The 72,089-nt window shown below is 41.8% G+C and overlaps 2 long non-coding RNA genes across 2 annotated transcripts; one reads left to right on the top strand and one right to left on the bottom strand.

Moving 5' to 3' along the window:
- Positions 1–17,977: 17,977 nt before the first annotated feature.
- On the bottom strand, positions 17,978–39,276 carry LOC117878046. Its single transcript, XR_004645878.1, has 3 exons — positions 39,030–39,276; positions 18,887–19,047; positions 17,978–18,400 (listed from the first exon to the last, which is right to left on the bottom strand). It is a non-coding gene; the product is annotated as an uncharacterized LOC117878046 (long non-coding RNA).
- On the top strand, positions 39,041–51,841 carry LOC117878045. Its single transcript, XR_004645877.1, has 3 exons — positions 39,041–39,152; positions 48,588–48,756; positions 51,617–51,841. It is a non-coding gene; the product is annotated as an uncharacterized LOC117878045 (long non-coding RNA).
- The last annotated feature ends 20,248 nt before the right edge of the window (positions 51,842–72,089 follow it).

The following is a 72,089-nucleotide window of genomic DNA, read 5'->3' as shown; positions in this document are numbered from 1 at the left end:
CAATATGATCTAATGCAGGGATCTCAAACTCAAATCACCACAAGGGCCACATGAGGACTAGTACTTTGGCCTGAGGGCCGTATCACTGAAACCTTTTCATACAAAGATACAAAAGCCCCTCGCTCTGCCCCCACTCCACCCCTTCCATGAGGCCCTGCCCCTGCCCTGCCTCTTCCCACCCCTTCCCCGCCCCAACTCCGCCTCCTCCCTGCCCCTATTCCAATCCCTTCCTCAAATCCCTGCCCTGGTCCCGCCTCTTCTCCGCCTCCTCCCCTGAGCGTGCCGCATCCCCGCTCCTCCCCCCTCCTTCCTGGAAAGTCCTAAGCGCTGCCAAATAGCTGTTTGGTGGTGGGAAGCACTGGGAGCTAGGCGGAGGAGCGGGGACACGGCATGCTCAGGGGGGTCGGGGGTGAGGGGAGCTTGGCTGTCGATGGAGTCGGCGCCTATGGCGGGCTGCAGGAAATAACTCCGTGGGCTGCATGTGGCCCGCGGGCTGCGTGTTTGAGACCCCTGATCTAATGCAATAGCAAAAGTAACATGGAATATAAAAGTTTAGATTCTGAATTTGTCTAATTCCAAAATCCCAGCATTTATTTAAACACAGACAATCTGTTCAGTGCTGTACAAGACACAAAAAGCCTATGCAGCCAAGAGTTAACAAGCTAAGAAACAAAATAGAAAAGATAGGATTGTACAAGGAAACACAGAAAAACTTTGTGTTATACAAATTTTTGTTTGTCTTTGTTTGTTCACATCTTGAAAGTATCATGGAAGAAGTGAGTCGTAGGGAAGGACTTGAATATGGAGAGACCGATGGCTTGGCAAAGGGGAATAGTGAAACTCCTTATAATTATGGAATGTAGCAGATCACTTTAAATCAAGCTTTTACAGTTATTGGCAAGATCTCAGAAGACAGGATTAGAAATTGAGCTATGCCAAAGGTCCACGGCAGAACTTCCCTAGTTTGTAACTGGCACTCTATTATTGAACCAGTAGGTTTTTGTCTGAACTTTTTTTCAGGCTCAAAAACGTTGTGACAAAATTGGAATTGACATTTGTTGATCTACATGGAGAAATGCAGATTTGTTGAGGGTCAGGTCTTGTTGGTTTGAACTGAGTTTAGAGTGAATGGTTAGATGCAGTAAATTATATGGTAGGTATTAGAGATATGATTAGCAGGAATCATGTGATCTGAAGGGGACAACCACAATGCAAAATCGTGGGTATGCCTTCACAGAATGGGGCTAAATCCCACTGAACTCTAAGTCTGAGATACAAAAGCAGTAACACTACACAGTCCTAATGAGAAGCTCTCTGTTAGCTGTGTAAATGCTAAACAGCCTGCATGTAACAAAAGATACATCCAGGAAAAGAAACACTGGGAGGACAATGTTAAATTTTCCAGCTGTGGAGCAAATTCAGTTGTCTCTTTTCTTTTAATGAAAGGTCCAGAAAAGGCTATGTAAGTCTCACAAGGTAAAATTCACATCCTTCCTAATTACTTTTATATTTCTGAAGCAAGAAAGCAGACCATATAGGATATACAAACTTTATGAACTAATTGTTTTGCAGAATCAATATGTAGCAAATAAATTCTTAATGATCAAAGGATGAAAAAGGTAAGGAAGAGTAACACCAATAGATCCCGGTCGTCAGCGGGTGGGATCAAACCTGGTACCTCTGGAGGTAAATACATGAGCCTCTACTGCATGAGCTAAAAGCCATATGACACTTAGATATTAATGAATCGTCTCCACTCGTAGCTAAGTGGTCTCAGTGCCACTAGAGGGGACAGAACATCACACCCAGGAGGTATGTGGATTACATAAGCATATAGCTTCCTATTAAGATGTCCATGCAATAAACGTAAGACTATTAATTTTTCCTTTAAGTTGCATTTCTCCTACAACATGCTGCAATTCCTTGCTAGATCATCAGGTGGCATGTGACAGATGAGAGGGTAGACAAGAGAAAACTGCTCTAGTTAGAGTTAAGTAGAGAACTCAAGGACAATAAAGTTATGGTGTTTATTATAGTTCATCCACTGCCATCTGTCTTCATTTTGACAACCCACTAGATCGCACACAACATTCTTCCACAAAATCCCTGACAAACTATACAGAAATAGTGTCAAAGGGAGCATGGTTCCCCTCCAAGGGCTTGAAAATGAAACCTCTCATAACAAGAAGAGCTATTCCCTCAAGTGGCATTTCTGCAAAGGCTATTCAGTGCTACAGATGTCTCTACTGTGGCAGACTAGTTTGTATAGCGTAGTGCCATTTGTCATATTTATGAAGACAGGAGGTGGATGGGGAAACAGAAATAGGAGAGGTTGCAAAGAGTGGTCTTGGTCCTTAAGAGATAAAATGCATGAAAGAGGCTATTGATTCTGCTTGTTTGTTCAGTCTTTAAGTGACTGATGGAGGGCCAGAACCATCCATCTTTCCCAGCAGAAACCGAATGGGCATCCCTTAGGGGACAAGTAGAAATGCAAGCAGAAGACTGAACCTTTCAAATAGCCTGGAATGGAGAGAGAGTTTTGCAAGTCAACCAGTCAAAAAACTTGCTTTTCATATTCTTCCAAAACACTGTCTTGTAGAAGGAGCCATCTTCTGCAACCTTTTGGATTTCTCTCTGTGCTAAGGTGGTCTGTGGCAGCCTGCTAAGAAAGCTCACAAGTCATAAGTTATCTTTATACCCAGATGCCAATTTTTAGAACCAGATTACAGGATTCAGAATAAAATAAACTAATTTATTTTCTTCACTGAAGATGGGAGGGATGGTTAAAATGCTAAAATAATACCTGCCTCAGCCTGTGCTGCTTGGTATTTACTAACACTATCTGCAAGTAATTACATGCCTACATACATGTGGTATCCTAAAAAACAAAACAAAACAAAACAAAGCAGGTGTTTTGATACCTGAACCTAATTCTTTACCTACAGAGACTATTGGTCCATTCAAGTAGTTTCATGCACTCTATAGTTCCTTGTCTACATATGTTTATTGGTTTCCACATACAGGAGGAGACATTTTGAAAGAAAGAAAAAAAGCTTTGAACTTGGTTGTCCCCTCAGAACACAGCTGACATGCAAAGGGTGCATGCTACCAGAGAAGAGAGGGGGAGAGCCTTGGTATGTGCACTGCCCAGGGCAAGATTCTATCAGAAGGTCTACAGCACTGGACTGTCTGTGCCTGCTGCTGTACCTCTCAGCTTGAGCAACAGTCATCCCTTCTGTCTGCCAACTAGCACTAGTTGTTGACAGCAGCATAACACCAGCTGTCCATGTCTCCCTCAGAATAGCTCATGTACAGACACATTAGGAAAGCTTGCTTCCTAGGGCACTCCTATACACAGTGGAATGTTCCTGTCCTGCTGCTTATTTGCATAGATTGGTGGGGGTCAGAGGGAGTATGAGGAAGAGGCTTCCCCCACTCCCCCACCTTCCCAATTTTGCCTCCTGCAATGATTTAGATTAAATCTCAGGAAAAACTTCCAAACTATAAGAACAGTAGGACAATGTATCAGACTGCCTTGGGAGGTTGTGGAAGCTCCTTCACTGGAAGTTTTCAAAAGGAGGCTGGAGAGCCATCTGTCTTGGATGGTTTGGACATAGTTTTGCATCTTGGCAGGGGGAGAGACTAGATGACCCTTGTGGTCCCTTCTAACGCTATGCTTCTATGAACATGCAACTTCTCCTGTTGAAAGTGCCAAATATTTTTAATTGTGACACATGACAGTGTAAAGTAGAGATTCTACATTCATGAGGCCTAAAAGGAGTAACCAGCACATATATGTCACTGAATAGGTGCTATCGTGGTTGTGACGCTCCCCAGGAGTTCCCAGGGCTGTGAGGCACCTCACCACCATCTGCCCTTAGTGTGAAAGGGTCTCGTCTGTGCCTGCTGTGGATCAGCTCCCTGAAACCACTAGCTTCTGGCAGCACAAGCGCTGCCTTCCAGGCTTCAACAGGCCTGACTCTCTGTGTGCAGGTAGTGATAGGCACACACCAACCTCTGCGTTCTCAGAGCATTCCCTGCAGCGTCCAGCCCCTTCATCACTGAATGGTCACAGAGTTACCAGGTCTTGTAAGAGTCAACTCAGGACCAGCACTTTGTTTAACCCCACAGCACTTAGCTATATTTACAGGGAAAACAAGAATTATCATCAAAGAATAAAGATTCAAGTAATAGCGAGTAAGAATATTGGAAACATATGGTTACATGTAAAGCAAAATCGTAACATGCTTTCTAGAGACTAAACTTGACAACTGAACTCTTTTGTCTAAAGAAGGTTATCTCACCCAACGTTCTCTCCAGCATTTTCAACCAAGCCTGGTTGAGACCCCTTTTTCATGAAGCAAAAGCACTGTCCTTTTCTCCTTCAGTGAAGGGTGCTTGGGTGTCCTCTTTGTCCCCTCAGCTATACTCAAGCAAACCCATGATAGGCATCTCAAAATAAGTTCTTTCCCCGCACTGTGTTTCTCTTGTTGTTTGTTTCTGAAGTTCTTTCTTATAATCCTTCATTTGCATTCAGTTCAGACTGCTCATAGGGGACACATTGTGAAAGAACGGTTACTTACCTTCTGTAACTGTTGTTCTTCGAGATGTGTTGTTCACGTCCATTACACATTAGGTGTACGCGCGCCGCGTGCACGGACGTCGGAAACTTTTTCCCTTAGCGGCTCCCGTCGGGCCGGCAGGGACCCCACCTTCCCGCCAGAGCGGCGCCCCGCTCTAGGGTATATATATCCCTGCCGACCCGACCCCTCCGGTTCCTTCTTGCCGGAGACTCCGACAGAGGGGAAGGAGGGTGGGAAGTGTAATGGACGTGAACAACACATCTCGAAGAACAACAGTTACAGAAGGTAAGTAACCGTTCTTTCTTCTTCGAGTGATTGTTCACATCCATTACACATTAGGTGATTCCCAAGCTTACCATAGGAGGTGGGTAGGAGTCAAGGTACAACTGACTGTAGTACAGCCCGACCGACCATCGCGTCCTCTCTGGTCTGATGATGGATCGCGTAGTGGGCTGTGAACGTATGTACGGACGACCAGGTGGCTGCCTTACAGATCTCCTGGATAGGGACCTGCGCCAAGAAGGCCGTTGAGGACGCTTGGGCTCTAGTCGAGTGGGCCCGGATCTCCGGGGCCGGAACATTGGTGAGCTCATAACAGGTGCGTATACAATGCACAATCCATGCCGACAAGCGCTGTGTCGAGATAGGCAAGCCTTTCATATGTTCCGCAGTAGCAATGAACAGCTGGGGTGTTCTGTGAAACGACCTGGTCCGTTCCAGGTAAAATGCCAATGCCCTTCGGACATCCAGGGTATGTAGGCTGCGGTGGTGAGGGTCCGTATGGGGTTTAGGAAAAAACACCGGTAGGCAAATGTCCTGCCTCATGTGAAACTGTGATACCACCTTTGGGAGGAATTTAGGGTGCGGCCTCAGTTGCACCTTATCCTTATGGAACACTGTATAGGATGGTTCCGAAGTGAGGGCCCTCAATTCCGATACCCTTCTGGCCGACGTGATGGCCACGAGAAATGCCACCTTCCACGAGAGGTGCGTGAGGGAGCAAGTGGCTAGGGGCTCAAAGGGGGGACTCATGAGTCTTGTTAGGACTAGGTTCAGGCTCCACGCCGGGACAGGCGGGCGCGAATAGGGAAACACCCTTTCCAGCCCCTTGAGGAATCGGGCCACTGTGGGGTTGGAGAACACGGACACTCCCAACTCTCCCGGATGGAAAGCCGAAATAGCGGCTAAGTGCACTCTAATCGAGGCGGGCGCAAGCCCTTGATTCTTGAGGTGCAGTAGGTAGTCCAAGATCGACGGAACTGAGGCTTGTAAAGGCTGTATGCGTTGAGGCTCACACCAGTGGGAGAACCTTTTCCATTTTGCCAGGTAGGTCGCTCTTGTAGAGGGCTTCCTACTATTAAGGAGGATTTGTTGAACTTGGTGAGAGCACCTGTGTTCTGCATCATTCAGCCAGAGAGATACCACGCCGTGAGATGTAGCGAAGACAGGTTCGGGTGGAGTAGGCGACCTTTGTCCTGCGTGACTAGGTCGCGATGGAGAGGGAGGGTGATTGGATCGGCTATGGACAGTTCCAGCAGGGACGTGAACCAATGCTGGCGTGGCCAGGCCGGGGCGATAAGTATGATCGTCGCCCTGTCCCTGCGGGTCTTGAGGAGAACCTTGTGCATGAGTGGGAACGGAGGGAAGGCATATCTCAGGCTCCCTCCCCAAGGGATCATGAAAGCGTCTGCTAATGATCCCCGGCTGAGGCTCTGGAACGAGCAGAACTGAGGGCATTGGCTGTTGTCCCTGGTGGCGAATAGATCCACCCGGGGAAAGTCCCACCTCCGGAAGATCGAATGCAGGACGTCTCGCCTCAACGTCCATTCGTGCATTTGGTAGGATCGGCTGAGGTGGTCTGCTAAGCTGTTTTGAATCCCCGGAAGATACGTCGCGATGAGGTGTATCGCATGGGCTATACAGAAGTCCCATAGTTGGAGTGCCTCGCGACAGAGGGGAGAAGACCGGGACCCGCCCTGCTTGTTTATATAGAACATGGCGGTAGTGTTGTCCGTCAGGACTGCCACGCTGTGACCTTTTATGGTGGCGCGGAAGGTCTGACAGGCGAGGCGAACCGCTCTTAGCTCCTTCAGATTGATGTGAAGCAGCTTGTCTTCTCTGGACCACAGCCCTTGGGTCCGCAGTTCCCCCAGGTGCGCCCCCCAACCCAGGTCCGAGGCATCTGTTACCAACGTCAGAGTGGGCTGTGGGGCAGCGAAGGGGATCCCTTCGCATACCTGTTGGCGTGCCCGATGGTCAATCAGGGGAGGGCCGGACACCATGGTGCCCGCTACTGCCTCATCTGGCGAGGAGGAAGAGGTCGGAGCCTTCTGCCCCTCCTCAGTGTCCTGCAACCCGGCATTGACCAGTTGCTCCTCTGGGGCCTGACCCGCAGTGTGGGACTGGGACGGTACCGTACTTGGTGCCGAGTCCACTCCTTCCCGCTCCGGGGTCTAGAGACCGTTGCCTCCTTATGTGATGGCGCGCGGTGCCGCGGGGAGCGGGATCGGTACCCCGGTGGCCCGGATCTCGAGGCCCTCGATGGGGGCCCTTGCTGGTGGTAGGCCCAGGGTGTCCAGAATGGCCATTGGCTCGGCTGGCCCCATTGAGAATGGCCATAGTCTTTGCTGGCCTGTGACCTATGGCCATATCCGCCGTACCAGTCCGAGTCAGTCCCCGAGACCACGGACGGTGATCTGGAAGGCCACGGCGGAGCCGTAGGATGGTGCCGGTCCGGGTTTGGGGAGTAGCGTCTCCACGACCAGGATCTGGAATAGTGTCTCGCCGATCTGGACCTGGAACGGTACCGGCAGTCGCGGGACCGGGAATGGCTACGGCTGGTCGGCCTCGGGTAACGTACCGCCGACATTTCGCGGTGCCGACTCATGCTAGGTTGCTGAGTCGGTGCCGACCGCTTGTTGAAGCCCGACTGCTGCGGTGCTTCCTGCGCCGAGGGCAACCGGGAGTCCACCAAAGCAGAGCTCGACCGGGACCGGTTCCCGAAACGGTGCCGAGATGGCGATCGTGACGGGCGCACCATCGCCGCCTTGCCTCTATGCGGCAGCTTCGGCGGAGCGTCCTCAGCGCGTGCCGGGGCCTCGACGGACAATGCGATGAGGTCCTTAGCTGCCTCAAACGTGTCCGGAGTGGAGGGCTGTTCCAAGAGCTCCTCCAGCCCTTCATCTTCACTCGACGCGCCCATCCCGGGGCTCGACGGGCCTTTCGGCGCCGGAGCCACTACCGGGGTCTGTGCCGGGGCCATACCGGCCTTAGGGGCACTCGAGGTCTTCACCTGTGCCGCCCTCTTGTGCGAGGAGCGTCCTCGGGCCTTAGGTTGGCCCTTCACTTTTGCCGGCGAAGATGACCGGCGTTGTGTATGACCCCGTTGGGCCGGTGCCGTGGGCTTCATGTGACCCGCCGGCGCCGGTTCCCGCACCGATGCCGGGGCGCTCCGCACGGAGGCAGACGGTGCCGTCGAAGTGGAGGGCTGTAATGCCGTCTCCATGAGCAGCTGCTTAAGACGAAAGTCTCTTTCTTTCTTGGTTCTGGGCTTAAAGGCCTTGCAGATCTTGCAGCGCTCTTTCTGGTGAGCCTCCCCCAGGCAACGGAGACACGAGGCATGGGGGTCGCTCAATGGCATAGGCCTGCGACACGTGGCACAAGCCTTGAAGCCTTGGGCGTGCGGCATGCCCCGCCGCCCAGGGCCGGTGCCGGGGTTGAACAAACAACCACAGCAAGAACTTTAAGTACCCTAATGAGCTGTTAACTACTGGCTCAACTCTACAACAACTAACTGATAACTGCTAGATAACACTAATGACTATTACTAAGGGACACTCTCAGACGAGAGACAGAGTTGTTCCAACGCCGCCACGGACGGTAAGAAGGAACTGGAGGGGTCGGGTCGGCAGGGATATATATACCCTAGAGCGGGGCGCCGCTCTGGCGGGAAGGTGGGGGCCCTGCCAGCCCGACGGGAGCCGCTAAGGGAAAAAGTTTCCGACGTCCGTGCACGCGGTGCGCGTACACCTAATGTGTAATGGACGTGAACAATCACTCGAAGAAGAATGACACAATATTCAATTAACATGTGAACAGATAGAGGTATGGACATTTCGCGTCTGACAAACCTGTTTTTCACATTTGCTGGTGACTAATACCTTGATACAGTCTTTAAGAACGTATTTTCAGTTATGTATACATAACTTCTTACATAGCATTTGTACATACATTTCAAAATGGTATAGATGACCAGTGTGACACTGGCTTTCATTTGCCCTCACATGACATTATTTGGGTAACCAAAATGTACATCCCAGAATCAGGAAATACCTGTAACCGCCTCTGGATCCAGTGGCTCTGGAACAGGGGGAGCCAAGGGGCCATGGCCCTTCCACTTTTTGAAAATAGACAGGCCTGGCTTGTTCACTTCTCGCCATGGTGGACCCTGCCCCCTTTCCCCTCCTCTTCTCCTGGAGGCCACACCCCCCAGCCAGGCCAGCAACCTGGGGAGCCACATGTACCCTCCACCTTCCTACGGTGCAGGGGGCTCGAAAGCAGCCCCTGGCCCATGTCCCCACCCCCCAGGATCTCTGCCCAGCTCAGGGTAGGTGGAGGTAGAAGGTCCACGCTAGCTCCCCACACCTGCTCGGCAGGGGGGTGGGGCCTCAGAACCACAGCCCAGCCATAGTAAGAGCCACACAGGTAGCTATGGGGAGCCACAGCAAGGACCCTCCACCTGCTTGTGGTGTGGGGGACCCAAGAGCATCCCCCCCACTCATGTCCCCACCCCCCTGGACCCTCCACCCAGGGCAGGTGGTGGGTCCTTGCTGTGGCCCCCCCTCCCACAGCTGCTGCCACAGCTCTTACCATGGCCGGGCTGTGCTCTGAGGCCTCGCCCCCCCCAGCCAGAGGACAGCTGGGGAGGAGCCTGGGTCCTTCCACCTGCCCTGGCTGAGGGATCCAGGGGGCAGGGACACAGGCAGGGGGCTGCTTATGCCCCACCTGCCACCACACGCGGGGGGGGGTGAGCAGGTGCCCAGTACCACTCTGGTTTCCAGCTTGGCCGGGGCATCCGGAGGAAGAGGAGGGGTGGGGGTGGGGCCTCAGGAAGAGTCACGGCCTTGGGGGGAGGAGGAGGGGCGGGGCTATGGGGGACAGGGGTCCCTGGCCCCCCCCACTTTTGGGAAGGCTCTGACACCTCTGTCTAGACCCCCTTGCCAGTTGGTATTAAGAGGTTCTAGGGTCACAGTGGCTTTATAACAAAAGTTATAGAAATACAAGTCTAACCACTTTTACATAGAAAAACCTCTCTTCATTGCACATTAGCAAAGCTACCAGGTGTGCCAGAAAGGAAGAATAGGACATTCTGTAAAATCATAAGCTATAAACAACTGAAAAACATTGACAATGGGGAATTGAGACAGAGAACAACGAGAAACTAAGACACTACGTTTTTTTTCCTGGACATATTAAAACTTAAGTATGATCTATGGTAGCAATAGAGTGAATTGCACTATTATAAACAAAATCCATCTGGTTTGTAGAAGAAGTAGGTTTTTTAAAGTAGGAAGTGGGGGATATAAAAGCCAAATGGTATTCTTATGGTTAGTGTCTGATTTTCCACAAATTTAAGCTAAGTGATTCCCTGATTTTGCTTGTTAAGTAACTAGATGTTTTGGGAAGCCATGTATATTTCAGATTGGATTTACATTTATGATCATTTGACATTGGTGCTGGAACTAAGAGTTCTGGGGGTGCTGCTGCATGCCCTAACTTGAAGTGGTTTCCATTAGATACAGGGTTTACAGTTTGGTTCAATGTCTCTCAGCATCTCCACTATACAAATTGTTCCAGCACCCCTGTCATTTGATGTTGTATGCTACTGTCTCCAGTCACAATTCCTTCACCTTAACATCCTCCAAATGTTGGCTGATATTGTGGCATCTTTACTCCAGATGAAAAGTTAAGTAGACAGCTCCTCTTTAGAGTCAATGACTAATTGCTACAAGGCTAGTTGGGCCAGTACTTCAGATCTTTCCTGACACTACTCTTCCCCACCTTAATTTCTTGTCATGCACACCTATAAGTTATATTCCTGTGTTAACCTTAGGCTTCCGTTTGGCAGGACAAACCACTGTTAATACATTACAGGCTGCAGCTTTCTGGTTGGGTTCCAGATAGCATTGAAAAGTAACCTTCAGCCCATTGAAAACAAAACAAAACAAAACAGGTGGTTTGGGGATGGCATTTTCTGTGTGCCTGAGAAATAAATATCAATTTGTTCATTTCTAATTTAGGGCCTCATCCAACTCCCACTAAAGTTAATGAAAGTCTTCTTATGAACTTTAATAGGATTTAGATTGGATTCTTAAGAGGCTCTAAAATTTGACCTCCATAAAATCTCCAGGTTTCTAGTGAGGAACCTGGATGCCAAATAAAAATGCTTTATTTTTATTTTTTAAAAACTACAGTCTTCCAGAAGTCCATCCCTGAGAAGTTAAACAAACCTCCTCTCTTCCAACTCCAGTAGCAACTCATCTTGGGGAAACTTCCCCAAAACCATATTTTAGGCCGATGTGATCATGCTGCTAAGTCTGCAGCAGCAGCTGCTAACTAATAAGCCTTCTTCCCAGCTAGGAAGCGGAGGTGGAGAAAAGGAGGTGAAACATCCCATTCCCTGGCATTCCTTTGCATGCTTGGGATGGGAGGAGGGCAGCTCGCTCTCATTGTTTCAGGGGTTTGATAGCTGCAGGCTTCTTCATTGACTCTGACGAGGCAAATAAGGCTGAATATGACAAACTGTAGGAACTTAGTCTGAATGTAAAAAGGAAGCCAGAACATATGTTCTCTATCTTCAGGTCACTGTATTATGACATCTTTGTTTTTCTTTCTTTCATCTTTATTGGAAGTTCTCAACAATTAGTTCTTTATGCCACTGTTATTACCGCAGGCCTGCTGGCAGTTTGTCAAGAGAGAGCCAAAGCACTAATTTGAATTACTAAAATAACATGCTCTTTAGAACTCTCTGCCTTCAAGTACAACTAGTTCTAGCTCTTACCCTCCTCTGCGGTTGGACTGTACTTTCTCCTGCTGAGTCAGATCTTCTCTGGGCAAACTGGGCCTATAGATATTTTTCACTTTACTTCAGTGGATGCACATCATCAGTCTGTAGAATTTCTGACTCCCAAGGACATAGAAGATGCGGAAGACAAAGTCTAAAATTTGCTTATTCTACCTTCATTATTTTTGTTCCTGGTCTACAAACACGTTGATGTAACTATAGAAAGTCTGAATGAAGAGAGGTGTTTTGTTTTACAGATGATCCCTTTGGTTTCTTATTAATGATTTATTGAGTGATGTATTTAGTTCTTTTTACAGATAGGCATGGTTCTTGGAGATCTTTGTTGAGGAGAGGTGATTTATAACCATTAAGTTGTCTCAATGGAGCCATATGAAACACATGAAGTATAATAGGAAAAACTGAAAGATTGAGATTTTTCTCTTTCACCATCTGCTGCACTATATATATATGCATGCTTATGTGATTTTTCTGAATGCCTATAATCTCTATGTTTAGAGTGATTTAAAGTTCTGTTTTATTTTAAAATAGAAAAGTAAAACCTCTTCACACTCCATTTGCTGGCCAGCTGGAATGACAATGCCTGTTCCTGCTTATTTAAGAGAATTCAGAGCATAAGGGGATAGACATCACACAGTTGATATTCTTCAAGTAAAAGATGTAAATGTGAAACAAGGGAAAGACAGCTTTAAATGGCTTCCTTAAAAGCATACAGAGGAGTTATGAATGAGAACTGATCTCAGTCTGATTTCACAAGTCTCCTCTCCAAAGCCAAAATTACTCATTCCTGGCAGTAAGCATCTCTAGATAGTATCCAGCAAAAGCAAGTTCTATGACTTTAGAGTGTCATTCTCACCATGGGTGGGAAGTTCCAGTAGGGCCAGAGATTCAAAAACCAAGCTAAAATGCCATTATAATGTAATTATACGATATAATCACAACAGTCATGGAAAAGGAAAGCGCATAGCAGCAGAAAATAGACTGATTTAATTGGAACAACATTTGAGAAAGTATCTCTTCTAGTTTAAAAAAATATTCTGGTTCTTATATTTTTGTGGAGGAGCCTGTTCTTTTATTTAAATGGTACATTTGAGATTTTGTATCTATTCTTATGCAGTATGAGATTCATTTTACTCTCTACACTTACTTCAGTTTCCTTAGGTCATAATCTTTATACTTCTTTCATAATGAAATAATGGATAAGTTTGTTGAAAACTAAATATTTCTGCCTTTTTCATTATTATCTGCACATTCCTGCAAAACAGTCCCTGAGAAAGTGTGTCAGTGTCCATAAAAAAATGCTTTCTTTGCTCTAATGCTAGCTAATGGAGTTAAAATCCTGTCTTTCTGCCTGTTTTAGGGTTTTCTATAGTATCCATCCACTGTAGTACCCAAGCACTTCCCAGCTACCTTAACATCTGCATGGCAATGTCTCTAATGGACTTCATGGAGTCATTTGCTCTTCTCTTTTCACTAGTCATAGGAAATTGCGTTTGGGGTAGATACACCAGCTTTTCTTTCTTTTTTTTTTTTTTTAAATATCCCAGTTATGGCGTTGGAGAGTCTTGCAGTATGCACTAAACTTTTAGATTGCTCTAATCTCTTCTGGAGGTTTTTTCCACAACTCTATTCCCGCAACTCTATTTCCACTACTCTATTAACCCCACATTTTGCTCGGGGGATTATAAACCGCATCATTTCAGAGAAAGTACAGCTGTGTTGGTGGGTTCTGGATGTGAATATGGTCACGGATGCAGCTGGGTTGTTCCCCCCAAGATGAAAATCAGGACCAGGGTCTTGGACTGGCAGTGGAAGCAGAGTGAGATCCAGTCAAGGGACTGGAGCACACAAGTGATGTGCTCCCAGCCAGTACATCCTGTTGAGAAGGAGGGCTGTAGCATTCTGCACAACCTAGGGTCTTCTGCCTTGCCTCCACCTTGAGACACGGACACAGCAAATTGCGGTAATCCAGTGGGGAAATGATGAATATGCCAGATCTTCATTTGTGAGGTAGGGAAAAAGTTTCCTAGGAAGCTGAAAATGGAAACATTTTTCAGCACAGATGGTACCTGTTTATCTAGGATAAGTGAAGAGTGAAATAGGACTCTGAAGATCATACTTTGAAAAACCTGAGTACATACCTGTACTAGAAAAGGAGGTCAATGTTTCAGTCAGTTATTTCCCTCTCCCTACAAGCATTTCTTTGGTCTTGTCCAGGTTTACATGTAGCCAGCTGTTCTTTCAGGTGCTGACTTCCTGTAGGGATTGGGACATCACTGTGATGGGACTGATTGCATCGGTGGAATATTAGATATATGGGTGGAGATTACAGGCATTCTGTTCGTTGGGGAGCTCATGTTGTCTCACAAGCTTTTAATAGATTGATCTACACATTGAAGAGGAATTGGGACAAATTAGATCCCTAAAAGGCAATTAGCTGCTGTTGTGTAGCAATGCAGTACCACGTCTGCCGGCATCCAGATGACATATGGTGACGGTGAGCTGAGCGGGCTCCATGATTGCTGTGGTATGTTGTCTGCACAGGTAACCCAGGTAAAAAGGCACGAATCGATTGTCTGCCGTTGCTCTGACGGAGGGGGAGGGGCCTGACGAAATGTACCCAGAACCCCCCGCGACACTGTTTTTGCAATCTCAACCCAGAATTCCAATGGGCGTCGGAGACTGCGGGAACTGTGGGATAGCTACCCACAGTGCAACGCTTCAGAAGTTGATGCTAGCCTCGGTACTGTGGACACAGTCCGCTGACTTAATGCACTTAGAGCATTTTATATGGGGACACACACAATCGACTGTATAAAACCGATATCTATAAAACCGGCTTCTATAAATTCGACCTAATTTTGTAGCGTAGACATACCCTTAGTATTATCTAGCCCATCCCTGACAGCTTTGTCAAACTGTTCTAAACCCCTCCCCCCGCCCAATGATCGAGATTCCACAACACCCACTCCCCGAGGTAATTTGTTCCAGTGCTTAACTACCCTTCCAGTTAAGAAGATTTTCTTAACTTCTAAACTAAACCTCCCTTGCTGCAATTTAGACCCACTACTTCTTGTCCTGTCCTCAGTGAATAAGAACAATGTATCACCCTCCTCTTTATAACAACCTTTTACATACTTGAAGATTGTTACGTACCCCCTCAGTCTTCTCAGCCAACTAAACAAACCCAGTTTTTTCAATAGTTCCTCTTAGGTCATGATTTCTAGACCTTTAATCATTTTTGTTGCTCTCCTCTGAACTGTCTCCAATTTGATCACATCTTTCCATGAGTGTGGTGCCCAGAACTGGACACACTACTCCAGTTAAGGCTCCTGCTAGTACATCACAGAATGATTTTCACTTTTTTTACAGCAGTATTACATTGTTGACTCATATTTAGTTTGTGATCCTCTATAAACCCCAGATCCTTTTCTGCAGAACTCCTTCCTAGGCATCATTTCCCATTTGGTATTTGTGCAGTATTCCTTCCTAAATGTAGTACTTCCCACTTGTCCTTACTGAATTTCACCCTATTTATTTCGGACCATTTTATCAAGATCACTTTGAATTGTCCTCCACACTGCTTGCAATGGCTCCCAGGTTGGTATTGTCCACAGACTTTGTAAGTATACTCTCTATGCCATTATCCAAGTCACTTATGAAGATATTAACTAGAACTAGACCCAGGACAGATCTCTGTGGGACCCACTTAATATGCCTTTCCAGCTTGACTGTGAACCACTTAACTACTCGAAGTATGGTTTTCCAACCAGTTGTGCACTCTCCCTTACAGTAGTAGGTTCATCTAGATCAGGGATAGTCAATAGTTGGACCACACGCCAAATCCAGACCACCAGACACTTTTGAATGGCCCCAAATCTTTTTATTTATTTATCTTTTTATTTTAATTATATTATTATTATTATTTTCTCTGGAGTCTAGACTTTTGCTATACCTTGACCAAGAAATTTGGACCTTGAAAAAAAAATAATTGGCTACCCCTTGTCTAGGCTATATTTCACTAGTTTGTTTATAAGAAGATCATGCGAGACAGTAACAAAAGCCTTAAAGTCGAGATATAGCACATGTACTGCTCTCCCCCATCCACAAGCTTTGTTACCCTGTTGGTTTGACATGATTTGTTCTTGACAAATCCACGTTGACTGTAATTTATCAGCTTATTTTCTTCTAGGTGCTTACAAAGTGATTGTTTGATTATTTGCTCCATTATCTTTCCGGGTACCAAAGTTAAGCTGACTGGTTCATAATTCCCTGTCCTTATTCCCATTTTTATAGACCGGTACTATGTTTGCCCTTTTCGGGTCCTCTGGGATCTCTTCTGTCCTGCATGAATTCTCAAAAAAAATCGTGTATGGCTCAGAGATCTCTTTAGTCAGTTCCTTAAGTATTCTAGGACATATTTCATCAGGAACTGCTGACTTGAAGACCTATGAACTGGCTAAGTAATTTTTAATTTGTTCTTTCCCTATTTTAAGCCTCATATCCTACCCCATATTTACACTGATGTTCTCTATGTTAGTCATCCAATCACTGATAATCTTTTTGGTCTGTTCATTTTGAGAAATGGCCTATGGATCAACTATGACCAACAGTGTTTATGGTTTACAGTAAAAAAAATTAATTACAACATAAAGCAGTAGACATCTCCAGTAGGTTGTCACTTGAAGTAGCAGCAATGGCAGCAAGAAATCCATCCACCTGATTTAAAGACAGGGAGTTGTGCAGGGTTTCTAGAGGGCAGGTGGAAGGCACCATGGAATATAGTTCAAAACCTGAAGTTCCAGACTCAGGGTATGTCCCTCTGCAATTAAAAACCCACAGCTGGCCTGTGCCAGCTGACTCAGGCTAGCGGGGCTCTGGCTAAGGAGCTGTTTAATTGCGGTGTAGACATTTGGGCTTGTGCTGAACCCTGGACTCTAGGATCCTGTGAGGTAGGAGGGTGAAGCCTGAACATCTACACTGCAATTAATCAGCCCCTTAGCCCAAGCCACCTGAGCCCAAGTCAGCTGGCATGGGCCAGCCACGGGTGTCTAGTTGTAGCATAGACACATCCCCAGTGACCCCAAACTGCCTGTCCAAAGAAACATGCTTTAACACTGTGTTTAAACATAGCTTGCAGTAAAACTGGTTCTAATACATGCTGGCAGGTCAAATGAACACAGGGACCAGCTTAACAAGCAGGTGCTTGGGGCGGCCAAGGGAGAGGGGCGGCACCTGCAGCAATTTGGGGGCGGCAGTTCGCTCACTCCGTCTAGGAGCGAAGAACCTGCCACTAAACTGCCGCCGCTGATCGTGGCTTCCTCCCCCTCCCCCCCCAATTGCTGCCGATCGCAATCGCTGCTTTTTTTTTTTTGCTTGAGGCAGCAGAAATGCTGGAGCCAGCCCTGAATGGATACAAGTTGTGTTACTCCTGTTTCTAACCCATTTGAGTGTCATTACCCATGTTTGGCCTTTGTCCACAAAAGTCAGCCAAATTGTGTTAGAAACAGATTTGCAGTGCCTGCATTTGTTTCACATGGCTTTGAAATGCTGCCCTTTGGTTAGTGAAAATATGACCACTGAGTTAATGCAGCATAGATTTACCTAATGAAATTGTCAATGATTAGTTTTGAAGTGGATACCGCATTAAGAAGATTGCAGAAATAGACACTTCTACTGGTGGCTACATAACGGCCCCCAGGGAAGAGCTGACTAAGAAAAAAAGGAAAAAAAGGAAATCAGCTCTTGCCACCAGCTAATTAAACAAAGCGCACAAACCTCTTAAGACACAAAAATTGAATTCTGTTCTTAAAAAAGGTAAATTTTATTAATTAAAAAAAAGAGAAAAAATACATCTGGGAACTCAGGCTATTGCTAGATTTTAAAAGAACAACTACAAGGATTAAGCATCAAGAATAGCTTTCTTGAGGTCCATCTTAAAGGTTACAAGCAAAATAAAAGCAGTTGGGGTTACCACAAGCCATAAAGAAATAAAAGGGATAAACCTAATTGCATCTTCCTAAACATTTCCTGATCTATTTACATATCCGGGGTTTTAAATGAGTAGTTTCTAGGTATGATACTGATTATTTTTTCATACCTGGCCCAAACTTCTTACAGCATAGCTGCTGCCCTAACCGCCTCTTCCTGGGAGAACAAGAACACAGACAGACCAAAGGGGAGTCTTTTCTCAATTTTAAGAAGTTCTAGCCTTCCCATTGGCTATTTTGGCCAGGTTCCCTCTCACTTCCTTTTACCTATGCATAGTAGTGAGACTTTTTAACACTTTACAGGTAGAGCAATTAGGGAACAGCTACTACGAGGGATTTTATAGCTACTGGCTGGCTAGGTGTCTATAAAAGGGAGGTTCCCCCCCATCATTTATCACAGCGTCTCTTCAACTGGCAGGCTGCTTACATGTATGCAATATATTAACCATGGTCTTGATATGCATTGTTTAGAATATTATAGCTTTTTGCTAGACTTTGTTGTGGGCATGGCATAAACTTGTTCTCCTGTGGCTGAGTTTTCCCAACACAGAATAGTTTAATGGTTCTCTGGTGTCAATGCAACTTACTGGTGGTCACAGAAATGGGAGTTCTTGTGTAGACAAGGAGCCAGTTGCCACTGGTATTTCTACCACTGTCTCATGTAGATTTCCTATGACAAGTGTTAGTCCATATGGCAATCACACAAGAGAGCCAGTAGATGACAGAGGTCTTCCAAGGCAGAGAAGCTGGTTGAAGAGGAGAATAAAGACTGGTTAACACTTAAAACTTTGGTTGACATAGCTACAGGGCTCAGAGGTGTGAAAAATCCAAACTCCTCAGCACCACAGCTATGCCAACCTAACTCCCAGTGTAGAGTGCAGCTAGGCCGATGGAAGAATGCTTCCATCAACCTAGCTACTGCTGCTCGAGGAGCTGGAGTCCTACAGTGACAGAAAAAACATTTCTATCACCCTAGTCTGCCTCTCTGCTATGGGATTACAGCAGCATCACTATGGCACCACAGCTATGCTGTGGTAATGCCCATAATGCAGACATGGCTTAAATGGCAGGAGGCAGAGCAAATAAAAGGCTTGGGGTGAGTGAGGAAAAGTGAAAGGCCACAGAAGGGACATGACCCTCTCCTACATGATTCCTCCTCTACATTTCCATTCATAACGAGACCTGTAGCTCACATACTGTGCACATTGAGCTAACAATCATCTGCTACTCACCTTAGAGATGCCACTGATCCTTCTCCAGGTCATGATGGCACAACCCCAATCTGTCTTTTATCCATATCCAGTAAAGACACAACATCTTCCTTTCCTTCCATCTTCCATTTCACTATCATCCAGAGAACTGGGTTGATTTCATTCACCCCTTTAAATGGAGACTAGGAAACACAATTATATTGACAGTACTGCATCCATCTTCCCAACACAGGAGACCCTAACACTGAGAAATGTTCATTTGTAGAAATGATGTGAAAAGTTTCTGAAACTGCTGTGATGTTCCTCATCTACAGTTGCCACCATTAGGTGGGAAGGGACACTAGGTTCTATGATATAGGGTCAGGGCCAGTGGGTCTGGAACTATGTGGATCCATCAAGGGAGAGCAAAAAGCTTTAGAGGCTCTATGGAGAAACAGATATTTGGCCTGATTGCCCCTTGTGTTGCCGTTTACACTGCACACAGCATGCCAAGTAGGTATACAAACCTACCATTTTGATCTGGTTGCATTTTAAATCCACTTTATACTCAATGGACCAATTCTCTATTCTCCCAAGATGCATGGGATAAGAGGGTAGGGGTAAAGGTGGCTTTAATACACCTTTGCATCCTGTATCCTTTTGCCTTCCCTAAGGCCTACCTGGCTGTGGCAAAAATCAGCGCACCCAGAGGGGTGCTTTAATTATGCTCAGCTGCAACAGCCCCAAGAGGCCATTCTGCTGCTGAGAATAGCTGGAGGGCAGCATAGTGTGCTTTGGTTAGATCCCCTCCCCATCTCCTACACTGAGGGGGATGCCAGAGCTGGCATAAAGCTATTCCAGTAGCTCTACTCAGCCTGGAGAATCTCCTCACACTGGGTGTATTTCCTGGGGCCATTTCCATTGGCCTTGTAGTTTCTTTATGCTGTCAGAGAAATTTAAAGGAGCCAGACTGCAACTGAGAATCTGGCCCATTCATAGAAATGCAAATGACTACACAAGGTGCAGGGCAGTGCATAGTCAGGCGCAGAGAAAGGTTAATGATTTGGCTAAGGCCACAAAGTGAATGACTGACATAGCTAGGATTATAACTCAGGGGATCCCCGTGCTCAGTCCACAACACCATGCTGACTCTTTGCAGGTAAAGATCAAAAGATTCAGAAATAATTGCTTCCTGTTTTGTTCTTTCTTCACCGAGATGCGCAATGTCATCTGGGTGCTTCACATTCAGTTTAAAATTCAACAAAGATGACTACCTGCGTCACCCAAAAGTCTGACTCAGGAAAATTAAATACAGATCATGCCTCACTGTGATAATTAAAAGGGCAGAGTAAACAGGAGAGCCTCACACCAGGCCTTGCTGATTGCTCTACAGACTGTCAGAAGAAGCAAGTTCCACAAGGACAGGCTCTCTCTGTGGAATGTCCTGCTGCTAGCCTGGGGGGGGGGGGGAATCAAATCAAGAAACAGGCAGCAAGAATGAGTTAACAGCCATGGAAGGGGAGGAGACACTTGAACAGAAGGAAACCCCCCCAGGTAGAAGCATGCTGTGGGCTCATTTATCTCCTATAAAAATGCATTTCTGTTCTCTTACATTGTAATAGTTATTGCCTACGGCAGGGATTACAGATGTGCCTGATTGTTGAGCAGGGTGTCGGCCAGGACAGCTCTCTGAATCCTCCCCAGCTCTTGTGCCCCTTGTGGAGCTGGTTGGCACAATCTGGGCCAGCATCTGAACCATACTGCTTTGGGGATTTCTTGTTTTTAGAGTAACCTTTGGACCTAAAATGTTGTAGAGCTAAGACAAAACGATCATTGCTGGTCTACCTGACTATTGGAGCTGATCCTACAAATCTGCAAGAGCTGCCTGTAGAACCCCGGTCTATCAATAATTCAGTACACTAATGCTCTCCTATTTCTTCTAATATCTCCAGTGGGACAGGTTTTTGTCTTAACTATGGAAGTGTAAATCAGGAGTAATTTCAATGAAGACAATAATCGGTTGTGAGATCAGAACGAGGCCCACTGCCTCATTTCAGGCTACATTCAACGTATTCATGATTTCCCAGCAAAGCTGCAATTAGAGTTAGTACTGTTTGGATAAAATTTCAAGATTACTTGGAAGTCAACTGCTAAAGTCATTAGAGCTTTCCAGAATAATGACACTTTCCTTAGTATCCTATCAAGGCCTGCCAACAATATGAGCCCTGAGGAGTCTCCCATGTTTGCTCTTTACTGCCCCAATCCTCAAGGCTCTTATGTCATGTCATAATGATTGTCTCCCCAGTTGAGCACAGCGGCCTGCGTCATCCTCCAGAGTCTATCAGTGTTGTTCCTGAAATAACCCCACAGCTGCAGAGTGGCATGTAATCACCGTAAACATGACAGGCAGTGACCTCCAAGATGTGGAGCTCATTGCAGTTTATTCCCTCATGCTGCCTCATTTCTCTTCTTGCTCCTGCACCTCCACTTCCTTTACTTCTATCACACTTTCTCTCTAATGCTCTCTTTGCCCCTCTCCCATGAGCTTTCCTCCTCTTCCCCCTTCACCAGTGGCTGCTTATGAAGCTCCCTTTCCCATTCCCTAGAGCAGCAGAGTTCTGATCACAGGGAGTGGAGCAGACCCAGCAGCCTGCTCTCACATTGCAGGACATACCAACAATATGTCCAGGAAACCAGCTGAAAAGGGGACATGCTTCCAAAAGCAAGACAATTGAGATCCCGGGGCTGTTTGTGCTGCTTGTCTTGCATTTCTGGTCCAGGAATGAAGGGCTCCTGTACGTCAATGCAATTTGCTACTGCTAGATCTAACATATCAGATATTTCCAAAACTATCTTAACACACGTGTCATTGAGACATTTTCTTCTTTTAGAAGAGGTTATTTCTCTCACTCTCCAACCACTGACATGCTTTTGATGCAAAAATAGATCTTTAATTGACTTTAATCTTGCAAAAAAACCAGAATGATGTGCATGCCATAATATTGTGAAATGTGTTTTCTCTTTATTTTATGGAGTTATAAAAATGCTGACAGCTGTATGAAATTTACTCTGGAGAGGAGATGTTAATTTAAAGTGAAATACAATGGAAAGTGTTTGATAGCAGTTGCATTTAATTTATTCTTGAGCTTTCCTGGAATGGTGGGTCATTGACTTGAATGGCAACCTCCAAACTTCTTAAAGTGAAATCAAACCATTTGCTTTTAAATTCTTATCCAACTCTGGTTGCGACTGGAGTTAAGACACTGATCACAACAGCCACACCATCAGGGGATCATTCACCTACACATCTACCAATGTGATATATGGCATCATGTGCCAGCAATATCCCTCTGCCATGTACATTGGCCAAACTGGACAGTCTCTACGCAAAAGAGTAAATGGACACAAATCAGACGTCAAGAATTATAGCATTCAAAAACTATTCGGAGAACACTTCAACCTCCCTGGTCACTCTATTACAGACCTCAAAGTCGCAATACTCCAACAAAAAACCTTCAAAAATAGACTCCAATGTGAAACTGCTGAATTGGAATTAATTTGCAAACTGGTCACCATTAAATTAGGCTTGAATAAAGACTGGGAGTGGATGGGTCATTACACAAAGTAAAACTATTTCCCCATGCTAATTTTTCCCCTACTGTTACTCACACCTTCTTGTCAACTACTGGAAATGGGCCATCCTGATTATCACTACAAAAGTGTTTTTTCTCCTGCTGATAATAGCCCACCTTAATTGAATTGTCTCGTTATAGTCTGTATCCGCAAAAAGAACAGGAGAACTTGTGGCACCTTAGAGGCTAACAAATTTCTTGAGATTAAAGCGGCTGAACTGAAGGAGCTAAGGGAGACAGAGAAGTACATAGACGAGACTTTCCGGGACACAGAACAGCAGTCCCACCCCCAGTCCAACAGCCTCTGTGCTGTTGAGGAGGATGAAAGTCTCAGGGAAGGAGAACACCAGGCTGAAGCAGAAGGTTTTCTGCTTTCTTTCTTCCAGATGATGTGACGGTAGCCTCTCATCCTGAGACTACCCCTTCAGGGAAGGGGACCCCTGTTATTAGGAAGAGACAGATAACAGTAGTGGCGGATTTGATTGTTAGAATGATAAATAGTGGGTCATGACCGGGAGAAACACAGGGTGAATTGCCTGCCAGGCATGGACCTTTGGAAACATCTAGATAGACTTATGTGCAGTGGTCGTGATATATGTAGGTACCAATGACCTAAGAAAAGGTAGCAGGGGGTCCTGGAGGCTAAATTTAGGCTGCTAGGTAAGAAATTAAAGACCAGGACCTCCATGGTAGCATTCTCTGAAATGCTTCCAGTGCCACGCGCAGGGTCAGTTAGGCAGAACTGCAGAGTCTCAGTTGGTGCATAAGATGATGATTTTTGAGATGGGATTTAGGTTTATCAGGAACTGAGGAATCTTTTGGGAAAGGAGGAAGATACATGTCACCGCAGGATAGGATGCGGAGATAAAATGTTGAGTCACCAGAATGACTGCTTCTTGGAGAAGCTAGTCCTGGAAAGCACACAGGGAGAGGTAATTCTTGATTTAGTCATACGTGGTGCACAGGAATGGTCCAAGAGGTATATATATCTGAACTTCTCAGTAATAGCGATCATAATGTAATTAAATGTAAACATTCTTGTAGCAGGGAAAATATCAAAGAAAGCCACCACAGTAGCATTTAACTTCAAAAATGGGAACTACACAAAAATCAAGTTATTAAAAATTAAAAGGAACAGTCAACAAGAGTGAAATGTCTGCAAGCTGCATGGAAACTTTTTAAAAACAGCATAATGGAGCCTCAAGCTAGATGTACAATCCAAATAAAAAAATACAGCAACAGGACCCCCCAAAATGCCACCAGGGCTAAAAGAGGCAGTTAGAGTAAAAAAAATCCTTTAAAACTGGAAGTCAAATCCTAGTGAGGAATACTGCGTGCTGTTGTTGTAGGCCCATCTAAAAAAAAAAAATGATGTATTAAATTGGAAAAAGTACAGAGAAGGGGAAAAAAAAGATTAGATACATGAAACAGCTTCCATGTGAGGAGAGATTAAAAAGACTGGAACTGTTCAGCTTGGAAAAGAGACAACTGAAGGGAGTTATGATAGAGTCATATTGGAAGTTAAATCCTACTGAAGAAAATAGAAAGGAGCACACACTCTAGCAATTCAAGTGTAAAAATATAGTTAGGCAGGTCAAAAAGAATTTGAAGACCAACTAGCCAAAGACTAAAAAAGTAACAGCAATTTTTTTTTTTTTTTAAATACATGAGAAACAGGAAGTCTGCTAAAGAACCAGTGACATCACTGGATTAATATCCCCTCCTCCTCAACATTTTTATAACTCCATAAAATAAAGAGTAAACATATTTTACAATTCACTGGATGATTGAGGTGCTAAAGGAGCATTCAAGGAAGATAAGGCCATTGTGGAGAAACTAAATGAATTCTTTGCATCAGTCTTCACTGCAGAGGATCTGAGGGAGATTCTCACACCTGAGTCATTCTTTTTAGGTGACAAATCTGAGGAACTGTCTAGATTGATGTGTCATTGGAGGGGGTTTGGGGATAAATTAAACTGTAAGTCACCAGATGGTATTCACCGAAGAGTTCTGAAGGAACTCAAATATGAAATTGCAGAACTACTAACTGTGGTATGTAACCTATCATTTAAATCATCTTCTGTACCAAATGACTGGAGGATAGCTAATGTGATGCCAATTTTTTAAAAAGGCTCCAGTGGCGATTCCAGCAATTACAGGCTAGTAAGTCTAACTTCAGTAAAGAACAGAATTATCAGACACATAGAGGAACATGATTTGTTGGGGAAGAGTCAACATGGCTTTTGTAAAGAGAAATCATGCCTCACCAATCTATTAGAATTCTTTGAGGGTGTCACCAAGCACATGGACAAGGGTGATCCAGTGGAAATAAGTTACTTAGATTTTCAGAAAGCCTTTGACAAGGTCCCTCACCAAAGGCTGTTAAGCAAAGTAAACTGTCATGGGATAAGAGGGAAGGTTCTCTCATGGATCAGTAACTAGTTAAAAAATAGGAAACAAAGGATAGGAATAAATGGCCAGTTTTCAAAATGGAGAGAGGTAAATAGTGGTGTCCCCCAAGGGTCTGTACTGGGACCAGTGCTGTTCAACATATTCACTTTTTTGAGATAATTTATGAGGTGGCAAAATATGCAGACGATACTAAATTACTCATGATAATTAAGTCCAAAGCAGACTGTGAAGAGTTACAAAGGGATCTCACAAAACTGAGCGACTGGGCAACAAAATTTCATTTATCAACATTGAATTTCATCTGCCAAGTAATGTTTTCCAATGTACATAATCCCAACTATACATATAAAATGATGGGGTCTAAATTAGCTGTTACCACTCAAGAAAGGGATCTTGGAGTCATTGTGGATAGTTTTCTGAAAACATCCACTCAATGTGCAGTGGCATCAAGAAAGCTAACAAAACGTTAGGAACCATTAGGGAAGGGATAGATAATAAGACAGAAAATATTATAATACAGTATGTCTATATAAACCCACGGTATGCTCACATCTTGAATACTGCATGCAGATCTGGTAGCCTCATCTCAAAAAAGATGTATTGTAATTGGAAAGGTACAGAGAAGGGCAACAAAAATGATTAGGGATATGGAACAGCTTCTATATGAGGAGAGATAAATAAGACTGACTTTTCAGCTTGGAAAAGAGATGACTAAGGGGAGATATGATAGAGGTCTATAAAATCTTGACTGGTGTGGAGAAAATGAGTAAAAAGAATGTTATTTACTCCTTCACATAAGACCTAGGGATCAACCTATTAAATTAATATCACAGGCTTAAAACAAACAAAAGGAAGTATTTCTTCACATAACACAATCAACCTGTGGAACTCTTTGCCAGGGGATGTTGTGGAGGCCAAAATTATAACAGGGTTCAAAAAAGAACAAGGTACGTTCATGGAGTATTGGTCCATCAATGGCTATTAGCCATGAGGGACAGGGATGCAACACCATGCTCTGAGTGTCCCTAGACTCTGTTTGCCAGGAGTGGACGACAGGAGATGGATTACTTGATGATTGCCTGTTCTGTTCACTCCCTCTGAAGTACCTGGCATTGGCTACTGTCAGAAGACCGGATACTGGGCTAGATGGACCGTTGGTCTGATCTAGTATGGCCTTTATGTTCTTATGGTCTATACAATCATGAATGGTGTGGAGAAAGTGAATAAGGAAGTCTTGTTTACCCCCTCACATAACACAAAAGAACCAGGAGTCACCTAATGAAATTAATAGGCAGCAGGTTTAAACAAACTTTTCACAAATTTCTTCACAAAATGCTCAGTCAACCTGTGGAACACATTGCCAGGGGATGTTGTGTAGGCTAAAAGTATAACTGGGTTCAAAAAAAGAAAGAATTAGATACTTTCATGGAGGATACTTTCACCAATGTCTATTAGCTAAGATGGTAAGGGACACAACCCCATGCTATAAGGGTTCCTAAGCTTCTGACTGCCAGAAGTTGGGATTGGATAACAGGGGTTGGATCACTTTGTAATTTCCCTCTGAAGCTTCTCCTACTGGCCACTGTTGGAAGACATTATACTAGACTAGACACTAGTTTGACCCCGTGTGGCCATTCTTCCACCCACTCCACCCCCCACTCCCGCCATAGTATGTAATATTTTAGCTTAGAAGTAACAAATCTATGCTAAAGAATCAGGGATAATTCAACTGATGCAAACCACCAAATTCTCTCTTAGACACAAGTTTTGGTTAAATTCTCCCACTATTTTACCACTTCTGAGACACATTCCAGTGATGGAGAAGTGGGTGCTTGCATGTGTGCCAACATGACCAAAATCCAACTGCTAAATTGTATAAATAACATTTATATTCCTTGTGCAGATCAGAATCTCTGCTGCCAGAAATGAGACCTTTTTTTAAATGAAAAAAATCTGAATTTTACTTATGCTCCTCCCCCCACTTAAAAAGGGTCCCAGAAAACCTGCAGTCTAGACAGTTATGCACATAACCATGATTTATTATTTGTATTAACAGTAGCACCCTATTGTGCAAGGCACAGGGATGGGAACAGGAAATATCATCCTATATTTCAAGATGGGGAACTGACACACAGAGATTAAGTGATTTGCCCAAGGTCAAACTGGAAATCTGTAGCAGATACAGGATTTGAAGCCTGATCTTCTGATCCCTTATCCAGTGACTCAACCATTGTGGCAACAAGATCCTTCTGGCATCTGAGCACCATTTTCTGTTCCTGATTACTATGTATAATGTATCCAATAACAGGTCTGTTTAACAGTGTATTGACCTATGTATGTCTGCTGAGTGTTGACTGAGTAAATGAACAGGACTCCCTTTTTGGTACTGCACACTATGGATTACATTCCCTCCATGGTGGTGAGCTGGGTAGGTAGGAAGAGAGATGGAACAGAATGCTCATCTTTTAAAAAGATAGGACAACTACTGTAAGTTACTATTGTATTGTGTTTGACTATGTACCTTAACTGCACTCATCCTCTCACACAAAGATGCTTTCATATAGTTGATTTATACTCATTATAAAAAAAACAGCAATAAACATTCTTTTTAAAACATTCAGGAAATAATATTTATTATTTGTGCTTCTTGCTCTAGCATCAAAAGCACAAATGCAAAGCACAATTTGATATTTGGAATCTGCAATCTGAGTATTTTAAAAGTTTAAACTAATAAAACTGCATTGTTCTCACCTCTGCAGGAAGCTTATGCAGATGGTCCAAAAGAGGCTACTTCCTGCTCATATTCAGTAATCTCTTTCACAAACAAGCAAAGGAAATAACAGTGTGATAGTCAACCAGTGAAAACGGGAACAAAACTAAACTCTTCCATGAAGCAAAAGGATTATTCTAAAACCTCAACTGGTAAATAAAGAACTTGTTTAATGAGTAAAGTAAATATTCTCCATAATAGCTTGGGTATATGTAAGTCCCTTACTCCAAAGCAGCCTGTCAATTAATGCTACTGCAGATCTGACAGCCCTGCTCTATAGCACCTTTGTTAAAAGAAAACCTCAGGGTTTACATGCAAATTAGAATTGCTGGTCACCGCTTATGACTGAGCCCTGACTGTAATTATTGGCAAAACAAAACAGCAACATTTACCCTTCCTTTGTACAAAGGTGGTTCCTTGGACATTAGAAAGTGTTTGAATTGAATTAATTGACTACTAGTGGTATCTGTTCAACGACATTTACAACATGACTGGTGAACTTCCAGCATACGTAATGAATGGGACTGATTAGCGTTTCAATGGTTAGATGAGCATCAGATGCCATTAGTGACAGAGCTAACCATTGTAGCCTTCCACAACCTTTCTAAAAGGTCTTCTTCAGGGAGGAGGAGACCTTTCTGACTGAGCAGAATTGTGGGTATGTATCCACTTTAAAATATTCAAGTTAGTCACTTTTTATTTAGGGCTTGAACTGTTAAATGAAATGTCAGTGTGGGGTGGGGTGAGAATTGAAATTTACCTTTGTAATAATAATTTTGGGGATAACATTTTATTGATTGTTAAACTAAATCTGAAATTACTAAAACTCAGAGCTGAGACAAGAGTTAATTTTTTCAGTTATACATTGACATTTGAAGAGAATTTTGATCAGGCATGATCATGACCCATTTTATATCTTTCCTTTTTGTGAAGATCTAAATGGTCAAGGTTACTATTACAAATATTGGTTAATGGCAAACTTATCTCAGATGCTCAAAAATTTATCAAAATGGATTTTGATTGCAAGCATCATTGTCAAATTCATGATTCACAATTAACATTAACCAATGCAGGATGCATTGCAAATTGCAAGATTAACAATCAAATATACAATTCAATGACTGGGTTAGTTACCTAAGGCAGCGGTTCTCAGCCCAGGGTACCCTGGGTGCCCACAAGCAGGTTTCAGGGGGTCCGCCAAGCAGGGCCAGTGTTAGACTTCCTGGGGCCCAGGGCAGAAAGCTGAAGTCCACTGCATGGAGTTTTTATAAGCATGTTGGGGGGGACCTCAGAAAGAAAAGGGTTGAGAACCCCTGACGTAAATCATATGGTATTGTTTCTGTTCCTTGATTAGATGATTTGTGTAACTAACCAATACAGTGTACCTTCCAAATTACATAGCTGTTTGTCGTAATCTGCAGACCAAGAATTATTTGCAGAAGAAAGGTTAATGAATAAAAATTGAGAATTTCAGTCTGTTTACCAACAATTCACAAAGAGAGAAAAAAAGAAAACATCTTGAATATACTGAATTATTCATCTAGCTCTAATAATAAATCAGAACAATAAATCACAAACTATGCAAGTGTTTGTGGATGGCAGATTTTAAACTTATACAAGCAAGTACTATATTTTATATAGGATGAGATGTTGCTAAAGACCAACCCCCCCTGCCAGAGTTCTGGCACAGATGCAATTAAATGAACTAGACAAGAATCTGACAACTTTTGCAGTCAGAATTACACTTCTTAGGCCTAGTCTACACTCAAAATTTTTGCTGACATAGTTAAAGTAAACCTGGATCATCCCTGATGAATGTTCATCTAACCTGTTCTTAAAAACCTCCAATGACGGGGATGATGAGTAAATTCATCCAATTAGGGAATAGAAACAATATCATGTGACTTGTGGCCCATCACAACCAACTAACGAGCTTGAATTTCAGATATGGTGTATGTAACATTCACAAACTGTTCATGATCAATCACAGAGAGGGGGGAAAAGTTCAGAGAGAAACAAAAATTCCATTAAGACATTCCTTATGCAGGAAAAGAAGATAAATTGAGAAAATTAGCTGTTGCTAGTTATTCACTAAAATCTACTAAGTATGATTATCACCAGTGGAACAAAACAGCTAAATTACTTCTGAAGGCCAGAGAGGTTTCAGGGATCAGAATCAGAAGCTATTTGTTCCTGGATCCCAAACCTGTGCTCAGACTCTCTGAGAATGGTCTATTATTGTACGTGGACTCCTAATTTTTCATAGACTTCTTAGTTAAAGTGAAGAAAGTGCTATTCTGTTAGCATATATATTGAGCAGTTCTCTGGGTGATTTATGCCAATATATATATACTCTCCATGAGAAGTGACACTTTTGCTGTAAAACCCATAGGATTAATTGCAAGTAAAAAGAATGATCTTCCCTGAAAATCCTCTTACATAGGCTTTATTTTAAAATATCTCATTTTGGTTACCTATTTAAATGATTTTTTTTTTAAATCAAAATTCTCTGCTGATCTGGAGGAGCTCAGCGTAAGAAAAGAAAAAATCATCCATTTCAACTCTGTGCATCGATTACAAATAGATTCCTGTTAGCTTTTAATCCAGTTTCTTATTTGGACTGATTTTTAAAAGTGAGCTATTGAAATGTATAAAAGAAATCAATACAACTTAAAATTATCACCAAAATCATGGAAAGCCCTAGATGAGAATTAAGTATTACTATTTATTATAGAATATGCTGGTTTAAACATATACGTAGCATATATGTATCTGTGAATTAATCATCTTATCTCCAGATGGGGTAAATGAAACAGAGAAAGACTCGTGGTCATTTAAATCATGGTACAGTTGAGAATACAGCCCTGGTCATTTGACTATTATCCTCGTGCTCAATCCACTGGATCTCTGCTACCCTTCTTAACAACTGGTGAATTCGAGGAAAACAAGGATAGCTTTCAAACACCTCCCCAACCCCAAACCCTTAGCAATGAAAGGCTGTAGTCAGGTCAGCTCAATGATGGAGGGATCACTGAACTGAACAACAGAGTTGCAGCAAGTGGAGCAGTGACCAGACCAGTCAGACCTGTGTTGCTATGTTCTGCCATGTTGGCAGAACTTTGGAATGTCAGAGAGAACAGATACTATGTGGCCCACTGCTTTAAGACAGCTTGGCAGCTCGGAATGAAAACTGGCCTGCATTTTTAGCCCGGTTTCCCACAGCCTCACTATGTAGGTGGAAGAAGGAATGAGGGGGAAGCCAAACTTTGATGGAAAAACAGATAAAAAAAAAATATCACAATGTTAGTCTGCAAGTCAAGAACAGGAAAAAACAACAGATCCACACACATACTGCAGCAACCATATCCCTGTAATGTGGGGTTAGATGTTCTCCAGTGCCTTCTAGAGCGGTTACATTAAAAAAAAAATTAAAAAACCTGTCTTGGAACGAGTTCATAGCCTGGCAGAGCTTAGGGGCTTTTCTGTTGAGTGTGGGGTTCTTGTGTTTGCACTTTGCACTGAGTGTAACAGAAGCTAGGCTGCTTCACCTTTTTGACCATATGTGTATGGATCTTTGATGTCCCAGGAGAACCCAGTTACTCCCCCAGATCTTAAACAAGACACTTTTTGCTTTCATTACAAAATTGCACAAATCATAAATGACTTGTTCTGCAGTCATACTTAGTACTTACGCTATACATAGACCCTCTAGCACATGTTCCTCTTGCAGTAAGGAGCAAAAAGTCTTGGTTGGACAGTAGGACATTTAAGCGCCAATCTGTGGAGTGTTGCTTCTGACCATAAATTATTTAAATTAAGATGTACAAAATTCCCCAGCCATGTAGTAGAATAATCATAGCATAGGAACATATGGACATTTTTTTTTTTGCCTCATACTGTCTAAGGGCTCGATACCGCCCTCACTCCAGAGCTCCCAATGATGTCAATGGGAGTCATGTGCCGAGACCAAAGGTCTTACCTGGCTGAGTGCCAACAGCCCCACTTCACGGTTTGCTTACCTAGTTTTGAAGAACTACTTATAGCTTGTGTTTTTCTCTTCTTCTCCAATGAAGGGCAAGAGAGAGGAGGAACCTAACTCCTGTAAGGTAGCCAAATCCTTTCAATGGCAGGGGCTTGAATGGGGCTTCCATTAGGACCTGTCCATTTAGCTCCTTAGTCAGTCATAAAGGTTGCTGTTGAGGGAAACCAAGATGATCCCTCCCCCCCTCTCTGGGGACTCCAGGCCATATTTTAAAATGTATTTAGGCACCTAAAATTGCCTTGGCACCTTAGGCTATTGAAACCCTTCTCTCCACCCCCATTTCCCTGGTGCCTATCTACATCTGAATGTCTTTAACAATTTGGTCTTCAGTGTCAGTTCACGGAGCAAGACAACGGGAATTGGAATCAAGCCAGTCTCCCCTCAGGGCAATGCAGAGTGCTACCACTTGGCCTCTAGGGTGGCCCTTCATGTATTTTTAGATATCATTTTGTTAACATAGCTGGTTGGTATAAACTTAAAAATTAGCCTTTACTAGTGAAGAGTTTTTACAAGTTGGCAGTCTCCTTTTTGTGGGTTCTAAAATCCTGCTACAGTCAGCATACTTTGGTTTTGGTTAAACAGAGCGGCTACAATAGTCAGTCATATGGGCTTTCCCACCTCAATAGAAAGGCATAAGTGTATCCTTTAGTAGTGGTGAGAGAGAGAGAAAATTCAGCTGACCGAGCACCATTGTACCATACAGGTCATTCAAGAATCTTTGGTGCTTGGACCATGTATGAACAATCTCTTCTACACCCAGTGAGAATACCTGCAGCCAGAGAGACTCTAGGAGCTGTGCAGGTATACTTCTGGGGGCCAGAACAGCAGAAGGGGGAAGGGAAGAGGAAGACTGGTGCTGGACACATAAAAACTCCAAAAGGCACAAAAAGAAAAGTCAGCAAACCACCTTATAACCTGTGTTTTACTGCACATGAAGGCTTAAGTTAAGATTAAATTGCATATGAAGTCTATAAGCAGATGTTTAGCTTAGTTTATAAATAAAACTCAGCCACACAGGCAAATTATAGTCAGAGAGAGAGAGAACTCTATACTGTGTTAGAATAATAGAATCATAGAAGATTAGGGTTGGAGGAGACCTCAGGAGGTCATCTAGTCCAAACCCCTGCTCAAAGCAGGGCCAAACCCAACTAAATCATCCCAGCCAGGGCTTTGTCAACCTGGGCCTTAAAAACCTTTAAGGATGGAGATTCCACCACCTCCTTAGGTAACCCAATCCAGTGCTTCACCATCCTCGTAATGAAATAGTTTTTCCTAATATCCAACCTAGACCACCCCCACTGCAACTTGAATCCATTGCTCCTTTTTCTGTCATCTGCCACCACTGAGAACAGCTGAGCTCCATCCCCTTTAGAACCTCCACTTCAGGTAGTTGAAGGCTGCTATCAAATCCCCCCTCACTCTTCTCTTCTGCAGACTAAATAAGCCCAGTTCCCTCAGCCTCTCCTCATAAGTCATGTGCCCCAGCCCCCTAATCATTTTCGTTGCCCTCCGCTGGACTCTCTCCAATTTGTCCACATCCTTTCTGTACTGGGGGCCCCAAAATTGGACGCAATACTTCAGATGTGGCCTCACCAGTGCTGAATAGAGGGGGATAATCACTTATTATCACTTACAACTATAATGTAATTTAATGCAACATCCTTGTAGGGGTAAAATACCAAAGAAACTCACCACAGCAGCATTTAACTTGAAAGGGGGGAATCCACAAAAGTGAGGAAGCTAGTTAAACAGAAATTAAAAAGGAACCATCATAAGAGTGAAATGCCTGCAAGCTGCATGGAAACTTTAAAAAAATCACTAGAAGCTCAAACTATATGCATAACCCAAACAACAACAACAACAACAAAAGCAAGAGGACCAAAAAACCACCACCATGGCTAAACAATAGAGTAGAAGAGGTGACTAGAGGCAAAAAGGCATCCTTTAAAAATTGGAAGTCAAATCCTAATGAGGAAAATAAAAAGGAGCATAAACTTTGGCAAGTCAAGTGTAAAAGTATAATAAGAGAGGTCAAAAACAATTTGAAGAGCATCTAGCAAAAGACTAAAAAAATTGCTATTAATTTTTGTAAGTACATCAGAAGCACGAATGCTGCCAAACAATCCGTGGAGCCACTGTATAATCAAAGTGCTAAAGAAGTATTCAAGGAAGACCAAGCCATTGCGGAGAAGCAAAATGAATTCTTTGCATCAGTCTTCATTACAGAGAATGTGAGGGAGATTCCCACAGCTGAGTTATTCTTTTTAGGTGACAAATCTGAGGAACTATTCCAGATGGAGGTGTCAATAGAGGTGGTTAAGGAACAAATTGATAAATTAAACAGTAATAAGTCACCAGGACCAGATGGTATTCAGTGATGAATACTGAAGGAACTCAGATATGAAACTGCAGAACTCCTCACTATGGTATGTAATTTATCGCTTAAATCATCCTCTGTATCAGCTGAATGGAGGACACCTAATGCAACACTGATATTTTAAAAATACTCCAGAGGCAATCCCAGCAATTACAGGCCACTCAGCCTAACATCAGTACCAGGTAAATTGGTTGAAAGTACAGTAAAGTACAGAATCAGACATATAGATAATCACAATACATTGGGGAAGAATCAACATAGCTTTTGTAAAGGGAAATCATGCCTCACTGATCTATTAGAATTCTTGAGAGGGTCAACAAATGTGCAGAAGGGTGATCCAGTGTATATAGTGTATTTCAACTTTCAGAAAGTTTTTGACAACGTCCCACACTGAAGGCTTTTAAGCAAAATAAGCAGTCACGGAATAAGAGGGGAGATCTTCTCATTGATAAGTAACTGGTTAAAAGATAGGAAACAAAGGGTAGGAATAAATAGTTGGTTTTCACAATTGGGGAGGTAAATAATGGGGTTCCCTAAGGATATGTACTGGTACTTGTGTTGTTCAACATATGGATAAATAAAACAGTGAAATGGCAAAATTTTCAGATAGTACAAAATTATTCAAGATCATTACATCCAAAGCTGACTGTGAAGAGTTACAAAGGGATCTCTCAAAACTGGGTGACTGAGCAACAAACTGGCAAATGAAATTCAATGTTGATAAGTGCAAAGTAATGCACATTGAAAAACATAATCCCAACCATACACACAAAATGATGGGGGTCTAAATGATCTGTTACCACTCAAAAAGAGATCTTGGAATCTTCGTGGACAGTTCTCTGAAAACGTCAGCTCAACTTCCAGCAGCATTCAAAACAATTAACAGAATATTAGAAACTATTAGGAAAATTGAACAGAAAATATAATGCTATTATATAAATCCATGGTATGCCCACCTCTTGAATACTGTGAAGTGTTCTGGTCATCTCATCTCAATAAAGATGTTAGAATTGGAAAAAAGTACAGAGAAGGGCAGGAAAAATGATTAGAGATATGGAACAGCTTCCATTTGAGGAGAGATTAAAAAGACTGGGATTGCACATCATAGAAAAGAGACTACTAAGGGTTGATATGACAGAGGTTTATAAAATCATGAATGATGTGGGGAAAGTGAACAAGGAAGTGTAATTTACCACTTCATATAACACAACAACTAGGAGTCACCCAATGAAATTAATAGGCAGCAGATTTAAAACAAACATGAAGTACTTCTTCATACAATGCACAGTCAACATGTGGAACTAATTGCCAGGGGATGTTATGAAGGCCAAAACTATAACTGGGTTCAAAAAAGAATTGGACCTATCCTCCATGAATTTATCTATCATTGGCTATTAGCCAAGATGATCAGGGATGCAAGCCCCTGCTCTTCATGTTCCTAAACCTCTGACTGCCAGAAGCTGGGACTGGATGACAGGTGATGGATTACTTTGAAGCATCTGATATCAGGCATTGTTGGAAGACAGAATACTTGGCTAGACGGACCCCTGGTCTGACCCAGCACAGCCATTCTTATGTTCTCATGGATGCTCTGCCTGTTTCTTGAAATTGGAGCAAAAGCCTGAGCAAGACAAGTTCTTCACTGACTTTGGTTGCTAGGAGCAGGTGGGCCTAAAAGACGGCTCAGCTGGATGTGTTGGCAGGCTGAGACAACCTTCTGTAAATTGCAGCAGGATGGACTGTCAAGTTTTCTCACAGTGCATCATGAGCAAAGGGCTAGACTGGCTAAAGCTGGGGAAAGAACTAGAAAGCCTGGGATAAGATGGCTTTATTTGGGCTTGCATAGTGCAGTGTAGACGCGTAAGTGCGGGTAACAGCGACCCATGTTCAGAAACGCTAAACCTATTGTCAATATTCAGTGCGGATGCTCAAGCCCAGAGACCCTGAGCTTACGCTGCCGTATATACATACCCTTAAACATAAAGGGCACTATATTTATTTGATACACATCAGTGCAGTTCCAATTAATGCAATGACACCATGCCGGTTTACATCAGCTGAATTTCTGGGTCCTTTATGTTAAATGGCATAGCCGAGGATCCAGTCCCAAGGTTAGTGATACAACTTTAGTGATTTACAAGGCAAAAGCAAACAAACCACATTGGAGCTTAAAGATTAAATCCTCTTTCCACACAACTGATCCAATTTAATTCTTATTTCCCATGCAGACATTTAGAAGAGAACTGCAGAATACAGCATGACTTGAGAAATCCTTTATTAGAATTAAAAGCTATTAACGTCTAGGATAATATTCAAAATCTCTTCTGTAATTTCCTCTCTCTCTCTTTTTTCTATAAACATGGGAACAGTTAACCATTCAGGAAGGACTATTTGTGAATCTGGAAACTTGAAGAATTCCCTTATTTGAATCAATCTACATTATAAGCAAGTTTTTTTTAATTATTATATTAAAGGATAAACAGAATATATTGTGTGGAAAAATATGAAACAGATTTTTTTTTCCCTTTCAGTCAGTTGAGGACTTAAATAGCTCTTAAAAAGACTTCATGCAGCAACCAGACTGGTAGCATTGCACTGAACTAGCAAACAAGGGAAGATGCCTTCCTTATGGCTGGAATCTTTCTAAAATATTTCTTGAATACTGTTTCACATTGTATGTAACCAATAATAATAAAGAAAAACTAGCAATAAGAGATGAAAATTCTTTACTCCCTCTATAGATTTACTGTTTTGGCTATATGGTGATCACAAGAAATAAATACTGTGGTGTACCTGACACCTTGAATGAGATTAATGAGAAGTTTCTTCTACCCCATGAATCACTGATCAGTTAATAAGGTTTTGTTCTATTGATGCAATACCTCTGTCTCGTTTTTCATGGGGTGACTGTTGTCTACTATTCTGTGGGGAATGGAGATCTTTCTGAAGCTAAAAGGTGATTCCATCCTGAATATCCAAATTTAAATACGTTTCTTAGCTTTTAATATGGCTCAGATAATTTTTTTTTTCTAATTTGTTTCTGGACCTTACTACCTTTCCCCAAACACAAGTACCTTTTAGGAGAGAGACAGTTGCTCTAGCTTTCATAATTTACTCTTCCTTTCATATCACTTCCATACTCTGCCCTTCTTACGGTAAGTTTAAATGCTGAATGCTTTCATCCCCCAGTAAAGGAAGAATAACCAACTCTAGTCTCAGAGCTAAAACTAAGCATATAGACAGGTTTCAGAGTAACAGCCATGTTAGTCTGTATCTGCAAAAAGAACAGGAGTACTTATGGCACCTTAGGTCTGGTCTATACTACCCGCCTGAATCGGCGGGTAGAAATCGACCTCTTGGGGATCGATTTATCGTGTCCCGTCGGGACGCGACAATCGATCCCCGAATCGGCACTCTAACTCCACCAGCGGAGGTGGTAGTAAGCGCCGCCGACAAAAAGCGGCAGAAGTCAATTTTGCCGCCGTCCTCACAACGGGGTAAGTCGGCTGCAATACGTCGAATTCAGCTACGCTATTCACGTAGCTGAATTTGCGTATCTTAAATCGACTCCCCGCTGTAGTGTAGATGTACCCTAAGAGACTAACAAATTTATATGTTCCATTCTATGCATCCGAAGAAGTGGGCTGTAGCCCACGAAAGCTTATGCTCAAATAAATTTGTTAGTCTCTAAGGTGCCACAAGTAGTCCTGTTCAGTAAGCATATACCGAGTATGCACTTGCTGAGTATGCACTTGCAGCCGCTCTACTTTCTTAAAAAATAATTACTTTTTCCCCAAGATCCAGTCCATCTCCTGCTCCATCTACTTATCATTTGTTTGATTCATGCACAGTATTAACGGCTGGAACAAGGACTCAGAGAGAAGAGCAGCCCTGCAGTGGTCTAGGAGGACCACTCTTATATGTCAACATCTATCTGTTTTATGAATGAGTGAGGGTTTAGGCAGGTTTTTATAGTTTTTTGGATGCTTAAGTAATTGGTAGTTTGTCCTGAAAGAGACAGCAATCTGTATTAGGGGCCAATACAAAGGAATAACTACTTGTCTTCTCCTATAGATAAGGCTGAAAGCTTGTCCCGACTGAGGGGTCACCCTCACCTGAAAGGAACTTGTTAAGCCAGGGCTCCAATGACAGACCTCTGTGAAAGTAAGAGGGGTGGGGACAGGTGTCCCAGCCAGGAGATGTGAACTCTCCCTAAGGAGCCCCGATCTAGTTTAACCCCTTCCTCCCCACTGTTCAAAGATAGAACTAAAGAGGCTTCATTGGGAGCCTTTTTGTTATGTTAAAATGGTCAAATGAGAGCTGAAATCACTTGTGGTGGGTCAGTGTTTCCACTCAGCCTGAAAAGAGCTGAAAATCACTAAGAGACTGATGTGCAGAGGTCACAGCAGAGAGGCAAGTGGCAGCAGACGGTGACTGATGGTCGGCCGGCGAACGAGCGCCTGGCGAGGCAACGAGCGGCTGGTGGGGCAGCCAGGCGGAAAGGAACTGCGGCTGACGGGGTGGCCGGTCAGAGCAAGTGCTCAGATGGCAAAGCAAGCAAAGTGACTTCTTCCCTGGGTGGGAGGTGAATTCACATAGATGCACCTCTGAACTGTGGGTCATCACTGACCAAGGACAACCACTGTAAGGAAATTTCAGTTCGCCATGTTGGTTTCCTTGATTGGTACTTCACCCTCCATACTGTATTCCCTCTTCTTGTTCCCCCTTGTCTATAATCTGCCTAGCAACAGCACTTTGGCAGGAAGTATTGGTGCCTTTTGTACATTTGGGCAGGAAAGGATGAAGTGACCTAGAGAATCCTGCCTGGCAACTAAAGGTGATAAAAGATTACAGTGCCTTGTGACAGCTGCTGTCCATCATAGAGGCAGCCCAGTGCCAAGATCTATTCCCAGCTGAGACAACGTGGCAAGTTGAGAAGGAAGATAGCTTACCTGATCCTGTCCTGAGTATCGTGGTGTTCATGTTCGTGGTTCCTGTCCTTTGATGTCCTGGGGTCTTGGTGGTGTCCTTAGTTCCAGTGTGTCCAGGGTCCTGTGTAAACAACAAGAAGAATGGTGATGTGTTAACCCCTTTAATTTGTCTTACCCACTCCCGGTGGTGTATGGTTTTGGGTTCTTGGCTTAAAGCTTGTTTGTATTGTTAACATCCAAGTGGTTTTCCTGTTTCCTTATTGGGTATAGTTGTTGGTGGTCCTTTAATAAACTGTTTTTGTTTTGTACCTGATCCTGCCTCTTTGATTCTTGGGAATAAATCATTAACTGAGGATAGATGCAGCAGGGGGACGGGCTTGCAGTGTGGGAGTTTGGGCTTAATTAGGGTTTCCAGTTCCCTTAGTACTTACCACCACTGTGAGTGGGGTATGGTGAGGGAGTAGACAGGGGCACAGAAAAGGAACTGTTGGTTATAGAACTCAAGAACATGAGGCAGAAAACATTGCCACACTCACTCTGGTGTGGGTGTCCTGCTCATAGTATCCTTTCAGCCCCAAGCAGGAATCATAATCATAAAACTAAGGTCACTCTGCAAGGAACATCCAAGATGGGCAAAACCACGGTGAGACTTGTGGGCTGCTAATAAGCTTTTCAGGTCAGAGCTCTGAACCAAAGCTACACGGCCAGGAGACACCCAGGGTTACAAGGCAGATGTTGACTGAACCCCTTACTGGCCTGAGTGACCCCAAACTGTGACAGTATTACTATCCTGCGAACACACACTTCAGTACAGATGGACAAATTCTGATAATATTACAAGTGGGCAGATGATATGTCTGGCATGGGACAGGAGATAATGGGAAAAACCCACACTGGTCTTGATTTGACTATATGCTTCGGACTAGAATATCTTGTGAAACTGTAGTCATTAAGAGAAGACTTTGAGCTGAAATGTTTAAAAGTGTGTTTTGGAATTATTCTGTGTATGTTGCTGATCTTGGAACAGATCAGTTTGAGAATTACACTTCACTTTTAAAGCTGCCATCTGATAATTAAAACAATACACTTCTAAACATTCATTTTGGATGATGCTGTCAGCACAATTGATGGATAGGATTTATTTAGTGAATAAAGATAGGAAGTTTTCCTAATAATTAACGTGCACTGATTTGAATGTCTAAACAGTTTTCTTTACTAGCATGATTAAATGGACCTAAAAACCCCCCCAAAAAAACAAAAATCAAAAGGTTGCTGCCCAGTTTACTGAATCACTTCCAGATTTCTGACGGATACTGTAAATGCCATACTGATGTTCCATGGAAGGTTTACTGTTTGGTTCATTTAAACTCAGCCAATGCTCTTTATAACAGCCTGTGAAGAAAAGAAACCATTCATGCCCTAGTTAAAAGGCATCAAGGAACATGCCAGATTTTTATCAGAAAATTCTTTTAAAATTGCATGCTGAATTACAAAAAGAAAATGTAGTCTTTAGAAGAGTTTAAAGTAAATACAATCTATACTCTCTCCAAGGGGATTTTCTTACCCAAACAACGCTAGTCCACTTCAGTTGTATAAACTTATGTTTGATTAGAATATTTTCATAATAATAGAAGCACTTAATCACACTGAAAAGGCAAACAAAATACACTGGTACATGCTTTTACAATATAAAACTGATATTTAATGTAAAGTATATCTAGACCACAGAGCCTTGTATCCTTTCACACAATACTTCCAAGAAATACAATAGTGAACATCTGGTGACATTGCCTTGTTAGGGTCTCAGATAAACAATCTTCAGTGATCCCAAAATGGGGGAAATGTAACAGTGCATTGGAGAAGTTGAACAACTGCCTTCTATTTTATATAGATTCTTATACTGTCCTCATCACCATAGTATGTAAGCAGCTTCCTGTAGTGCATTAGTGATGTGGACCGACATCTGTCACATGTGGTTTATTTTTTCCTCTCATCCTTTTCCCAGAGGGAGAATTGTGTGTGCTTGGTATTGTTTGTTGGGGGGTTTTTTGTTTTGATTTTTTTAAAATACGTATGTTGTTCTGTTTCCCCATTAGAGGAGGCAGTTGAAAATTGCGCGCCTTGCACTTACACAGCAGAAGGTGGTGAGGTTTGTGGTAGTCCTTCATTCCTGTGGAATTTCATTCCACAGTCTTAAACTGGCCCCTGAGAAACCTCGGTCTCAGACAAGATTTATTCTTATGGTAAAGAGCTCCACTGGGCCAGTGGAATGTAGCGGTCATACCAGGCAGTCATACAGAGTAATCTGGATAGCTTGATAAACTAGACCCAATAAACAAAATACAGTATATTTAAATACCACCAAATGCAATGATATCCATCTAGGAACAAGGAAAGCAGGCTTGAACTACAGAATAGGGAACTTATCCTGGAAAGCAGTGACTCTGAAAATGATTTAGGGGTCACAGTGGACAAGCAATAGAACATGATGATGAGTTCCCAGTGCTATGCCTTGGCAAAAAAGGCTAATGAGATCCCTGGATGTATGAACAGGAGAGTAGCAATAGGGAGGTGATTTTACCTCTGTATATGGGATTGGTGAGATTGTTACTGGAATATTGCATAGAGTTCTGGTGTCCACATTCTAAAGAGGGTGTTTCTAAATTAGTGAGTGTGCAGAAAAGAGCTACAAAAACTATTTGAGAGATGGAGAAAATGCCTTATCCTGCGAGACTTAAAGAGATCAGTTTGTTGAGTATACCAAAAAGAAAATTGAGAGGTGACTTGGTTATAATGTACAAGTACTTTTTCAGGGATAAACACTGGGTACTAACAGGCTCTTTAATCTAGTGGAGAAAGGCATAACAGGAACCAGTGGCTGGAAGCCGAGGCCAGACAAATTCAAATGAGAAATAAGGCACACATTTTTAATCATGCAGGTCAGGTGATTAACCATAGGAATGAACAACTAAGAGAAAGTGGTGGATCTCCTAATGTTCTCAAATCAAGACTGGATGTCTTTCTGGAAGATATGCTTTAGCCAAACACAAGTTATTGGGCTCAGTACAGGGATAACTGAGTGAAATTTAATAGCCTGTCGTATATAGGCGGTCAGACTACATGATGTACTAGTCCCTTCTGGCCTTAAACTCTATGAATCATCTACCACTCTGTTCCATGCTAGTAGAAAGCATTAATTGCAGATGCTGCTATGTGAGAGATCACCACCACCCAGGAATCCAGGAGCACTCCTAAACTATAGACTGAACTGACCGACTAAGGGTGTGTACCTTCAAGCAAAGGAGACTGCACCATGGCTGCAAACTCTTCGAAGTGTTTCCTTCTGTCTCAACAGCATAACCACTGCCTTACTTGGGTTCAGTGTCAATCATCTGTTCTTCATACAACAATCTATGGCGAATCAATCTAAGTAGCCATGCAAAGTATTTAGACTGATATTTAAGAGGATAGTTATTCCTAGTAAAATAATACATGGCACATCTTTAGCACTTTACAAGTAACTAAGCTGCACGACGCTCTTGTAACATAGGTAAGGGATATATGGTAGTGACTTCACCCACAAACGAAATAAAGCCACCTCTGTGGTGGAACATATCAGCTGTTCAGCCATGCATAACAGCACTACACTGCAGTTTAGTGAATGAAGTGAAGAATATGATCATAGCCACTCGATATTGTAGGAGGAATTTAGGTAGGCAGACTGTAATAACTACCTGAGCTGGAATTAATAGGATACAGGGGTTAACACCCAATACTCTTATTAGAAGTATTTTGAAGACTGCATGGGTTCAAGACCTCAGTTTTATATCTCATCAGCCAGACAGCAGCTCTAGCAGCACAGTGTCCCACTCAAATGGTGCAGGGTACAGTTTCAGTACTGACTCAGAAGGAAGAACGCCAGCTTTGGAATCACTGTCACCTCCTCATGCGGTACCAGTGTTCTTTGTGAAGTTCTCCAATGCAAGCCTGATCTTGCTTCGCTTGTGGATGTTTACTGGGGTTAACGTGGCATTAGAGTTGCAACTAGAACACTTTCCTTTAGATTTGCATTCATTTCTCCTATTGAACGCTATGGGCCTGATTCGGTCACTCATTCCTAATGCTATGCAGTCCCTTATGTGCAATCCCACTGAAATCCATGCAATTATTTGCCAAGAAAGGTACTGCCGAACATAAGTAAGGGTGGTGGAACCTCCCCCCCCACCCCATCATGATAAGAATGACTGTAGTTAAGTTTGTTTGCACTGTTGTTATAGCCTTGTTGGCCCCAGGATATTAGAGAGAGAAGGTGGGTGAGGTAATATCTTCTATTGGGCCAACTTCTGTTGGTGACAGAGACAAGCTTTCACGCTAACACAGAGTTGTTAAGAGAACCCATTATTCTCTTAAGAGCTCTGTGTAAGCTACAAAAGCTTCTCTCTGTCACCAACAGAAGTTGGCCCAATAAAAAAATATTACCTCACACACCTTGACTCTGTGATTATGTTTGTCCGGCAGGAAATGATAACTGCAAAAGCAGGGTGAGAAAAGTTGAGCTGTTCACAATGCTAACAATTTGGATTCCCAAATTGGACTTCTGAGGATTAGGCAGAACTCAGTTACATTTTTAAACAGTTACTGTAAGTGTAAATGTTATTTCATCTCCCCCCTCCTGGCCAGCCACCAGGCAACCACACCCACTCTTTTACTTTGCTACAACTGCAAGTATGGGATCAAGAGGGTCTACACTCTGTAATACAAAACCCATTATTCAAATAATACATTTTCAAATAAATTGCCATTCCTATGCATTCCCATGTAGTGGAGGAGGAGCTGCTGCTGAGCCTGACGAGCTAAATGTGAGTCCTCTGTTTACATTAGAGAAGAAATTGCACCAGATTTGTGCATTGTGACCCCCCCACACACACACCTTTATTAGACACACATTTGGGGAGTTGCTACAGTTCTTTGACACTAACCAGAAATAAGAGTTATCTGGATTACATTTCATTGTACAAATGAAAAAAAAAAATCAAAGTGCTTGTACAGTATTCAGAGGGCCAGGCAAACAAATTAACACCAAGCCAGAGGTAACAGAGAATGTAAGATTTCCTTATTTTCATAAGTGTGTACTGTGACAGATAAGGCAATTTCCTGCAATATCTTTGGGAGATCTTGCCATATTAAGTTAGCATATCATTGTGGGCCATGTAATTCTATGCGGAAAGGTGACCATAGCTCTCCTGGAACTAAGAATTGTAGGGGGTGATTAGGCAAATTCACTCACATTGTAACACCTCCTGAGAGGTACCCGCAGAGGCTCACGTATATTTGGCTCAAACTGGATTCTCCAGAGGCCAAAAGTCAAAGATAGGACTTTCGGACAAATAGCCTTAGTTTAAATGGACTAGCCTTCCTTCTGATTCAGCAAATGGACCAGAACCCTCTGTCCAAGGAGGACACCAATCCTTCCTGAGAAGAGATTGAAGGACTTTGGCCTATGAAGGCTCCATAAGTCTGATGGATGACCTCTGGTAAGATTTTAGCATGTATATAGGAACTTTTATTGTTTTAAATATTTTTCTCTGTAAGGCTTTCACCTTAAGAATAAATGTGCTTGCTTAGAAAGGGCAGTGTGGTAACTAGTACCTATTGGCAATTATGTTGTTCACAGCCTTCGAAGAGGAAGCAAAGCACAGACGCTGGCCTGTTTCAGCAGTCTGGCTTGCTGGCAGTATCACATTATAGGAAGGGAACTGTGCAGCCTGAAAAATCCCTGATTAGCAGAGAGAGAGAGAGAGAGAGAGAGAGAGACACACACACACACAGAGGTCTCTGCCCAAGAGAGGTGATAGCTGAAGACCTGGGACCTAGAGCAGGTGCCCTCAAGGTACCATGGATTGGGAATACAGGTACAGTTGCTTTGAAGTGTGACAATACACCACCTGCATCTACTGTGTTTCTTTTGTGATTCACTGGGCGAAATCCTGGCCACATTCAAATCAATGTCAGTGATCCCATTTACTTTAAAGGAGCCAGGATTTCACCTACTATATTTAGAGCTTGATCTTGTGCGGTATCGAGTGCCTCCTTAGAGTTAATGAACATCCTCACCTTCAATGAGGATGGTTTAAAGCTGGTATAAATGAGTCTTGAATCCTGGTTCATGGCCTTAGTTCTGGTGTCATTGATTATAAACATGTAATATTCCCTTTACATACAAGGAAAAGCTCAAAACATTTTCATTCACAAGAATATTCTTTCCACTAACTTCTAACCCACTTTGCAGGTAAGTTTTTAGATAGTGATTTCTACAAAAGTTCTTGCTTGAACAGGCCAGAACCTGAGCACCTTCTCCTAAAGCAAGTCTTAGAGCCAAGTTCTCTGCTAGTGTAATTCCACTGAAGTCAACAGAATTGTGCCAGCAGAGAACTTGGACCTTTATATTTATGCCTTTGTCTGTATTTCTGCAAGATATGGTATAAGCATGGGAACGACAAACTTGTATTTTATTATTATTCGAACCAGGCCTAAAAGGTTCATTTTATTTTTAAATAAAACAAACACAGAAATATCTTGTTATTAAGCACAATATTATTTCATGCCTGTTGTGATCTTCACAAAGATACATAAAGATTAGTTAGTTTTTATGTGATAAATTAAAGATACTGGCTGAGTTTTACCTTGACATCAGATCCAGCAAAACATTGTCCTGAAATTATCAGAGCCACATTTTTTTTAATAGTATAAAGAATTTTTAAAGAATTTTCTATAGTTAATTTAAAAATTATTTTTAAATAATTTACATTTAAAGTAAAGTAATGTACTTTCCCCCTCCTGCCTTTAAGGCATTTTGATGGTTTTCAACTACCCAGCTGCTCTTCTAATTATTGACCTGAATCTTGACTGAAAGCCAAGTCTAAACACAAGTAAGCATTATTTCTATATTTATAAATTAGATGGGTTTCTGTTTGTACACAATTCTGTGATGATGGATATAAAACCCACCTGAATGGAAGAGATCCCAATTTAAATTCAGTTAACTTCTTTATCATGTTCAAAGGATAAATTAGTTGTGCAAACAGAAGTTTCACATTTTTTTCTAAAGATGCCACATTCTTCTCATTTTATGGCTATGTGGCCTCTAACTTATGATAACTTATTCACCTGCACATCTACCAATGTGATATATGCCATCATGTGCCAGCAATGCCCCTCTGCCATGTACATTGGCCAAACCAGACAGTCTGTATGCAAAAGAATAAATGGACACAAATCTGACATCAGGAATCATAACATTGAAAAATCAGTAGGAGAACACTTCAACCTTTCTGGCCATTCAGTAACAGATTTAAAGGTGGCAATTTTGCAACAGAAAAGCTTCAAAAACAGACTCAAGCGAGAAACTGCTGAACTTGAATTGATATGCAAAGTAGATACTATCAATTTAGGCTTAAATAGAGACTGGCAACGGCTGAGCCATTACACACATTGACAAGAAGCTGTGAGGATACTTAACATGGGGGAAATAGATTCAAACTGTCTTAAATGGGCTATCTTGATTATCACTACAAAAGTTTTTTTTCTCCTGCTGACAACAGTTCATCTTAATTAATTAGCCTTTTAGAGTTGGTTGGGCAACTCCCACCTTTTCATGTTCTCTGTATGTATATATATCTCCTCAGTATATGTTCCATTCTATGCGTCCGATGAAGTGGGCTGTAGCCCATGAAAGCTTATGCTCAAATAAATTTGTTAGTCTCTAAGATGCCACAAGTACTCCTGTTCTTTTAATTTATGGTAGATTTTTAAAATGGTATTATGTATCCAGTCATTTTATACTACCTTAACCTCACACTAATGTGAAAAAGAAATGCTTTAAATATATTAGTATTGGCAATTTCTAGAAGTAATCAGAGTTGCCGAGTCCTAACTATAATATCAAAGAGAGCCTGACACAATATGGTGACTTACACGGGGCCTACTTGAGTGAACTAGGTGAGTAGGATTTGGCCCATCCTATCATCAAAATGGGTGAAAAAAGTTTGCTTTCCTGGCTGAAATAGAAACACTATTTTTCTAACCAGTCATGTTTCTGGTACACTCTACATTAGTCAAACATTTATAGAAGGACCTTAATACTGTTTAGAAAAAAATTAAATAAAAAAAAGTAAGTAATCTCAAAAACAACAACAAACAAAACAAAACAAACAACAGAATATTGCAGAACTTTTATTAGAAGGGGAAATTAAGATTGGAGAGCTAGGAACATAAGAACGGCATACTGGGTCAGACCAGTAGTCCATCTGGCCCAATATCCTATCTTCTGACAGTGACCAGTGCCAGATGCTTTAGAGGTAATGAACAGAGCAGGGCAAATATTGAATGACCCATCCCCCATTGTCCAGTCTCAGCTTCTGGCAATCAGAGGCTTAGGGACACCCAGAACAGGAGTTGCCTCCCTGACCATCTTGGCTAATAACCTCTGATGGACCTATCCTCCATGAATTCTAATATCTAATTCTTTTTTTAATCCAATTACACTTTTGGTATTCACAACATCCCCTGGCATTGAATTCCAAGGACTGTGCATTGTTTATTTTAAATCTGCTGCCTATTAATTTCAATTAGTTGACCCCTGGGTCTTGTGTTACGTGAAGGGATAAATAACACTTCCTCATTCACTTTCTCCACATCATTCATTATTTTATATGCTGCCATCATATCCTCTCTTAGTCATCTCTTTTCTAAACTGAAAAGTCCAGTCTTTTAAATCTCTTCTAATATAGAAGCTGTTCCATACCCCTCATTTTTGTTGCCCTTCTTGGTACTTTTTCCAATTCTAATCTACCTTTGAGATGGAGTGATGTAGGGTGACCAGACCTCCCAATAAAATCCCGACCGATCTTTCCTGATATTTTGCTCCATCGGCAGCATTCGGTTTTTTTTTTTTGCTCCGCCGGCAGATCCCCCCTCCTCCATGTGTCCCGATATTTTCTTCCTCTCATCTGGTCACCCTAGGGTGATGAGACTTTCAGGGAGTATTCAAGGGGTGAGCATAGCATGGATTTATATAGTGGCATTATGATATTTTATGTCTTATTTTCTATCCTTTTCCTAATGGCTTCTAACAGTTAGCTTTTTTGACTGCCACTACACACTGAGCAGATGTTTTCAGAGAACTATTCACGATGACCCCCCAAGATCTCTTTCGTGAATGATAACAGCTAATTTAGACCCCATCATTTTGAATGTACCATTACGATTATTTTTTCCGAATGTACATTATTTTACACTTATCAACACTGAATTTCATCTGGTATTTTCTTGCCCAGTCACCCATTTTTGTTAGATCTCATTGTAAGTCTTTGTTGACAGCTTTGGACTTAACTAACTTGGGTAATTTTGTACCATTTGCAAACTTTGACACTTCACTGTTTACCCCTTTTTCCAGATCATTTATAAATATGTTGAATAGCACTGGTCCCCATAAAGAACCTTGGGGGACCCTACTATGTACCTCTCCATTCTGAAAACTGACTATTTATTCCTACCCTTTGTTTCCTATCTTTTAACAAGTTACTGATCCAGGAGAGGACCTTCCATCTTATCCCAGGACTCCTTACTTCGCTTTAGAGCCTTTGGAGATGGACCCTGTCAAAGGGTTTCTGAAAGTCCAAGTATGCTATCTACTGGATCACGCTCGTCCACATGTTTCTTGACACTTTCAAAGAATTCTAATAGATTGGTGAGACATGATTTCCCTTTACAAAAGCCATGTTGACTTTTCCACAATATATTGTGTTTATCTGTGCATCTGATAATTCTGTTTTTTACTATAGTTTAAACCAATTTGTTTTACACTGAAGTTAGGCTTACTGGCCTGTAATTGCCACATTGACTTCTAGAGTCCTTTAAAAAAAAATCAATCTGTGTTACATTATCGATCCTCCAGTCATCTGGTACAGAGGCTGATTTAAGTGATAGGTTACATGCCACATTTAGCAGTTCTGCAATTGCATATGAATTCCTTCAGAACTCTTCAGTGCATACTGTCTGGTCCTGCTGACATTACTGTTTAATTTATCAGTTTGTTCCAATACCTCCTCTAATGACACCTCAAGCTGGGACATCTCCTCAGATCTGTCACCTAAAAAGAATGGGTAAGGTGTGGGCATCTCCCTCTCATCCTCTGCAGTGAAGACCGATTCAAAGAATCAGCTAGCATCTCCGCAACGGCCTTGACTTCTTTGAGTGCTTCTTTAGCACCTCAATCATCCAGTGGCCCCGCTGATTGTTTGGAAGGTTTCCTGCTTCTGATTACTTAATAAAAATTTTCTGTTTGTTTTTGTATCTTTTGTTAATTGCTCTTCAACTTTGATCAATGTTAGTAAAACTGCTCTTTGACCAATGTTGTACACCAGGGGTCAGCAATCTTTCAGAAGTGGTGCACCAAGTCTTCATTTATTCACTCTAATTTAAGGTCTTGCGTGCCAGTAATACATTTTAATGTTTTTAGAAGGTCTCTTTCTATAGGTCTATAATATATAACTAAACTATTGTTGTATGTAAAGTAAATAAGGTTTCAAAATGTTTAAGAAGCTTCATTTAAAATTAAATTAAAATGCAGAGCCCCCCGGACCAGTGGCCAGGACCCGGGCAGTGTGAGTGCCACTGAAAATCAGCTCGCGTGCCGCCTTCGGCACGTGTGCCATAGGTTCCCTACCCCTGTTATACACGTTCTGATTAGCCCTGTCAGGACTGAGATCCCCACTTTGAACTTTAGGGTACAAATGTAGGGGCCTGCATGAAAAACTTCTAAGCTTAACTACCAGCTTAGCTCTGGTTCGGCTGCCACCATCAATGGATTCCCTCCCTGGGAAGCCTTGAAAAACCCTCACCAAATCCCTGGTGAAAACAAATCCAAAACCCCTTGGATCTTAAAACAAGGAGAAATTAACCATTCCCCTCCTTCCTCCCACCAACTCCTGGTGAATCAAGATCCAAAACCCCTTTGGATCTAAAACAAGGANGAGGGATTTATAGTACTGTACACAGGACAGCTATTACCCTTCCCTTTATAGTTATGACAAGCCCTTTCTAAGGCTATGTCTACTCTACAGCAGCACAGCTAAGATGCTGCAGTGGCTGATGTAGCACTGTAGTGTAGATGATTCCTAAATCAACATTCCGTTTTTCTCTTGATGTAGTGTAATCCACCTTTGAGGGGACTCCTTTGATCAACCTAGTTACACTGGGAGTTACGTTGACCTAACTATGGTGCTCTGGATGCAAAATTTTTCAGAAAGTGAGTGACATAGCTCGGTCAACCTAAGTTACAGGTGTAGACCAGGCCTTATAGTAGTTTCCTCTGGGCCTGATCCAACTGAACTGAAGTCAGTGGAAAGACTGCATTGGTTTCTAAGGGAGTTAAATCAGGACCTTAGTCAATAGTCAGGAGGTAGAATTCTATGCTTTTTCAGCCCTAAGTGTAATAATATAGTTATCATAAATGAAAATTGAGGGATTTCCCAGTACCAAACACTCAGCAGTATTTCAGTGCCTTAAAATGATATTGACTTTTTAAAAAAAATGTAGCTTAATGTTACCATATCCTTCTAGAAATTGCCCAAAATGTTTGGAAGATTTTAATATGACAGACTATAATTTAGTTTGTTTTCTCCTTTATGCATGGAAACACTTTTCTTTACATGTCAATAAAGTCATTACTAAGGACAAAGGTATGTAGCAGTTATTTGGCTAACCTGGCATTCTCCTCCTAATTTTAATGTTTATGACCCCTTTGCATGGAATGCTCTCCTTAAACTTGTCTGAACAGCCAATTCCCTCTCAACAGTCATCTCATTTCTACTGTGTTGCTAATGAGAAATGAGCTAGAAAATAGAAAAACTGATTAAACAGAGCCATCACTTGCCTTTGGCTTGATCCAAAACCTACTGCAGTAAATGACAAGTTGTCTATTGTCTCCAGCGGGCTCTGGGTAATGAATAACCATGTCATTATCATATTGGCCCTTGTTCTCCTCCTCCGCCCTGCCTTCCCTATTTCTCAGCTGTGCCCTTCATTTGTTTTCCATGTTGTAAGCCCCGCAGGACAAAGCTACATCTGTACTTATTTCTGGGAAGGACCTACCATACTTTGGGTTGCTCAAATATAAAAATCATATCAAAAAATGTAAGGGACCATTTTATTATCCTTCAGAGAAAAAAATGCTGGCAGACAGACGTGCTGCAGAAAGGGAAAAGAAAAGTATTTGTTACCCTCGGTTCCTTTTCCGTCATCATTTGGTCTCCCAGCCACAGATCTGAACATGCTGTCTCATCACAATAAAGGGCACACTGATAATGGTTGTTCCTAAAATACCACAGCTGTGTACTCTTGGCATTACTAACACACTACTACACAAGATGGGCAATGATTATTGCCAAAGAGCATCTCAATATTTGTTGCTAATAAGTAAGTGACAAGTGATTTGTCTTTTTAATTAGTGTGTAGAATATGCATCCATTTGGCTCTGTATTATTCTATTTTTGTGCATTAACTTCTACTACTTATGCCAGTTTCCTGTTTGTAACATTTCTTTTCAGTGTGGGGGGAGGAAGAGATGGGGTGAGGAGAAGACAGATGTTTCTGATTTTCGCTTCTCTGGACTACACTGCAGAGATGTAAGATGGAATTTGACACTGAGTATCTGAAGCAAAGTTACTATACGTCCTAATCACAAAACAACTACATGCAGTATATTCTTTCCTGAAGGCATTTGTTGCGATAAAATGAATCAAGTGTGTCTTGCAATCTATTAATCCTGTCCAAAATACAAAGAACTTTTGGTGATTTCTGTTAAGAATCTGAACTTGATATATAAAACATGCTTTTTGATTAATAGAGACGCAGGAGATTTAATTGTACTTCAGAGAAACTAAGATTACGCAGCTTTTGAGTAGTTAAATATTTCTCTCCACAGAATCATCACAGAAACAAGTAACATAAATACTGAAGATACTCTTTTTTTATTCTGGAAAACATTTATCAGTAAATATATTAGTTAGGAATAAGAATGATAAGAAAGAAAAGGGTCTATCCCTTATCTCCATTCCAATCTGCGACAGGGCCCAATTTGATACTTACTATGAAATACTTTCTTGGGTTGTGTAATAGCCCACCTCCTGTCATGCATAGGAGGCAGTGTGCACAGAGGAGCACAGGTAGGCAGTGTGGCCCAGTGGATAACATACTGACTTGGCAATAAGTAGGAGATCTGAGAAGAGTTATTTCCAACTCTGCCAATGATCTACTGTATTATTTGGCCAAGTTATCGCTTTCCTTTGTGTCTGAATTTCCCCATTTATAAAATAGGGATAGGGATACTTATCTTCCTTTAGCAGAACCAACTTACACCAGCTGAGAATCTAGCCCACGATCATCATCATTACACAAATGACCAATCATACGGATCAAAGCATATAGCTCCACTTCTATTAAGGAACAGTTCTTTACATATTTACCTCCTGTATCCTCTCTGTCCTGTTTCTTTCTCTGCTCCATTTCCAATGACTAATTTTCACCCATGTTCTATAGGGTTCCTCAAAGTGAGCCGGACTTCAGAAAATGCAGAAATTGTTACAAAATTTGTAGGAGCCCCAGGGACATAGCAGGAGAAGGAAGATGGATTTTAATTCAGTAGGCTCAGGGTTAATTTTAATTTACATCTTTGTCAATTAAATTATTAAGTAAACTATATATGTAGTGTTCAGGATTTCAGCTGTCTAGCAGGGTGACTGGATAACATCTGGCATTGACCAGCAGGATGCCTGCATTCTTATCCCAATATGTCAATCTTACAGAAGATTTTTCTGGTTTGCCCTTCAGAGATAACCTAGCAATTCAGGACCCTAGGGCAACACCCCATGAATTTTCAGAAAACACATAGCACTTTTGTGACCTAAACCTTATGAGAGGTCAATAGTCTCAAATGTTTTCAGTGGTCACTAGGAACACCTAATGAAAAACTTCACCTACTATGTCAATAACTAGAGATGCTTCTCATAAATTGGGTTTTATCCTAAATCAAGAGTCCCCCTTCTGGCCCATTCAGTCTGTGAATGAAAAACTATTACCAGACCAAACTGTAAAGAAATGCAATTGTGACACTGTCAAACACAAGGCCATACTACCTCTAAGGCATTTTATAGGGTGCAAGAGATCTGGGTTCAATCCCCAGCCCTATTCCAGACTTCCTGAGTGACCTTGGGCATGTCATTTAATCTTCCTATGTCTCAATCAGCCATCTGTAAAATAGGGAAAAGAATACTTACTCCTGCCCATACTTTGTCTTTTCTATAGAGGGGTAATTTTTTGGAAGCAGGGATGATTTCTTAATATTTGTATACATAACACCTAGCACAATGGCCCCAATCTCTGTTGAAGTTTCTTGATGCTACTAGCAATATACATGTTACAATCTGTACAGTCACATGACAACACATGTATTCTATTCAGAACACACAAGCTTGTAGCAACATAGATTACCCAGTGGACTCTATGCTCCAACCCAAGATGACACATTACTGATTCATGCTTTGTTTTGGAACATTATCTGATGGTGGGGTATGTGAAAGGCACATTACTTGAATGCAGTATTGTCTGTGCAACATGTGCATCTCCATGAGATCAGCTAATCAGCCCTTCAGATTTCTCAGTCCATGGAGCTATTAGTTATATAATACCACGAATGCTAATGTTAATACTTGGCATTAACATCATGCTTTTTATTTTTAAAGCACTTTATAAACTTTAATCCTCAGAAAAGCCTTGTGATATAGGTATGCATCATCTATTATTAGAGCCATTAATATTAATTCATTTGGTGTATTTTCTACTTACTGCTCTATACCACAAATGTGTAATAAAACTGGGCTCTTTGCCTACACTCAAAAGTCAGCTGCAATACATCAGTTTCCTCTTTACCGCAGACCAGTACTTTGTTCATTCCACACATTCTAAAGACATTACATGATGTGCATTCATATCTGACAGTCATTCAGATTCTAAGTTTGTTCTGTCTCCCTCATTTGTGCTTGGGAGGAATGTGATCCTAATGTGCTCAATATCTTATTGCTCATTCTCTCCCCACCAGGGCTCAGACTAATATATGAATGCCAGTGTACCAAACCAGTACTTTTACTGCCATCTACACTAGCACTTTCTACCCTCAGCATGTTGCATCCTGTGCTCTTATCAATAAGATAAAACATTGCTCCAAACAGGAGAATGGCAGCTGCATGGTTTAGAGCTCTGAAGTGTGTGTGTGTGTGGGGAAATTGTTTACTGCTGGTGAGCTGACCTCTGTGGTGAGTTCCCTATAGATCCAGTACTCTTAAGAACCCTGAAACAAGATCATCATTAAGCAACATCCTCTTAGCCAGTTTACTGAGATGTGGCCTCATATAGTAGGTACACTGTCCCCAACTTACATGTAGGACAGAGCTCATTTGAGGATTTAGTAGTTGTGTTCCACCATCAGCTCCACTATGTACTTTACAGTCCAAGGTATCTAGATATCCTAGGTACTTGTCTTGCTCCCATTACTGTAGTATCTGAGCACCCCACTATCTTTAATGTGTTTATCCTCACAATACCCATCTGAGGTGGGAAAGTGCTAGTCTCCTATTGTACACATGGGAAAACTGAGGCACGGAAAGACCAAGGCCCAGATCCATAAAGGGACTTAGCTCAGTGTTGCAACACCTAATTTTAGGCACCTAAAAAAAAAAATCACAGAAACAACCATATGATGCACAAAGCCTGAGTTAGATGCCTAGACTCCCTATACAATGAATGAGGAGAACTAAGCCCTAATAATGCAATCCACAAAAGCCAGCAATGCTAGGTGGGGAGCCTCAGCTAGCCTATGGAACATCCAGTGAGAGAGATGTGTCCTAAGCCCTGGCTCTCTCAAGGAGTTAGGCACCTATGTCTGGACTGCAAGGGGACAAAATAGCAATCCACAGCCAGGAACTCCTCTCCTGGAGTCAGAAGACTTAGGTACTTAAGTTGTTTCTTGTGAGAATGAGTTAGGTACCAGCCTCACGCCGCACAAAATGGCTGAAGGAGGAAGTGGTTAGACCACTTGCCCTATACGTGGGAGACCCAGGGAGGAGAAAGGATTTGAATGGGGGTGGGGGGTCTCCCATAGTTCTCAGGAGAGTGCTCTAATCACTGGGCTATGGGATAGTCTGAGATGGGGATTCCCTCAATCTTTCCTGCTGAAGCTGTTCCTCTGTGGATAAACAGTGAAATCCAGTGAGAATAACTCTGTAGCCTGCTGGTTAGGATTTGAACCGGTGGGTGCCTTTTCTCCCCCTTAGGCAGAAAATCTCCCACAGTGCAGGTGAGTCCTCTAACCACTGAGCTAAAAGTTGGACACCGGTGCCTTCTTCTCTGGCCAGATTTTGAATGGTGCCTGCTCTGGTAAGTGGCCACTGAGCATGCCTACCAGTTCAAGCCCCACCTGTGAGTTAGGCAGATGAACACCTATCTTCCCCCAAATCAGGGATCACTCTCAAGCTTAGGCAGGCAATAGGTGTCCGGGTGTGCCTGTGCAGTGTACGTGCCCAGAGGCAGTGAGTTTAGGTGTCTACTCTGGGGTTAAGTGGCAAACTAAGTTTGGTGGATCACTGTGGCACCTACAACTGAGATTTCAAAGCCTAAGTACCTTTGTAGATCTGGGCCCAAAAGACTTGGCCAAGGTCACACAGGCAGTCTATGGCAGAGCAGGAAACTGAACCAGGGTCTCCCAAGTCTGAGGCTAGTACTCAAACCACTGGGCCAGCCGTCCTCTCTACATTGGGTCTTCACTTATTTCACCCTTGGGCCGAGGCGATTCTGCCATTAAACCACTACTAAGTTATCTAAATCTGTAATGTTAAAAACACTCCCAGTAGAGTTAAAAGACAAGACTATCATTGACTTCAGTGGAAGTACGGATCAGATCTTTCCATAATGCAAATCCAGCTTCAGAGTGTTCGTATATGTCATCACATCCATGCTCACATCTTTCAGGGGCAACATCTGTACTGAAAACAACATGACATAGAATATCAGAGTTGGAAGGGACCTCAAGAGGTCATCTAGTCCTGAGACATGCTGAGATCAGTGACAGAGTGGTTGTGTTCATGCAATGAGATGTCGCACTGATATCCACTTGCATACTAGCACATACTTCTCATGTGTTCCTATATGTGACTGACTTCAGAAAGTGACTGATGTCATGTACACATCTGACAAATATTCTTTTAATGGATACAGTCATCACACTGCTGTGGCATACCACGTCATGCCTTAAGCATTCTCTGTTGCCTAGCTGCAAAAGGCACAGCAGGTACACTACTTTGCTCTATGACAGCATATAATTGAGCCTATGAGCAACCTAACAGGTCTAAGGTGAATCATATTAATACCTGCCTGGTGAGAACTCTCCTTAATTATGGTGATTGCATAATACCTGTAAGGGCAGAACACTGTATACCCTTGGGTAAATGGTGTTTGATGCTATGCTTAGTGTGAGATGAAAGCTATGTGGAATACAATCCGTTGGGTGCATATCATACTTTCTCATTTAGCTCCACTCTGCACCTCTTGTGTCTGTGTGTGGTACATCACATAGGCAAGGTTAGTACAGCACATAAAATGCATTATCTTTGATTATGTGATCACAAAAATTAGAAATTAAAATGATTTCTTAGCCCACCCAGTCCACTTGTCTGCTAATCCAGGACCATTCCCTGATGTATTTTTTCCAGGATAGATCTAGTTTTACATGTGAGTGGCATTGAGGACTTACACCACTTCTCTTGGGAGGACTATTCCCCATTTCACTGAGCCTACATTATATTTGACTGTTAGGAGACTGTCTCTCTCATCAAATCACTCCTGGGCAACACCCCAAATAATAAATTCTTTGTGCGAAGTTAATGATTGTTATGTTCCCTCCCCACTTAGAAAGCCTGGCTATGCAAAACTAACTTTTATCCTTTTTTCAAAAATAAAAGCCATGTGTAGCTGACTCTTAACTGGCTAGTATGCTATGGCAGAATTCTTCCCCCTTCCAACCGCCCCATCAACACAGTGACCGGATTCTTGAGATCATTGATACTTCCGAATATCTAGGGCTTCGTGTACCAATTTGGTCCCTTATACAGCAGTGGAGTTGCATGCAAAATGTATCCATAGGAAAGAGAAAAAAAATTGGAGAATGAAAGATTTTTCTGTTTTTGTCCCTGACATTGTCACATTTTAATGGTGTCTGAGATCTTTGCAGCATTTCACTGGCACTGAAGGGATCATTAATCATAGAATATCAGGGTTGGAAGGGACCCCCAGAGGTCATCTAATCCAACCCCCTGCTCAAAGTAGGACCAATCCCCAGACAGATTTTTGCCCCAGACCCCTAAATGGCCCCCTCAAGGATTGAACTCACAATCCTAGGTTTAGCAGGCCAATGCTCAAACCACTGAGTTGTCCCTCCTCCTCCCCCCCATAAGAGCAAGCCTCATGCATATTTCATTCAACAAAATCTAATTGCATTCATATTATCTATTAAGCACCAACAGTGGACTCACAAGAAGATGATCCAAAATTCTTCTGCTGGTGGGATATTCAGAACACCATGTATTTGAAGTGGGCGTTCAAATGAAGATTTTCCCTTCTCGGGTTCTTCAAAATCTGACTTATGCATTTTTAAATCCTGAGATGGATGTTGTGCACTTTTGACCTGCTGCTTGTGAACCTTGGGAGTGCTTAGCTATTCAAAATGGATGAGTAAGTAACAGCAGCATGATGCAGTTGTATAACAATGAGGTGTAGGTGATTTGTCAGTTTCAAAGATAAGTGCAAATAAGAACAGAAGATTAACAGCATTAATGAAGAGAGGAATGGGTCTGAAGTCGGGAATAAATGAGCTTTTATTAGTACAGATTGCTACAATGAGCTGGGCATGGAATCCAATACAGAACTGGAAGAGGTTTCCAGACAAGTAGTCTAACTGTAAATAAATAACAGATCCCTACAAGTCTGCACATTGTAGCTAACATTCTTCCTGAGTTCTGTTTCCTCAAAACAGGAAAGATGTCCAAGTAAAAAATGAGCCTTCTCTATCATATGCAGTATTCATTAGGATACTAAAAATCTTTAAATGAAGTCTGTTTGGCTGACGACTCATTTAATTTAAAATCTTTGTACAGTGCTCTGGAGACTTCTCAGTTAAATGACGTGAGATCATGATCAATGTATTGTAGTGTAACCAACAGTTCTCCAAAATGACTACCTGTAAACACTGCTGGTGGTAAAACTGTCAAAGTTTCCAGAGGTGTTTACCACACGGCTTATTCAGCAGCCAGTACCCTTTTTGCAGATCACCCGTTTTTGTCATTAGTACACAGTCCAGATCAGCAAAGAATTTTTCAGATACTTTTCTTTCTTTGATCCCATAGCTAATTTATGTGTAGACAGAGCATATCAGTTTACAAATAAGACTGAGTCATATTCTGGTTTCACACATAGGGTTACATTGATGTAAGATTACTAAGTGATATCAATGTCATTTGAATTACTCACTGATGCTAGTGGAGTTACTACAGCAGTGTAAATCAGAGGTGAGATCAGAATCAGGCCCACTGGCTCTGGGTAAAAGGATGCGAATATACCAGCTCAAATTCATCCCCTCATATAAATGGATTTTCACAAGGGATGAATTTGCCCATAGACTAAAACATCAAGATATTTGTTTCACTCATCTTTAGAAATATGGATGTTTGTAGGCCATATGGTGTAAAAAGGTAATTCTAGATTTATAGCTTTTGCATGATATTCATGCTCTTTGATTCTCACTCTTTCCAAAAAAGAAAGAACATGCCTTTATGATTGGTTTTTATAAATTTAAATGAAAACAGTTTTTAAAATTTAACCATTTCTCTTCACTTTCATTCAGAAACCCAGTTACAATACTGTAGCAGGCCATGATATTAAGTGAACGTGACTACATAAAGTTAACAGAAAATGAAACAAACTTAAAACTCACCTCTACTTTCAGTGTTTGTGATGAGCAAACTGTATAAACACCATAAACATTGTTAAAACTTAAACAATTTTAACAAAATCTAATAGACAATCTGCATTATTAGTAACACGAGCAAAGGTATTAAAAATATAGAATTGATTACCCTCTAAATGTTAGAGATATAGTCATCTTGAAACACTTACATAACTTAATTCACATATAATTTTACTCATATGGGTAACCCAAATTACTCCAGCCCTGCTGGGGGGACTGGCCAGAGTGGGGAAGAGGGTGACAGCACGGCGATGAGAGCTGGCTGGAGTGGGGGAACTAGGTGCCTGGCTGGGGGTAGGAGGGCCTGGCTGGGTGTACAGCCCAACCTACATAAGCAATGAAGCATGCAACCCTCTAGTAAGCTACTGCCCACGATAGCGTTCTACTCACTGATATCTAGAACATTCCCTGAACAAACCCATTTATCAGATGAAGTTTTCAAAAGTTATGTTACATACAAAGAGAAATTCTATTGTGTAAAGGGTTTTGCTTTGCTCAGCTAAACTGTACTCACATGGGTAACCCAAATTATTCATCTGCATCCTGGATCAGGGCTTAACTAGCTTATGTTTTACCACCCAGTATGGCCTTGTCAGAGTTATCAAAATATTTCTCCACAGTACATTCCAGCTTCTTTAAAACAAACAAACACACAAACAAACAGGGTGTGTTTCTTTTTGTTCTTTTTTTTGGGGGGGCTCATTTTAATAGCCTGTTCCAAAAACACCATAAAATTAAAGAGAAGAAAGGTAGGGGAATGCTGCATGGTTTTGATCAGATTGATCTTAATCCACTCCCTAGCCAAGGAAGACTTGACCTCAAGATAACCTTCAAACTCATAAATTAAAGGGGGGAAAAAAAACAAAGATTAGTCAAAATTTAGAAAAAGCAGGCATATAAAGGTCACAGGATCCTGAACAAATTAGATCCCCTCAAGCTGATCTTTTAAAACCAAGGAATGTAACTGGCCATTTTAGGCTAATTTGCCTCATTCCATTCAGGATATATTCCACTGCCTGAGGAGGGCTCTTGGCTTCCAGAATTTAAACTGCAAACTGGTTTTTAAAATAACCATTAACCATACTCACTGAATTAAAAAAAAAAAGTTTGATCAGAAAGGAGTAGTGGCTGAGAAAGACTTGCAAATGGTCTAGGCTGGATTACACAGATTACAAATGGTAATACTGCAAATACTATTTGGGAGAAACTAACAGGAGCAGAGGAAGTTTTGGAGAAGTTTGAGGAGAGATGAACAGGATAAGGCAGTTGTCTGATGATTTGGAAAGTCTCGAAGAAGAAATCCATGAATCAGGCAGGACATCTACTCCAGGCTGGCACTAAACAACAATAAAGGTGTCTAAATTAAATACTGCTCAGTGATTCAATAGAGCTGGTAGAAAAGTCCCTCCCGCCGCCCCTCATGAAAAAGTTCTAGTTTTTGGCAAAACCAAAAATCAAACCAAAAGACTGAAATATTTCAATTCTGACATGCTTCATGGGAGTTGTAGTTTGAGTGCCTCCCGATCGCCTCTATAGGCTGGGCCCCTCTTGTCAGATTATGCCTCCCATGATGCACTCCAGCCTCTCCTCTTCATAAGGAGAGGCAATGCATCATGGCAGTCATATAGCCATGGTGCATCTGGTGAGAGGATGTCTAGTTTGGGAGCCTGGCCTACAGAGGAAAAGGGGGAGTACGAGGCACCAAAACTCCAATTCCCATGAGGCTTTGCAGCAGCATTTCAGAATCTAAATACGTTGGTTTTCAGCAGACATGTTTTGGCCAAAATATTTCTGTTTTCAGTTGAAAAACAAAAGTTGGATTCTGGGAATTTAATTTTGATGAAAAACTGAAATTTTCTGTGAAAAGCAAACACTTGTTAAAAAATGTATTTAGTCAAAAAACCAAAACCACACTTGTGATGGTCGGTGCCCCCCATAAGGCTTTATGGAAATATGCTTTTGTGTGTGTGTGTGTGTGTGTGTGTGTGTATATATAAACATAACATAACTAGAATGTGTTTTATGTTACATATACCATGTAACATCTCTCTGTAAAGGTTATGATCTACTTAATCTATTAATCCTATTTGTATGCATGTATCATTTTTGTATTCGATGTTATGAATATTGGCTGCATACTTGTTTAATTCTAAGTAGGCTGTACTGAAGCAGTTGGTCAGCTTCCTGAGAAAAGACTATTCTCAGTAAGTGCCCAGTCAAGAAACACTTAAACCAACAATGAACTTGGAGACACCAATCCACATCTGGGCTTTCCCAGGAATGTGGCTTAGCTGGTAAGGAACTCAGTCATGCATGGACATGTGACTTGCCCAGGTAACTCCAAAACTCCATTTTGTAGCTGGACTTTGCATAGGAGAGAGGAGGGGGTCTCCACCCACAAGAGAAAGTCTATTTAAGCCCATGGGAGACCCCCTCCATTTTGTCTTCAGCTGGCTAAAGAGTGCCTCTCCACCCACAAAGATACCTGAAAGAAACTGGAACAAAGGACAGTGACTGCAAAGGGTGTGAGTGATTGCTGAACCCAGACTAAAAGGAGATTAGTCTGTAAAAGGAAGCATTCTGGAACTGGTGAGGCTCTGATCTGTATTCAGTTTCTTACTGTATTAGACATAGACTTGCATGTGATATTTTATTTTACTTTGTAGTTTACTTTGTTCTGTCTATTACTACTTGGAACCACTTAAATCCTACTTTCTGTATTTAATAAAATCACTTTTTACTTATTAATTAACCCAGAGTATATATTAATACCTGGGGGGGAGTAAATAGCTGTGCATACCTCTCTATCAGTGTCATAGAGAGCGAACAATTTATGAGACAGATTTATTTGGGTTTTAGACCCCATTGGGAGTTGGGCATCTGAGTGTTAAAGACAAGAACACTTCTGTAAGCTGCTTTCAGTTAAGTCTGCAGCTTTGGGGCAAGTAATTCAGACCCTGGGTCTGTGTTGGAGCAGACGGGAGTGTCTGGCTCAGCCAGACAGGGTGCTGGGGTCCTGAGCTGGCAAGAAAAGCAGGAGCAGAGATAGTCTTGGCACATCAGGTGGCAGCTCCCAAGGGGGGCTCTGTGATCTAACCCATCACAACACTTTTGATGGAAAATATTTCCAGAGCAAGGCAAAGCAAACCTCAGGGATGAAGAAACAAACATGGCCAATTGCAGATCAGCCTCTACTTATCCACTCTCGTAGGCATCAGTACAAAATACAGCTATGTTTATGTCATAATGAAAGAGGGTAATTCCCACCTAAGAGAAGCTTCCTCACCTAAAACCTCAGCAAATAGATTGGAAATTGATATCATTACCCTGAACCTTCAGTTTGTTGGGAGAGGTTAAATTACCAACACTCACCTCTCTTGTTCAAAGTTGCCCCTGGGGCCAACTTTTCTAATATTGAGATTTAAAGATTCTGTTTACATTTAATAAAAAGCACATTACAATATTAATTTAGATACAAAGTGGTAGAGCAGCTGCTAGTCATCACTCATTGTTGCAACAACTTGCAAGACATCTAGAACTTTCAATTAAAGATTTTTTTAAAGCCAATGATGTCCCATTGCATATTACCCAGGATCCCATTTGACCTAAATGGAAATTGTAAATACAGAATGCTATTTAAAAGATGAAAGCATGAAGTCTCACACTGCTGTTTTGATCAGGAGCCTTGAATAAAAAAAGAAAAATCCATTGTCTTTTTATACTTGTAGAAGTTTTAACTGAAGCCTTGATATGTATTAAAACTAAAGAATTAGATAAATTCATGGTGGATAGGGTCCATCAATGGCTATTAGCCAGGATGGGCAGGAATGGTGTCCCTAGCCTCTGTTTGCCAGAAGCAGGGAGTGAGCGACAGGGGATGGATCAGTTGATGATTATCTGTTCTGTTCTTTTCCTCTGGGGCACCTGGCACTGGCCACTGTCAGAAGACAGGATACTGGGCTAGATGTACCTTTGGTCTGACCCACTAGGGCCACTCTTATGTTGGGCTGTCATGAGATTAAAAAAATGAAGCGCGATTAATCGCACTGTTAAACAATAATAGAATACCTTTTATTTAAAATTTTTTGCATGTTTTCTACATTTTCAAATATATTGATTTCTATTACAACACAGAATACAAAGTGTACAGTGCTCACTTGATATTTATTTTTGATTATATGTATTTGCACTATAAAAAAAACAAAAGAAATAGTATTTTTAATTCACCTAATACAAGTACTGTAGTGCAATCTCTTTATCATGAAAGCTGAACTTACAAATGTAGACTTGCATACAAAAAAACCTGCATTCAAAAATAAAACAACGTAAAATTTTAGAGCCTGCAAGTCCACTCAGTCTTCTTGTTCAGCCAATCACTCAGACAAACAAGTTTGTTTACATTTGCAGGAGATAATGCTGCCTACTTCTTGTTTACCTCACGTGAAAGTGACAACAGGCATTCTCATGAAACTGTTGTAGTTGGCGTCACAAGATATTTATATGCCAGATGTGCTAAAGATTCATATGTCCCTTCATGCTTCAACCACCATTTCAGGGGACGTGTCCATGCTCATGATGGGTTCTGCTTGAAAACAATCCAAAGCAGTGCGGACGGACTCATGTTCACTTTCATTATCTGAGTCAGATGCCACCAGCAGAAGGTTGATTTTCTTTTTTGGTGGTTCGGGTTCTGTAGTTTCCACATTGGAATGATGCTCTGCTAAGACTTCTGAAAGCATGCTCCACATCTTGTCCCTCTCAGAGGCACTTCAGATTCTTAAACCTTGGGTCAAGTGCTGCATCGGTTTTTAGAAATCTCACATTGGTACCTTCTTTGCGTTTTGTCAAATCTGCAGTTAAAGTATTCATAAAATGAACAACATGTGCTGGGTCATCATCTGAGACTGCTATACCATGAATATATGTCAGAATATTGAAAAAACAGCAGGGGACATTGAACTTCTTGGGGGAGAATTGTGTCATAAATTTAATTAGCACATTTTTTTAAGAAGTGTCATCAGCATAGAAGCATGTCTTCTGGAATGGTGGCCGAAGCATGAAGGGGCATATGAATGTTTAGCATATCTGGCTGTAAATACCTTGCAATGCCAGCTACAGAATTGCCATGCGAACATCTGTTGTCACTTTCAGGTGACATTTTAAATAAGAAGTGGGCAGCATTATCTCCTTAAATGTAAACAAACTTGTTTGTCTTCGCGATTGGCTAAACACGAAGTAGGACTGAGTGGACTAGTAAGCTCTAAAATTTTACATTTTTTTCTTTTTGAGTGCAGTTATGTAACAAAAAAAATCTACATTTGTAAGTTGCACTTTCACGACAAAAATTGCACTACAATACTTGTATGAGGTGAGTTGAAAAATACTATTTCTTTTGTTTATCATTTTTGCAGTGCAAATATTTGTAATAAAAATATGCACTTTGATTTCAATTACAACACAATACTATATATATGAAAATGTAGAAAAACATCCAAAATATTTAATAAATTTCAATTGGTATTCTATTGTTTAACAGTGTTATTAGAACTGCAATTAATCATGATTAATTTTTTAATTGCAATTTTTTGAATCGCATGAGTTAACTGCGATTAATCAACAGCCCCAATTAAAATCTACAGAGAATATTTTTAGTAGAATTCCAGTTTAATCAAGCAATCCTTCTGAAACATTCATATATTGAATGTACATAGACAATCTCAATCCTTTCCATTCAGTAGATCAGAGGTTTTCAAATTGTAGGGCACACTGCAAAGGAACGTTTGGAGGGGTGGGGGAAGCAGTGGGGCTTGGGAAGGGAGCACCTCCTCCACCTCCGGACTCACCTCTTTTTGTCTGGGATGCACAGTCAAAAGTTTGTAACTCAAAGGGGGTGGGGGGACAACTCAAAAAGTTTGAAAACCGCTGTACTTGATGCTGGAAACACTATACCCTGTCATCCCTGGGTAGAATACACAAAATCAGGGAAATAGTCACAACATGTGGAAGTTCTTAATTTTTCAAGTTTTGAAGGAGATGGACAGGTTTGTACTTCCACAAAATTCTGCTTTCAAAAAAGCACATATTTAATTTTACTACTTCTGTATTTTTAATTTTAAAAAATACATGCACACGAAAACAAAGAACTACTTCCTACCACAGTCTTTAGTCACTAGAAAGCCACGCATAATGCGGGTTAAAAGGAAAAATTCTGGAAACACTACCCTGACCTCACCTGACTAAGACATATTTAACATTGCCAAGGGGGTAAATCTATAACAGGATTATAAGCACTCTATTTTTACCCATGGATTGAATGTAATATCTTAAACCTCTCAAATCTATAAAGCAATCTGAAAAGTTCAGTGGACATAAAAGTTGATTTTCATTCAGATTTTTTATATCCTTTCTAAAAGTAGGACAGCTGTATTTATTCAAAAACAGTGAGGGACAGATTGTGACTCAGTCTTACATGGCTATAAGGCGAAGTGACACCACCTTGTCTCCTGCCTTGCATGGACTCCCTGTACCTTGGCAGTGGGTAGGGCAAAGCAGGAGCTATGTGTCTAGTACTTCCCTTACCTTCTGCACAGGTGGGCAAGGAGCGGATGGGGGAGCCAGGATTGGTTGGAGCACAAGCTCTGCCCCCCCCAATGTTCTATCAGTGCAACTGAGCATGTGTGTTGGGTGGGGAGGGGATCTGGTCAGGGGAAGCAGCAGATTACTTCCTCCCCTGGGAGAAACTGGAGAGCAGGTGAAGAATAATGACTCTCCACGTACACAATTCCTTCCTTCTGGGGCAGTACAATTCCATGCATCCTCTTACACAGGGCTGTACCAAAAGCCATAGTCCACATTTTTTTTTTATTAAAGATTATTCATTCAGATTTTTGCTACACTAAATACAATAGTTGCCCTTGAAAGTCTATTAATATCCAATAGGTTTCGTCAATTTAAATTAAATAAATTATAAAAATCCTGGCAGCAACATAAACAACAAAAACGTAATAACCCCTTCCCCTGAAAGACCACCATCTGTCCCACTCCTCATTCATGCCTTTCTCCTATCTCCTTACAGGTCAAAGAGAAAAGATGGGCTTTGCAACATGCAAATCTTGGGCTGCAACAGCCCAAGGCGAGAAATCAATTACAAAGACATGGGAGCCTAGCAGAGATAATGTCTTGCCAGCAGCCTTCTCTCTTTATACAGGATCAGTGGGGCTCCAGCTCAGATGTCTCCACTAAGCACAACTGTGGCAGTATTACATGAGGTAAGAGGAGATTTCCACCAGCAGCTCTCTAGCCATCTCTCTCTCACTTCATTGTCAGAGATCACCTGTAAACCATCTTGCCCTTAATGAACATCACATGTATCTAGCTCGGTGGAGGCCTGGGAATATAAACAACATTGGGGTTCTTGTAACACAACAAAAATCCCGCAGGAATCTCCGTACAGGATCATGCTCCCTGCTTCCCAGGGCCAGCCAGTTCTTCTGCCCAGTGCGTCAGAAGGGTGTAGCCCTGACAGCACCTCTTCTCCTTCCCCTTTTTGGCTCTCGTACCCCAAGGGGAATAGGACATGAGCAATTCCCGTTCGGAGACTGGAACTCTGCCTGGCCTGGGCCTTACAGGCTGCATATGGGAGGGGAAAAGTCTTGTTCCTTCCTTTCCAGCTGCACACTCATGCAAGAACCATGCAGAATCTGACCCTTAGTGCTTCTTTACTGGGTCTTGCGCTAGGTGATCCCTATTCAACCATGCATCTAGAACACACTCCAAATACATTTTAATTTAACATGTAAGCAGCAGACTAAACTGAGACTTTTCTTTTTTGAAAAGCCACTATGGTTCTTTTCTATAATCTGTGCAGAAAGAAGTGTTTATAAATAGGTTCTGCAAATGTATTTATATTACAGCTCAAAACATTTTGGCACCAATATCTCTTGACAGAGGTGGTAAATTGGATTGGATATTAATCTGACTGGAAATAAAAGCTAAAATTACTTTTCTAAAAACAGCGGGTAACAGTAATATGGGGAAAATGAATAAAAGATCAGATCAGAACCTACATACTATGTTAAACCACTGTGCATTAAAACAGATTCAGAACTATGGACTAAAAGCAATGGCATATTTCAGCCACATAAGACCAGATCTGGGGCAAAGCTACCAGAATCTTTAGTAGGATCTCATGGTTTCTGGGTAGTAGGAAATGATAAAGTTAAAAAGGATAAATAAAACCCACTAACTGTCTTGAACTTGATGTGTTTATAAGACAGTTGGTCACATAGGCCAGAGCGATGTCGACAGTTTGTCCTAGGTGAAGGCTTGATTAAATTAGTTCAGACAGATCTTTATCATCACACATGAGCTTAAAGCTGTACTTTAGCCATAAAAGCAGAAAACAGATGCAATGTGGAAATCAGCCAAATTAAAAATGGAAATGAATTTTTGTTTAGAAAATCTGCTGCTAATGACTTTGTTAGTGGAAAACTATATTTATAGAAAAGAATCCTTCATTATACTAGTAACATCCAATTAGGTAACTGATTCCTAACAAGCTCATTTGTCCAAAAGTACAGAAAACAGAAATCCACAACACCTGGAGAACTTGTGGCACACATCTTGTGAAAAAAAGATCTAAGAAAATCACCCATAAAACATCAATGCACTGGGAAACAGAGATTGCAGCCTCTGAAGTGGATTCTCATATAATCCGTTCAGAATAATGACAATTTTTAGTTGAATCTCTAGAGGAAGCAGTGTTCACCAGACTGCCTTTCAATATGGGATTCAGGATATCATCAGTTGGAAGAGAATTACTCTGAGATTCTATCCAGATGAGATATTTATCAGAAAAATGAACGTTCCTGCTGGAAAAAAACAAAATAAAACCAGACATTCAAATACTTAATCAAATCATGTGCTGGTTCCAAATCTCACAACATTTCTTATCCATCCCCTCTTCAAACTTCACCTTCCCTCCTTTCTCTTGCAGGAACCTACAGACTTAATTTTCACTCACTGTGGATGGAGACAATACTACTGGTGATAGTACTTGAAGGAGATAAGTTAGATAAGATGACAGCTGATGAAAGAAACCTTACAAACACATAGCTTAACCCTGATTCCAGTTAGAGAACTTTGATCTGAAAATAAAGTACCCAAGCCTAAATCTGATGGCTTTGTGACTAGTAAGGGAGGACAATAAATTACTTGTTTGAAAAGAACCAAAACTATGATTCAAGAGAGTGAGGAAGATTAATTGAAATTATTCTTTAAATGAAGAAAGGCATACTTGAGCCAAAAGAAGAAGAATTTAAGGTACAAATACAGTGTAGAAACTACTGAAACTGACACCTGAAATAGACAGACATGAACAAAAATTAGTTATCCCTCCTCTGCACTACAACACACACTGGATGAGCTAGACACTATATGTGTAATGAAACTCCGGTCTCTCACCATAATAAGTATCTGACACACAGGAATGCTGACAAGAAAACTGAATTATTTTATTTGCTGGCAGAAACACAAGACTGGATCAGGGCTTTGAAGCCAAACACCACTGCTACAGGACAGGTCAATAGCTACTGTGTCCAGTCATTACTGTTACACTCACAGATTTGACCCTAATCGAGTTTCACTAAAGTACCATAGATCATATCCAACAGGCAACAATTACCAAGACATTGAGTCCCTATTTAGATTCAGCCAGCTTGAAGCTAGATGCCAGCCATCTACCAGAGTTCCACATATGACAGTATTTCAGAAACTATGGCTGTAAAAATAGAACGCCTAATTTTTCCTTGCCTGGAACGGTAACCCTGAGAAACAGCAAAAACATTTTGAGAGATACTAAAGCGACGTATAGTAACCTGTATTTGATAACTACACAGTAAGAATGTGCATGCAAAAATCAAAGTTTCTAACATAAAATTTCAGTAGGCTTGAAACATTCAAAAATACTGTAAGAGAACTAGTAGTATTAGCTATTTCCTAGTGCTCTATAAAAGAGACTTTTCTTGCATCTTAAAATCCTTTCAGATAGATGTCTAGCTATGGTATGGCCTTTTAGCAACTGATTTCCCCTAGATATGCATTTAGATACCACAGCAAAAGGTGCCTTAGAACATGTGGGTGTCTGTTGTAATTATCAGCTACTCCTTTAATTCAAGCGATAAGAGTGTGTGCTGCAGATCTAAGAGTGCTGGGTTCAAAGACCAATGATGATTCACACAGGGATCAATATGATTACATGATGGAAAATTCTAATTTTTCCATTTTCTAAGAAGCGGTGTACAAAAACTATATTAAAAGAATGTTAAGGTTGCAAAAATCAAGCACTCAAAATCAGGGAAGACCAGAATTAGTGTTACGCATTACAATCTTAATTTGGCCCCTTTGTGCATATGCCTCATGATATAGTCCTATTACATGATCACATACTATTTCTACGGAATACCCCCTTCATTCAGTGCACAGGAAGGGCAGCAAATGAGTCCGGGTTGTAACAGCAGCAGTGTTCTCTGTGGTAATGCACTGGGACCAAGAGAGCTGGAATCTATTTCTGACAGATTTCCAATGCAATGTAGGACAAGACTTTAATAGTCATAGTATACATGCACAAAAAGGTCAAATGTAAGGCTGCACGGACAACCTTGATTCCGGTATTTCCTAAATTTCGAGTGCTTGGCTTTGGGACCCTAACATTCTTTTAATAGGCTGTTTGTATGTAAGCATAATTATAGGATAATCCAGGATGTGTTTCTCAGTCAATGGGCTGGTCATCAGTGTAGCCTGAAGAGGACCAAGCAGAAGCCTGTTTCTAACAGTTATTGGGGATTTATGGCACACAGTGCATTTCAAGAGGTAACAAAAATATTTCAACACTTGGCTTCAATTTCTCCAGTGCATTCAGTAGTTTCCATTGACCTTGGAGAAGGTTTCAAAAATAAGAGGCCTCAGTGACCAGCACTGCTTAGGAAGGATGCTTTATACCTGAGACCACTTCAAAGGTTCACCCAAAGCTATTTGTGAAAGATGATGAGTAAGAGAGAACTTTTATTCTTCACTAGAACAACGATGGCTTATTTTCTACCTCTCTCCCTCCTACTCTTTATGGATAGTTTTGAGCCATTTAGGCCCAGACCATAGTTCACTGTCCTTGTGGAAACACTGGGAGCCATTCTGCCTGAGAGACTATGGGGGGGCTACAATTCTTCCCAACCCCTATGCAGGAGTGATGAAGGCTCCTTACATCTGCTCTCACTATAGTGCATATGTAAGTGGGGGGTGGGTGGGCAGGAGGGAGAATATGCAGAATATTTTTGACAGCAATGTATTACACTCCCTTTTTTCCAGCACCTCAGCTTAACTCTTGTGGAAGCACAGGCCAGAGTTCTGCCTTTGCAGGACTCTTCAGGAAGCAGCACACGGTTAAAAATCAGGGTTATTGTATGTAAAACCCTAATAAACGTTAATCTTCCCAGTCAATTTCAAAGAGGGAGCAACATACACTTTCTTCGTAAAACAAATGTTTAATGAACACAAAACACCTTGTCAATAGTATAAAATATTGTAAATTGTGCCTGGAAAATGATGAATATCTTTTAAATAAAAGCTCTCAGATAGTAAATTTACTGGTGTTCTTATACAAACTTGCCCTTTTGTTTCTGTTACAGACATTCAAATATAAGGTTTCAACATAAAGTTCTATACTTCAGCACATACATCAACATACATTCCCCTCTGATCTTCTCTCAGAGATGATTTCTGAGTCTTTATACATAGTCAGCATACTATGGAGAGGGTGACACCTGGACTCTTTAGAGCTTGAGAAATGGCAGCATCCCACCCTTTCAAAACACTTCAGAATGTCAGCAAACACATTGTCTGGGATCTCCACAGTTAGCTGAGTGGTCCTCTCAACTACTGATGAAACAGACATCTGTAACCTGTATCCAGATTAGTACAGGGATTGTGTTCACAGCAAACACAATGCTTGGTCCTGCATCAATCGGCCACTGAGTGCACAGAGCTGTTTTTAACGTCTTTATTTATATCCTCCCATACTGCCTTGTTCTCGGATTAGCTCAGCTCTCAGAGGGTGACTAGGATATGAAGAGCTACCAGTTGGGGTTCCCCCACAACGAAAACTTTCTACACAGCCTCAGAACAGGTACTGGCAATATCTGGTGGCTTCTGTGTCTTTCTGAGTTACTCCGCCCTGCTGTCTGCACATGTGCAAAGACACAGACATGTCTCCTCCCCACTGCTTCTCTTCCCTCTCCTGGAGGGACAAAGTCAAATGCTGCATATAAAGAAGGTGGGTTACAAAATCATTTAAGGGCAAATGCAATCTGGCACTATAGAGCAAATTTTATGGAATTCTCTTTTCAGTAGTGGGATATTGGCACTGCATGAGTACTTGCGACACCTGGTGGCTAATTTCTGGAAGTGCTTAGGAAAATAAAGGAAGAGGAAGTAGAACTAGTGGAGAAAATACAAAGGGAGTCTAAACGGCACTCAGTAAGGAATCTGGTTACCAGAGGTAACAAGTGGAAAACACTAAGAAGTGGAAATTCAAACAAACATGAAAGCAAATTGAATAGATCTTGCTACCCTATGAAGGAATTAAAAAAACACCACTAGTTGAATTTCAAGCCTTGTATCTCAAGGTCCTATTTTTTTCCTCCTCTTTTAACAAATTTTCACCACTTTTCCTTCTTGCTCGAAGGCTGCTAACCAGCCATTTGGGCCAATTTCCTTACAAACTGGTTTCAGATCAGTTGCAGATGGTTGTTTTCATGCCAGTGGTATTGGCATTAAGTTATTTTGTCAAACCAGAAGATTTATTTGTTCTGGTGGAAGGAAGACTGCCCAGTCTGCTTTGCCACGCAGTATGAAAGTTCACAGCACTTGTCACCATGAATACATTTTTAAATTAAAAT

The sequence above is a fragment of the Trachemys scripta genome, chromosome 5 (genome assembly GCF_013100865.1).
Source record: "Trachemys scripta elegans isolate TJP31775 chromosome 5, CAS_Tse_1.0, whole genome shotgun sequence".
In the NCBI taxonomy this organism is placed as follows: domain Eukaryota; kingdom Metazoa; phylum Chordata; order Testudines; family Emydidae; genus Trachemys; species Trachemys scripta.
This window is presented reverse-complemented; position numbering and strand designations above follow the sequence as displayed.